The sequence below is a fragment of the Oncorhynchus mykiss genome, chromosome 12, assembly GCF_013265735.2.
Source record: "Oncorhynchus mykiss isolate Arlee chromosome 12, USDA_OmykA_1.1, whole genome shotgun sequence".
NCBI lineage: Eukaryota > Metazoa > Chordata > Actinopteri > Salmoniformes > Salmonidae > Oncorhynchus > Oncorhynchus mykiss.
In genome coordinates, this window is record NC_048576.1 from 68,244,365 (window position 1) to 68,314,747 (window position 70,383).

Below are 70,383 nucleotides of genomic sequence, written 5' to 3' on the forward strand. Positions count from 1 at the left end.
CTCATCTATTGGAAAGCCATCCCAGAAGAGTGGAGGCTGCTATAGCAGCAAATGGGGGACCAACTCCATATTAATGTCCATCATTTTGGAATTAGATGTTCGACGAGCAGGTGTCATATACTTTTGGCCATGTAGTGTATTTACTGTAATGCATTATACTGTACGTATGTGCATACAGTACAGTAGATGGCGGTAAAGTACTTTTACTTGGCTAACCTGCATGCTATATAGATGAAGAAGAGTTTCTTGCCCAATCAGGAAATAGCGGCTGTATTCCGCGCCTGCGCGTTTGAAATATGATAATTTTGTTTATATGCTATGCTAGCTAGCTAGCGGAGTTTATTTTTGCATGTTAGGTTACCATTAACTTTCCTCTCTTCACTGTCTCGCCACTGTATCAAGAGAAAATAGAAAACGCTCTGCATGAAGGGCTGATGGAAAACGCAAGAGATTTGGTGAGCGCTATCATTGTGTTCTGTGTACATATCTGGTGTAATCCTATTTCCCCTTTCTTTGTTGTGGTTGTCAGACTGCAGCAGCTAGTTTAGCTAGGTAGGCGAGGCAACAGTAGTGCCAGCTAGTTACTGTAGCCGCAGAAAATAAAACAGACAGCTTTATTCCAGCATTGCCAGCCTTTCAATTGTTTAATAAAGCTAGCCGTTGTTGATGGCAAGTTGTGGTGCTGCATCTTCAACAATCTTCCAACCTTCTAGGGCAGCTTGTCCGCTTGTATAACAGCGCAATATTCAGCAGCTACCATTAACGTTACGTTAGCTGGCTAGCAAATCATTGCAAGAAGGCAGGCCCGTCATGTTAAATAGACCGCACTGCAGTGATTTTTGACGCTGTATTGTGGTGTCTTGCAGACTAATTCCTGGGATATCAGGTCATGAGCCAGCGCGTGCAGCTGTCATTTCAATATTGTGCTTTGGCAACAGAGGTTCTGAATAGAAAGGGGGCGGTGCACCACCGATTACATTAGCTATCGGTTACTGCAGTGCAAAACGTTTGGCATGTAGCTTACTTGCTGTATGTTGTCACAATATGTCGCTATTTTGATCACTGAGAACAGACATGTTTTAGTGTAAAAATGGTAGGTGAGCTACCACCAGATATGTGGTGGTGGGTGTTACGGTTATAATTGGTTAACATGTTGAGCTCTCAGCAATTTCCTTTATGGTTCAATGCAGTGTTATTCATAGATTAATTAATTGGTATGTAGCTATTGAATTGACATGTTATACTTTCAAAATCCCCTTCACTCTTCATCCGAATTCTGTCCGTGTTGCATGGAAACATTGCACATAGGCTACATATCCTCTTGGACCTCTATATGAACGCTTATCTAAAAAGGTTTATGGATGCAGTGATTGCTTTGCCGTTTTCAGATTTTTTTTTTATCAGCAGTAGGTTATCATGCAAAGCAACCACCTGCAGTGGCATGTGGGTAAGTGAGACTGCATTGACTGCACTGTGCTATCTCTATCTGACACAATCCTCTCTCTCCTACAGGCTGAACGGACTGTTCGTTCAGAAAGGAAGAGGCGGGACTCGTTTGGGATGTTCGATGGCTATGACAGCTGCAGTGAGGATTCTAGCAGTAGCTCGAGCTCTGAGGACAGTGATGAAGAGGTGCCCTCCCTCCCTGCCAGCCTGCCCATCATCAAGACCAACGGCCAGGTCTACACCTACCCCGATGGGAAGGCAGGAATGGGTTAGTAGTACTGTGACTGCCTCTGCCTATTGAACATAACCACTGATGACCACTTATTACAGGGAGGTAAAGGCAATAAATAACCACTTATTACAGGGTTGAACTGAGATGTTAGCATTCTATTATATGGCCATCTCTTCGACTGAACAGTACTCACACCTCGTTATCCCTCGTGTGTGTGTGTGTGTGTGTGTGTGTGTGTGTGTGTGTGTGTGTGTGTGTGTGTGTGTGTGTGTGTGTGTGTGTGTGTGTGTGTGTTTCACTCTCCACAGCCACCTGTGAGATGTGTGGGATGGTGGGAGTGAGAGATGCTTTCTACTCCAAAACCAAGCGCTTCTGCAGTGTATCCTGTTCAAGGAGCTACTCATCCAACTCTAAAAAAGCCAGCATACTGGCCAGATTGCAGGTAACAGCAAACTGCACTAAGTCTACTTCTATTGTCCTTGTATGTTCCTCTATAACCACCATTTTTAAGTTGAATTGACATTGAAAAGTTGTGTAAACAGGTTGTATTTATTTCATTTTAATTCCTTCCTCTGTGCATCATCCTCTGTGTATCTATAAGTAGCTATGTTTCCATTAACTGGTCCAGTAATAATTTTTATTTTTATTTTTTTGACATTTGGAAAGTTTGTATAGAAAATAGATGCAACAATTGCCTGCTACATTGTGTTTCCATTTAACTATATTGTCAATAAAAACAGCTGGACGTAATGACGTCACACCAAAACATATATACAAATGAAGGAGTTAGTGTTTCCATTAACCTTTAAGGCAAATTGAGCATTAATAAATTGTTGACAGCATGGATGCCCTCCCAACTATGTGTTTCATGTCTCAGGTAGCCCACAAAAGCCAGGATGGATATACTGCAATAATTTACTAATATTTGTCATATTCTAATAACTATCATGTTCCCACGTATTGCAACGGTCCGTTTCATTTCTATTTATTTATTTCACCTTTATTTAACCAGACAGGCAAGTTGAGAACCAGGCAGGCAAAGCAGTTTGACACATATAATAAAACAGAGAATTACACATGGAGTAAAACAAACATACAGTCAATAATACAGTAGAAAAATAAGTCTATATACAATGTGAGCAAATTAGGTGAGATAAGGGAGGTAAAGGCAATAAATAGGCCATGGTGGCGAAGTAAATACAAAATAGCAATTAAAACACTGGAATAGTAGATTTGACAGTAGATGAGTGTGCAAAGTAGAAATACTGGGGTGCAAAGGAGCAAAATAAATATATACAGTAGGGGAAGTGGTAGTTGTTTGTGCTATTTATAGATGGGCTATGTACAGGTGCAGTGATCTGTGAGCTGCTCTGACAGCTGGTGCTTAAAGCTAGTGAGGGAGATAAGTGTTTCCAGTTTAAGAGATTTTTGTAGTTCGTTCCAGTCATTGGCAGCAGTGAACTGGAAGGAGAGGCGGCCAAAGGAGGAATTGGCTCTGGGGGTGACAAGTGAGATATACCTCCTGGAACGCGTGCTGCAGGTGGGTGCAGCTATGGTGACCAGCGAGCAGAGATAAGGTGGGACTTTACCTAGCATAGTCATGGTGAAACTTGCATCCAGCCAACCAGAAACGTAAGGTGAAGCAGTTCAGGCATTCTTGAAATTCAGGACAATCGTTGTCCTGCAAAAAAAAAAAAACACAATTTTAATAGTTGAAAAAATAGATTTAGGCAGCAATAGGTATTTAGGGCTAAATGTTGAGTAGATATTTTTTTTGTTAGGGCTACGTGAATGCATCATGTACGTTCTAAATGATTTTGCAATCCTGTTTTCGAAAAACACCGTTTCCATCATAAATTGTTGCAGTAAAGAAAGTTAGACGAAATATATCCATCTCAGTCGAACTGATACAAGTGTTGTTGATCTTCAGAAAATGTATCCTATAATCTGCCGTTTCCGTTACACACGTCGCAATGATTTATTTTTGCTGAATAAACCTGGGACAAAGGAAACCTGCCTGGCTTGTATGATTCTTCTTCTATCTCTCTCCAATATGTGTTCCTTTATTATTATTTTCAAAGGGTAAACCACCAACGAAAAAAGCTAAAGTATTACAGAAGCAGCCTCTCATGGCGAAGTTGGCTGCCTATGCCCAGTACCAAGCCAACCAACAGTACCAAGCCAACCAACAGAATCAAGTCAAATCAAAAACGGGTAAGTTCCATGTAAAAGTCCATGACACGTGAAATGTATTTATTACCCATTACAAATGACTACAGTATAGGTGCAACAGTCTTCAAAGATGATTCTACTAGGGACTAGATTGAGATGATATCTTTCTCACTGTAAATAAAGAAGGTGATGATAACAAGGTGGTCGTTGATTGAGTTGTGTTCTCTCATGACGATACTTGTGGTGGTTGCAGTGATTCCTGTGAAAGGCTTTGATTGGGGACGCTACATAGGCACCGGCGACATTAACGGGGCACCCGTCGGCTGTTTCAAACATGTAAGCAACGCTCAGCTCAAACACTCCAAATGGTTGCTGGTGAAAAGTGACAGTGTGTGGAAGTCAGAACATGTAGACACAGCCAATATGGTATATCTTAAGTAACATTATACTTTTAAAGTAGAGATCACGCTCAGTGGATAAAAGATGCAAGCGTCTATGGTTGCCTCTCATGACGACTACTTATTAAGGGACTAATACTACAATAAATACAAAGTAATTGAATTTCAGCTTGGGCCTTTCTTGGTTGTTATAAAGAAGTAGATTCTTCTAGATATTAGAATGTGTTGATTTGTAACCTGGTAAGATGTTTTATGCTCCAGTACAACAAAACTCAACAGAGAAAGTATGTTAGAATATAACTCATCCCTACTGACCCATCAAACAGTGTGATGAATAGCTCGTCTGGATGTTTTGGAAATACGGTGTCATTCTTCCTCTGGGGGGGGGGGGGCTCTGGGATGGCAGGTAGCCTAGCGGTTAGAGCGTTGGGCCAGTAACCGAAAGGTCACTGGTTCGAATACCCAAGCCGACAAGGTGAAAAACCTGTCTGTGTTCTTGAGCAAGGCACTTAATCCTGATTTGCTCAAGGCGCGCAATACTACTATAGCTGACCCTGTGAAACAACACATTTTACTGCACCTCTCTGGTGTATGTGACAATAAAACATAAATAAATATATATATATTTATGTTTTATTGTCACATACACCGGACACTGTGTGTGTGAGTGTATATATATATATATACACACACACACACAGTTGAAGTCGGATGTTTACATACACTTAGGTTGGAGTCATTAAAAGTTATTTTTCAACCACTCCACAAATGTCTTGTTAACAAACTATAGTTTTGGCAAGTCGGCTAGGACATCGACTTTGTGCATGACACAAGTCATTTTTCCAACAATTGTTTACAGACAGATTATTTCACTTATAATTCACTGTATCACAATTCCAGTGGGTCAGAAGTTTACATACACAAAGTTGACTGTGCCTTGAAACAGCTTGGGAAATTCTGGAAAATGTCATGGTTTTAGAATCTTCTGATAGGCTAATTGACATCATTTGAGTCAATTGGAGGTGTACCTGTGGATGTATTTCAAGGCCTACCTTCAAACTCAAAATAAGCCAAGACCTCATAAAATGTTTTGTAGACCTCCACAAGCCTGGTTCATCCTTTGGAGCACCTTCCAAACGCCTGAAGGTACCACATTCATCTGTACAAACAATAGTATGCAAGTATAAACACCATGGGACCACGCAGCCGTCATATTGCTCAGGAAGGAGAGGAGACGTGTTCTGTCTCCTAGAGATGAACGTACTGTGGTGCAAAAAGTGCACATCAATCCCATAACAACAGCAAAATACCTTGTGAAGATGCTGGAGGAAACAGCTAAAAAAGTAGCTATATCCACAGTAAAATCAGTCCTATATCGACACAACCTGAAAGGCTGCTCAGCAAGGAAGAAGCCACCGCTCCAAAACCGCCATAAAATAGCCAGACTACGGTTTGCAACTGCACATGGGAACAAAGATCGTACTTTTTGGAAAAATGTCCTCTGGTCTGATGAAACAAAAATGGAACTGTTTGGCCATAATGACCATTGTTATGTTTGGAGGGAAAAGGGGGAGGCTTGCAAGCCGAAGAACACCATCTCAACCGTGAAGCACGGGGGTGGCAGCATCATCTTGTGGGGGTGCTTTGCTGCAGGAGTGACTGGTGCACTTCACAAAATAGATGGCATCATGAGGTAGGAAAAGTATGTGGATATATTGAAGCAACATCTCAAGACATCAGTCAGGAAGTTAAAGCTTGGTTGCAAATGGGTCTTCCAAATGGACAATGACCCCAAGCAAACTTCCAAAGTTGTTGCAAAATGGCTTAAGGACAACAAAGTCAAGGTATTGGAGTGGCCATCACGAGCCCTGACCTCAATCCTATAAAAAAATTGTGGGCAGAACTGAAAAAGCGTGTGCCAGCAAGGAGGCCTACAAACCTGACTCAGTTACACCAGCTCTGTCAGGAGTAATGGGCCACAATTCACCCAACTTATTGTGGGAAGCTTGTTGAAGTCTACCTGAAACGTTTGACCCAAGTTAAACAATTTAAAGGCAATGCTACCAAATACTAATTGAGTGTATGTAAACTTCTGACCCACTGGGAATGTGATGAAAGAAATACATTTATTCTCTCTACTATTATTCTGACATTTCACATTCTTAAAAAAAGTGGTGATCCTAACTAATCTAAAATATAATTTTTACTAGGATTAAATGTCAGGATTTGTGAAATTGAGTTCAAATGTATTTGGCTAAGGTGTATGTAAACTTCTGACTTCAACTGTGTGTGTATAACATTTTTTTTACATTGTTGAAGCTGCACTAATTGTGAGGATAGGTGACAATGAAGAGTATTAGCTTGCCATGATGCGTTTGGTTGTTTTAATTAATAGCAGTCCTTTTTGAGCGGACATATTTGTATTGTGATGTCGTTCTCTATGTTCAGCGTGTGTTGTCTTCTCTGCCTTAGGTTCCCATGGGAACTTCTTGGGGTGACCTTGCAGAAGGGGTGAGGGTAGAGGTGCCCAATACAGACAGCGGCCTGCCAATGAAAGTGTACTGGATAGCAGGAGTTATCAAATTAGCAGGTAACAAAGAAGCCCCAGAGAATCCTCTTCACTCTGAAATGCACCTGGTTGGATTCATAGATGATGGGGTACTTTCTCTGCATTGTTTTCATCAAACTCTGTTTACATATAGACATGTTACACTTAGATGTAACCTACACACAATGCTTGGAAACATAGATACTTCTCTCATCCAACAATACTCCTATGATTCATTTTTAAGGGTATTTCCGGATCAAAATTAGTAGAAAATCAGTGGTTTTCCTAATCTTAAAACATCATTGTGTTTCTCTCCGCAGGCTTTAAGGCACTGCTACGGTACGAGGGGTTTGATGGTGACTCTGGCAGGGATTTCTGGTGTAACATCTGTGTCCCTGACATCCACCCGGTGGGCTGGTGTGCAGCAGGAGGAAAGCCCCTGGTTCCTCCCAAGTGTAAGAGTAACAGAGGGAGTCACTTAGAAAACAGCCAGGATATTTGTGGCCATAAAGTTAATAATGATAATGCCTTTATTTTGCAAAGCACCTTTCCTGAATTATGCTCAAGGTCACCAAATCAGTGCTCAGTGCTCTTTTTAAACAAGGTACTGTATTTTGTTATGTACACGGCATGCGTAGTCTGTTCTCTGAAAGGTAATTAGAACAAATTATAGTACCTTACTTTGTTTTGCCAAGATAAGGATATATGCTCTGTTACAAGTGGTGGGGCAAGTGTTAAGTCATTTATAATTTCTGACCTGTTTGAGAGAATCATTTCTAATCTATCCCAAACGTTGTCTGACTGTTTCACCTTAGCCATTCAGCACAAGTGCACCAACTGGAAAGCGTTTCTTGTGAAATGCCTAACAGGAGCAAAGACTCTACCTATTGATTTCTCCACCAAGGTGAGCTACAACTCTTCATCACAAGACACTCCAACTCCTCACTCATAGTACAAACATGCATCAAATATCAATGTGAGAAGATGAATAGGCTTGTATTATTTCCACAAATGCAATGCTAATAACCTTATGCCACTACCAGTACAAACATGCATTGCATGTATTATTATATAGTGACATATGCTATAATGCCTAACTGGATTGTCAAGTAACCTTGTAGAATCCTCACCTCCTCACCCTTCCCCAGGTGCAGCAGAGCATGCAGTTCCCCTTTAAGAAGCTGATGCGTGTGGAGGTGGTGGATAAGACTCACCTGTGCCGGACGCGGGTGGCCCTGGTAGAGCAGGTGATCGGCGGTCGACTTCGGCTCGTCTACGAGGAGTGCTCGGACGGCTCGGATGACTTCTGGTGCCACATGTACAGCCCACTGATACACAGCATCGGCTGGTCCCGCGGCATCGGACACCGCTTCAAGAGATCGGGTCAGTGACCATAGTGGGGAGGGCACGCGAGACTAGGCACGCGGGTCTGACACATGAGGGTCTGACGCATGAGGGTCTGACGCATGAGGGTCTTACGCATGAGGGTCTTACGCATGAGGGTCTTACACATGAGGGTCTTACACATGAGGGTCTTACACATGAGGGTCTTACACATGAGGGTCTTACACATAAGGGTAAAGATTTGCTTAGTGTTTTAAGGATCCTGAAAATCTCAACATGGGTGAAACACTTAGGCACTTTAAGATTCTAGTTGTTTCTGTATGATTTATATGGACTTTTAGGGTTTGATTGTTGTCCATTAATGACCGATACTCTTCCTTGTTTCAGATGTCTCAAAGAAACTTGATGGCCAAGTAGATGCCCCAGGACAGCTTTTTGTGAAGGTGAGTTCAAATAAATGTTTCAATTTGCCACTTGACTTAGTTGATTCAAATATTGTTCTGGTCTCTGACATTTGTTTGATACGTGGCACAATCTCTCTCAGGTGAAGGATGTTGACCAGAGCGGGGAGTGGTTTAAAGATGGCATGAAGCTGGAGGCTATTGACCCTCTGAATCTATCAGCTATTTGTATTGCTACTGTTAGAAAGGTAAGCCCTATAATCGTGATGAGAAATATGACTGACAGAGAAATGAGGGAAATAAAGACAAATGACATTGCACGTGTAACAGAGTTGTACACATTCACCCTCCCTGCCTTCTCTTCTTCCAGGTCTTGGCGGATGGATACCTCATGATCGGAATTGATGGTTCCGAGGCAGCTGATGGCTCTGACTGGTTCTGCTATCACTCCACCTCTCCCTCTATCTTTCCTGCTGGATTCTGTGAAATCAACACAATTGAACTCACCCCTCCACGTGGTACACACTGAATTACATTACATTGTGTGGTAAAAGCATAATCACAATTGTCTATTTGAGTTTATTTGTAGTACCAAGAGAGTGCGCACCACTGATTCTTACCTCACAGTGGCTATTTCAATTGGCCAGCCAGTTGCTGTTACTTGTAGCCTCAATAAGTAAGTCTTTTCTGCAGGGTACACAAAACTCCCATTCAGATGGTTTGACTACCTCAGGGAAACGGGTTCAGTGGCAGCTCCGGTGAAGCTCTTTAACAAGGTAACCTTGTTCAGCTTTGTCTGCTAGCTATTTTGCCTGTTAAGTCATTTTGACTCTTTACTTTTGTTCTCAGTCTGTTAGTTAGACTGAATTTGTTGTCAAAACCAACTACTTGCTGTCTGAGTAACCCTTTACATTTTTCATCTATTTGAAGTTTGATTGTTTATGCACTTTGGCTTTTTCAAATTGCTTGATTTCTGTCAGTAGTGTAGTCGTTACAGGATATTAGTCCGAATAAGAAAGACCAATGGCATCTGAGTGCAGTGAAGTTAAGACTAGTAGCCCACCAATGTACAACTTTGCTTGCTTGCAGTTATGAGTGTTATGAGAAATTCCATTATGAGTCCACCAGCTGAATGTCCCCTTCTCTTTGTTGACTTTAAAGGAGGTTCCAAACCATGGGTTCCGCCCTGGCATGAAGCTGGAGGCTGTGGACCTGATGGAGCCCCGGCTGGTGTGTGTTGCCACAGTGACACGTATTGTATATAGACTGCTGCGCATCCATTTTGACGGCTGGGAGGACGAGTATGATCAGTGGGTGGATTGTGAATCACCTGACCTCTACCCTGTGGGTTGGTGTCAGCTGACTGGCTACCAACTACAGCCACCAGCTGTGCTAGGTGAGTTTTTTTTTTAATATTCTGTTTATTGGGATTTTTCAACCATTTTTACACAAAGACAAAGATATACATTTTCTTACTGCAAGGTCTGAACTAGCTCTAGCCTAGCCCAAAACGACCTTCTGGAAAACCAAGTCGGATTTTTAATTAGCATCATCCCCCAAATGATCTTGACTGTAATCTCCCAAATAACCAAAACTACCAATACAGGTAGAACTGCTAAATACAAAAAACACCCACCAAGACAGTCAAAACATCAAACTTCATTTAAGCAAAACACAGAAACCTTCAGATAACCAAAACACGGTGACTTTTACGCAAACCTTTAATCTGAAACCAATTCTAGTAATGTAGGAAAATTGAGCTAAAGCATTGCATTTTTTTTGAACGAGTTGAGACGAGCTGTGCTGAACAAATGTATGAATGAATGAGTTGTTCTCTGGTTTGTGCTTTTTTTTCAGCCTCTAGAGAGCTCCCTCCGAGTGTGACAAAGCAGAAGAAGAAATCCCAGCAGTACAAAGGCCAAAAGAAAAGTGGGTCATCCGTCCCCTCGTTTTGCCCCGTGCCTCTGCCTCCTCCCCCGCACCCTCCCCTTTCCCTCTTTCTTTCTCTATTTAAGGGCAAAGCTGCACTCACCGCGGCTCTTCATGGTTGTTGCTCTGCATCTCTATTCACACCAAAACAGCATTGAAACCAAGTCAAAACCCTCCTACACCAGATTGAATGTTCGTACCAGTGTGAAGCTGTTACCTCAGGCTGAAGAAAAATCTTCAATGACTACAATAAAATACAAATCATTTGATTATGTAGGCCCATAGTGTAGATCTTTTTATAGTATGCTTGGTTTTTATGTTCCTTCAGTCTTTGTTAGTCATGCCAGACATTACATTAGACTGTAAACTCTCCTTCCAGACTCGCATTAAGCATCTCCAATCCAAAATTAAATCTAGAATCGGCTTCCTTCACTCATGCTGCCAAACATACCCTTGTAAAACTGACCATCCTACCGATCCTCGACTTCGGTGATGTCATCTATAAAATAGCCTCCAACACTCTACTCAACAAACTGCATGCAGTCTATCACAGTGCCATCCATTTTGTCACCAAAGCCCCATATACTACCCACCATTGCGACCTGTACGCTCTCGTTGGTTGGCCCTCGCTTCATACTCATCCCATCCACTGGTTACAGGTTATCTACAAGTCTCTGCTAGGTAAAGCCCCGCCTTATCTCAGCTCACTGGTCACCATAGCAGCACCCACTCGTAGCACGCGCTCCAGCAGATATATCTCACTGGTCACCCCCCAAAGCCAATTCCTCCTTTGGTCGTCTTTCCTTCCAGTTCTCTGCTGCCCATGACTGGAACGAACTGCAAAAATATCTGAAGCTGGAGACTCACATTTCCCTCACTAGCTTTAAGCACCAGCTTACAGATCACTGCACCTGTACATAGCCCATCTGTAAACAGCCCATCTATCTACCTACCTCATCCCCATACTGGTATTTATTTATTTTGCTCTTTTGCACCCCAGTATCTTTACCTGCACATTCATCTTCTGCCAATCTACCATTCCAGTGTTTAATTGCTATATTGTAATTACATCGCCACCATGGCCTATTTATTTCCTTAACTTACCTCAATTGCACTCACTGGTATATAGATTTTTTATTTTCTTTTGTTCTACTGTATTATTGACTGTATGTTTTGTTCATTCCATGTGTAACTCTGTGTTGTTGTATGTTTCGAACTGCTATGCTTTATCTTGGCCAGGTCACAGTTGCAAATGAGAACTTGTTCTCAACTAGCCTACCTGGTTAAATAAAGGTGAAATAAATCAAAAATAAACATCAAGCTTTCCTGAATAACTTACATTTCTAAGACATTTTTACCTAGATTTGAATATTTCAATGTTACCTTATGTTATTAATCATTAATAAGTAGTCACACGTCAAAAACAGCAAAGGTATAAGAGACATGAAGGTAACAGCAGAGCTGAAAAAAACATTTTACCGTTGTCTTGATTTTTAGAGAGGAAGATCCCCATTGGCAAGCGGCCAGTGAGTTTGTCGGGGGTGGTATTGAGTGGAGTGCCCCAGAGGAACCTATCTGGAGACGAGAACATGACCCCGCCAGACTACCCATCTCCTCCCACGCCAGCATCTGCCCCGGGGAACGCACAGCCTCCCTCGGCAGCCCAGGAACTCGGCCCCAACGGAAAGCCAGGTAACCTAAGCCACCCTACCAACTGAACTCAAATTAGAAACCCATGTTAAGCCTGGTAGTTGGGTAGGGATGTCCGCTGCTGAAACTGAAAAGTGTAGTTGTCCAAGGACTCTACCCCATCTCAACATCAACCATCTTGATAAGGCAACTTATTTTCTCCTTTATCTCCTGAGTTTTATAATTCTTCCTCTCCTTCTTGTCTTTCAATTCCCCATCTTTCCTACTTCTCTACTTGCCCTCTTTTTTTTCTTTTTTTTTTAAGGGGTAACGCTGAAGGAGGAGGTTCAGGAGACGGACGAGTTCAACTTCCCGCAGGGCACAGCCTCTGACCTAGAGAACAACGGCTCCGGCTGCAGTTACTACATCAAACAGGAGCCCTGAGTCTCCGTGGGGCACTGCTGCACCCACCACCGGAGGGCCAGCCTAAGGGCAAGAAGGAGCCTGTCCCACTCCCTCCCTCTCCACAGCACCAGAGACCATGGGCCCTGGGTGGCATCCCCACAACATTAACATGGAAGGTCACCAAGTGCTCCAAGCTGTGCCCATAGAGAGATTCAGGACAGAGCGGCTCAAAGACTAGTTCCAAACAGACAGCGCAAACGGGGAGAGTAGAAAATAAAGGAAAAAAGAGGTGCGTAAATGACAACTTTACGTTTCAGTTCAGTTTTTTGTACTTCAACAAAAAAAAGTTTTTGTACGACTTTTTCAAATCCGAGATCTTTTTGTGCATCTCTCGTATTCGTTACTTTGAGGTAGGGTAATCTTTTGATGGATAAACTATGTGATGTTTGAGTGTATATATAATCAGATTTTCCAAAAAACAGGGTGTATGTACAGTTGAAGTCGGAATTTTACATACAGTGCCTTGCGAAAGTATTCGGCCCCCTTGAACTTTGCGACCTTTTGCCACATTTCAGGCTTCAAACATAACGATATGAAACTGTATTTCTTTGTGAAGAATCAACAACAAGTGGGACACAATCATGAAGTGGAAGGACATTTATTGGATATTTCAAACCTTTTTAACAAATCAAAAACTGAAAAATTGGGCGTGCAAAATTATTCAGCCCCCTTAAGTTAATACTTTGTAGCGCCACCTTTTGCTGCGATTACAGCTGTAAGTCGCTTGGGGTATGTCTCTATCAGTTTTGCACATCGAGAGACTGACATTTTTTCCCATTCCTCCTTGCAAAACAGCTCGAGCTCAGTGAGGTTGGATTGAGAGCATTTGTGAACAGCAGTTTTCAGTTCTTTCCACAGATTCTCGATTGGATTCAGGTCTGGACTTTGACTTGGCCATTCTAACACCTGGATATGTTTATTTTTGAACCATTCCATTGTAGATTTTGCTTTATGTTTTGGATCATTGTCTTGTTGGAAGACAAATCTCCGTCCCAGTCTCAGGTCTTTTGCAGACTCCATCAGGTTTTCTTCCAGAATGGTCCTGTATTTGGTCTCCATCCATCTTCCCATCAATTTTAACCATCTTCCCTGTCCCTGCTGAAGAAAAGCAGGCCCAAACCATGATGCTGCCACCACCATATTTGACAGTGGGGATGGTGTGTTCAGGGTGATGAGCTGTGTTGCTTTTACGCCAAACATAACATTTTGCATTGTTGCCAAAAAGTTCAATTTTGGTTTCATCTGACCAGAGCACCTTCTTCCACATGTTTGGTGTGTCTCCCAGGTGGCTTGTGGCAAACTTTAAACAACACTTTTTATGGATATCTTTAAGAAATGGCTTTCTTCTTGCCACTCTTCCATAAAGGCCAGATTTGTGCAATATACGACTGATTGTTGTCCTATGGACAGAGTCTCCCACCTCAGCTGTAGATCTCTGCAGTTCATCCAGAGTGATCATGGGCCTCTTGGCTGCATCTCTGATCAGTCTTCTCCTTGTATGAGCTGAAAGTTTAGAGGGACGGCCAGGTCTTGGTTGATTTGCAGTGGTCTGATACTCCTTCCATTTCAATATTATCGCTTGCACAGTGCTCCTTGGGATGTTAAAAGCTTGGAAAATCTTTTTGTATCCAAATCCGGCTTTAAACTTCTTCACAACAGTATCTCGGACCTGCCTGGTGTGTTCCTTGTTCTTCATGATGCTCTCTGCGCTTTTAACGGACCTCTGAGACTATCACAGTGCAGGTGCATTTATACGGAGACTTGATTACACACAGGTGGATTGTATTTATCATCATTAGTCATTTAGGTCAACATTGGATCATTCAGAGATCCTCACTGAACTTCTGGAGAGAGTTTGCTGCACTGAAAGTAAATGGGCTGAATAATTTTGCACGCCCAATTTTTCAGTTTTTGATTTGTTAAAAAAGTTTGAAATATCCAATAAATGTCGTTCCACTTCATGATTGTGTCCCACTTGTTGTTGATTCTTCACAAAAAAATACAGTTTTATATCTTTATGTTTGAAGCCTGAAATGTGGCAAAAGGTCGCAAAGTTCAAGGGGGCCGAATACTTTCGCAAGGCACTGTACACTTAGGTTGGAGTCATTAAAACTCGTTTTTGAACCACTCCACAAATTTCATGATAACAAACTATAGTTTTGGCAAGTTGGGACATCTACTTTGTGCATGACACAAGTCATTTTTCCAACAATTGTTTACAGACAGATTATTTCACTTATAATTCACTGTATCACAATTCCAGTGTGTCAGAAGTTTACATACACAAAGTTGACTGTGCCTTTTAAACAGCTTGGAAAATTCCGGAAAGTTATGTCATGGCTTTAGAATCTTCTGATAGGCAAACTGACATAATTTGAGTCAATTGGAGGTGTACCTGTGGATGTATTTCAAGGCCTACCTTCAAACTCAGTGCCTCTTTGCTTACCATCATTGGGAAATCAGCCAAGACCTCAGAAAATAAAGAGCAATTTCCAAATGCCTGAAGGTACCACGTTCATCTGTACAAACAATAGTATGCAAGTATAAACACCATGAGAACACGCAGCCATCATACTGCTCAGGAAGGAGACACGTTCTGTCTCCTAGAGATGAACGTACTTTGGTGCGAAAAGTGCAAATCAATCCCATAACAGCAGCAAAGGACCTTGTGAAGATGCTGGAGGAAACGGGTACAAAGTATCTATATCCACAGTAAAACGAGTCCTATATCGACATAACCTGAAAGGCCACTCAGCAAGGAAGAAGCCACTGCTCCAAAACCGGCATAAAATAGCCAGACTAACGTTTGCAACTGGACAAGGGGACAAAGATCGTACTTTTTGGAGAAATGTCCTCTGGTCTGATGAAACAAAAATAGAACTGTTTGGCCATAATGACCATCATTATGTTTGGAGGAAAAAGGGGGAGACTTGCAAGCCGAAGAACACCATCCCACCCGTGAAGCACGGGGGTGCCAGCATCATGTTGTGGGGGTGCTTTGCTGCAGGAGTGTCTGGTGCACTTCACAAAATAGATGGCATCATGAGAAGGAAAAGTATGTGGATATATTGACGCAACATCTCAAGACATCAGTCAGGAAGTTAAAGCTTGGTCGAAAATGGGTCTTCCAAATGGACCCAAGCATACTTCCAAAGTTGTGGCAAAATGGCTTAAGGACAACAAAGTCAAGGTATTGGAGTGGCCATCACAAAGCCCTGACCTCAATCCTATAGAACATTTGTGGGCAGAACTGAAAAAGCGCGTGCAAGCGAGGAGGCCTACAAACCTGACTCAGTTACACCAGCTCTGTCAGGAGGAATGGGCCAAAATTCACCCAACTTATTGTGGGAAGCTTGTGGAAGGCTACCCGAAACGTTTGACCCTAGTTAAACAATTGAACAACATTGCTACCAAATACTAATTGAGTGTATGTAAACTTCTTGACCCACTGGGAATGTGATGACGGAAATAAAAGCTGAATAAATCATTCTCTCCTCTACTGTTATTCTGACATTTCACATTCTTACAATAAAGTGGTGACCCTAACTGACCTTAGACAGGGAATTCTTATTAGGATTAAATGTCAGGAATTGTGAAAAACAGAGTTTTAAATGTATTTGTCTAAGGTGTATATAAACTTCCGACTTCAACTGTATGTCGGTATTGAATGGACTAAACCTTACTGGTAAAAAAAAAACAATCACTCAGATATAAAGTAGAAACACCCCACCAATCAGCTTCATTACAGTTCCACACATTAAACTAAGATTTGAGCACCTGACCACAATCTCTGGATCTTGTGTTCCATTTGTGTGATAGCCAATCATGACTGACAGCTATCACTGGGACATTTACCATGGAGAATGTGGACGAGCCCCGAATCTCAGGTCGATCCTTTTCCCACACTATATTTCCCATGCCTTATTTAAAGTATGTTTACAAATATTACTCCTCTTGGCCAGTTGATTGCAGGCAAATTTGTCAAATCCAAAAAATTCTACTCTATGAAAAACAGGTCATTCACTGTGGTAATATTTAGTTCTATCATAGTTTACTACACAATGATATGCAAACCTTGACTCTTGTGTCAAATAGTACAGAGATATATCTGAAATGTGTTATATCTAATGTATGTAGCATTATTCTACATGAATTATGTCATAATTCAGAGCGATACTATAAATGTGAGTCAAGGAAATATTCAAGCCACTGTAAGAGTCGGGCTATTGTTCGTCATTATCACCATTAGTGTTTCATCACTTCACTACCATCAACAACATGAGAACCATTTATCTAAATAGAGAATGTACTGCCTTTTGTAAAAGAAAATCTTCAAAATAATGCTATGTTTGCTCTTCCTCTTTTAGAACTTGAATGTTGCAAGGTAGTCAGGTTCTGGTCAATCCGCACATCAAGGTGATTTTCATGACAATTTAAATCACTTTGTGTGCATATTTCTTAGTAAGTGATTGGTAGGCTTGGGTTAAATTGTCACACTCACTGACTCATGATTTTATTCATAGGCCATCCTTTCGTTGGGAGATATTAAATGAATGTCAATATTGATTTCTAAAACAAAATATATCACATTAGATATTTATTAACAAAGCATACAGTATATAACAGAGCCAATTTACAAACATATGGTGATTTATTTTGTGCCATATGAGGGATTATAATCTACATACTTTATCAAATATCCACTGCACTCCATTGTCTCACTTTATATACCAGTAAGGTTGACAATTTACTCTCAGGAAATCTTAGCGTATTGTATTATAGGCTTCTTCGTCGTTATGGTTATTGAGAAAGGTGTTGTCATTGGCTGTTGGCATGCTGAAATTAGGCTTCAGAGATTGATGTGGTCAACAGTAACAAAAATGTGTTAGTCCAAGATCGGTCTTTAAAGTAAATGTGTCACTTGGTAAACCATCTCACTAATGTAGAGACCTATCTGAATGTGATACAAGGTCCCATTTCAAGTGGATTTGTCATATATTTTGTCTCTAGAGGTAGGATTTAACTGTCTGTCACTGTCTGATCATGTGTAGGTGTTTCTTGAACAATTTTTTTTTTCTCTCCAAAAGTTCAGTTAAATGTTAGCTTTGTCGATTTGTCTTACTGTTGTTACTGTTTGTTTCAATGTCTGGCCCTGAGTGAAACTCAAACTAGTATTAGTCTCAATGAAAATGTACATTTTACGCGTTGGCTGGTGTAAACCAGCTCAGGTGACCATGGTGATGCCAAAGATTGCCGAAGGTCACTGTCAAGCAATAACGTCTTATCACAGTACTCTCCTAATGCAGTGAGATCCTAAGCTTTGAGCTGTACTTTCACTCAAACTTTAGACTGTGCATCAAAGACTGAATGGTGGAAATATACATTACATTATGTTAATATATGGTATGACTGTTTTGAGGTGACAAACCTTGTCTCCATCGTCCTTGTAACACAAATGTTAAACATGAGAATTAATTGAATTTGAATGAAGAAAAGAAACGCACAAAATATAGGGCTACACTATTCTGATCATGACGTTCAAATGCATTATTTCATCAATATTATAATCAATATAAGAAAACAAGACTTTGAGGGTGTGTTTGTTAACCAAAATATGTGCATGCAGCAGTGAACATGTCCTCGTGTGCTTAACTAGTTGATCTTGGTTTATGTGTAACTGTTGGTCTTTGCACTAACATGGGTCTGTGTGCTTGTTTCTATTGTGAAACCCCTTCATTGTCTTTATGGTGCTATATATATATATATTTGATATTCATAACCTTTTAAGAATTAAACGATTTTCATAAACTGTGGCCATGGAGAAATTCAGTTCTCTTGTATTTTGGATACAACTATGAAAGATTTGTATTAACTGCCAAAACATTCTTTGCATGGCACTTATGGGATAAATTATTTTTTTCTTCATCCAAGTATGTTTTTGTTCCTTGGTTTCCATGGTAAATGTGCTGTGAACATGAAGTTTACTAAGCTACAGTATATCAAATACAAAAGTAAAGAAATGTTTAGATGTTTACTTTCATTTAACATGTTTGAATTTTGCAGCATGTTTGTGGAAAAAGTATTGTAAAATAAATTTAATTTACTTTCTACACTGCATAAAAATATGCCAGCGTCCATTGTTTTACCTACACCATTAACGGAATACTTCAGGGTTATGGCAATGAGGACCTAGACTTGGCACTCCGGTACCGCTTACCATGTGGTAGCAGAGAGAACAGTATGACAATTATGGCCTTCCTGATACGGCCTGGTATAGAGGTCATCATTGAGCTAAAGTTGAGCCAATGCCAACTTCCTTCATACTGGACAAACATTCATCAATCAGCTCATTGGACACTGGGGAAGTAGAAAACATTCACTGCCCCCCCCCCCCAATCACTGTTTTAGACCTGGGACACCAGGTGGGTGCAATTTAGGTAGAACAGAAAATTAGCAGGTGCCAGACCTCACAGGGTAAGCGTTGAATACCCCTGCTATCGTTAATGTTACCAAGTTGAGCCAATTCAACAGGGGACCAATATAGCAGGCATTTAGGTTAACATCCCACTTTGGCAAGTCAAACATCCAGAAGGGTGTAGTTGACAATACCTAACCATCACATTGCAAATATTATCTGCACAAGATGCTGTAATGTTGCCCAAACAGTTAAGGTCTAACCTGTCAGGCTTGCCCAATGGAAAACAGGTATCAGAACTGTCACGGTTGTAGAATTACGCTGACCCAATTAGGTAGTACACCCACATTTAGACCCCGCCCCCCTCACAGCAGAGCATAATCAGCTATACTAGAGGGCACCCTGAACAGTAACACCTTAAACAAATGGCATGTAAACATCTTGCAAATTGTGAAGGATATCCAACAGCATTCCTTGCCATTTCTGAATATGTTGAAGCCCCTTCAATATTAGCCCACACTGACTGAACAGAAGCCAGACAATACCAATTCAAGAAATCAACGCTTTAATCAAGTAAACTAGGCGAGCCTTGCATATTCCACTTCATGATTGTTTTTTTTATTGACATTTGTAAGTGCCTTCAAGTCACAAGGTACATGAACAACTCCAGATCAACAGCATTCAGAATGGTTTGCGATAAGTCAGTTCCAGTTGCAATTCCATTTTATTTACTCATACAGGAATCCATGTTGGCAGCTCTTGTACTCAACCACCTCCTCTGGCTTGAACCACAGGCCGATCTCCTTTTTGGCACTATCAAGGGAGTCACTGCCGTGGATGATGTTCCTGTAATGGCAAAAGGCAAATCAGCAACTCTGCATCATGTGGATAACAGACTAAGTTTATTGGAACTATAGCCACTGCAGAAGACATCTCTACACAGAAAATCAGTTACAGCATGAATATTTTAATCAGATTCCTGGCCAACGATGGTCCACACATTTTTATGCTGCACCCACTACTCAAATTGGTTTGGCACTTTAATTCTTCCCATATGAGATTCTGTATGGACAGGCATCAGTGGACACTTACCTGCCAAGCGTGATACAGAGGTCACCGCGGATGCTGCCGGGCTTGGAGTCTGCAGGGTTGGTCTCTCCCAGCATCAGTCTACCGTTCTTCACAACATTCAGGCCTTCCCAGATCTGAACACAAGGGGAGGGTAAAATTGAGGCTTGAGTGGAACAATACATTCTATCACAATCACTGCTCAAGAGAACCTGAAGTATTGTGTTCAGGGTGGCATTAGCAGTGAGCGAGCATTTTGAAGAGGCCTGCGAGTAGTGTCTGGAGGATAGTTACCATGGCAACAACGGGACCAGAGTGCATGAAGGCGCAAAGGCCACCATAGAAGGGCATGTCCTTCAGGTCAATGTAGTGCTGCTTGACATGGTCCTCAGATGCCTGCAATCACAAAGACTCAGTTCAATGCCGTTGAACCCTACAAGACGCACCTCTGAAAAGATGCAGTTACTCACATACCTGGAGCATCTTCATGGCCACAAGCCTGAAGCCCCTCTGCTCAAAGCGCTTAATGATCTCCCCCACAAGCCCCCTCTGGACACCATCGGGCTTGATGGCAATGAAGGTACGTTCGGTGTTTGCCATGGTGCTGCAACATGAGGATAGAGATGGTAGTGGGCCATCAGTGAAATGCACTTTAACAATGAATAAACTGCCTAATTTGTGGTTATGCAAATGGCCTCTGATTTGGATGGAGTAAGCCAGGCCACTCTGCACAATACATCAGCTCAACCTTATCAATGTACCGCTAGTTGACAGCTCTTCAATGTCACCTCGACTGCTATGGAGTGAACAGATGTACTGTACCTAGTGGGATAGTGGCCAAGGCCAGTACAAATCTATTCTTATCACCATCCTGCGGAAAGTATTCCCACATGCCCATTCCATGCCTATGGGGTATTTAGTATGAATTTGTTTCGTTGCCAATGCGCAACTCATGTAACATACATGGGCAAACGAGGAGTTTGTTTTACTGGTACTGTAGCTTAGTTAATGGTAGTGCAACGTGAGCTCAGGCTTTAGCCGTTTTATGTTTAGATTTATGAAAAGTACGGTTCACTACATTCGACTGCAACCAGATGCTGCAGCAGTGTGACAATGCAGTGTTGAACTATAGCGCAAGCTTAACTTCATTGGGCTTTCAAAAATATAAATTCAATAACCTACCGACTTAAGTACATTAAAATGACAGTCATCTAATCAAATCACAACCACACGAACTGCGCACAGATAAGCGAATTTGACAGAAGTTAACATTTTTACATCGACATTGTTAAAGTGTTTGAATGACCAACGAAAAGCAGTTCACGTTAACTTGCCATGTCCAGATTTAATGCAAATCCGAGTTACTGACATTAATTTAACTTTCTAAGCGAGCTACGGAGGACGTTAAAGAAATAAACTTGAGCACATCCCAATGTTGAAAGCAGCCATATTTAGTAAATGCCACATGGCCCGGTTTGCCACTGCCGTTGGTCGAAATATATTCCAAGTAGATTAAAGTCGAATTGTCAAGTACTTGCCACCTACAACTGAGTTTATTGTAACACGAATGCGACAAATAAATTGGCTTAAGGTAACCTGCAAGGCTTAACTAGTTTGCTTTGTAAATTAACTGATAACACCACGCAAGCCAATCACGTCCGGTGAAACTGAAATGCACATCCCCGGTGTTTACGAGATAGCATGCTATCGATAGTTAATATATGACTGATCCAAGTCATTGGTTTACTATTAGGATGGGACTTAACTTTAAAGCGTCACACAATGCATGTCAATTAGCTAGCGAGTTGGGTAGAAACGGGCGAAGAACCAAGCCGTTACGTGGCATCCTAGCTAACAGTTGGCTAACGTTAGTCAATGTGAAAGGCAAAACACAAGCGAGACCTATCCACCAACTTCCTAAAAGCATGAAAGGAATAGATCGACAACGATAAGACGCGTAAAACACAACGCTGTGATTTAATGCAAAATTAAGGGAGTTGTGGCGCCACCATTCAAGTAGCATACCTTTAAAGTTGAGATGAAGAGACTGACAGAAGACCCAGGAGACAACCGTTCAAGGCAGGGAAACAATCAGTAAGGACAAGAATTGATGACAGCTAGTTTATAAAGGCTGCCGAGTGAATGGGTGGGGCTTGGATGAGGTCAAAAATGGATTGACATGTTGCTTGCCTGCCTATTAATCACCAATGTTATTTTGTGCATTCTAGCGCCACACAACAGTTCAAGGTGATATCGACATGTGCTGTCAAATATTCGAGTCTAGACAATGGGAAGTGCAAATGATGTACCATCGCAACACCAAAGGTTGATATCAGCAGACTAACCAAAATGGTATAATTTGCAAAGGGTGGGTGTAAACAGGCGTAGGTGTAAATATATAATATATAGCCTCACATTTTACAAACACTCTTTGAAACAATTTCCTTTACCCATTTTTAATTAAGTCTGCTTGTGGTGGCCGAGGCATATGTTATTTTTTTTATGAAGCAGACTTTATTTGACTGGAATAGTGTCTAGTCTAGTAACTGTTGTTGGCATTTATGCAATAATGCTTGAGAACCCGGGAATTATTGTGTGACAACTCGCGACAATGGCTGTACTGAGGTCCGAGGCGGAGCAACGTTTTTTATGGAGGCAGAATTGATTTGACTGGAAAATTATTGTAACGCTCAGTGGTCTAGTCTGGTATCTGTTGTTTCACCGTTGATTTTGCTGCCACCTGTTGACTGTTGCATTTACCGCACAATTACGTTTGTGACGTGTATCAAATACGCCATAAGTGATCGTGTTCGTATGGAACGCCTTCCATATGTTTGAAACAGATCAGACATTTGACCATCCATTCAGTCATCACGTTGGCGTTGTTGGTGGTCGAAAATGTATTAATCTGCATTTTCTTGCAATGTAATTGCATCATAATTTTTTGGGGTGATACATCCGGTGATAATATGGAGAAGAAAGAAGTTGAGGTAGGCTTTGTTTTTCAGATTTGTTTTATATCACACATTTTGAAAGGCAAGATAAGTCTTGCCATCTGCCAAAGTCAGGAATAGTGAGTAGTTGGGTAAAGGTGATCACCAAGGTGACATTATGCATAGAGGACTTTCTGAAGAGATTCCAGGGTCAGAGGTCAAAGGTTATATAACCTTTTGATAAATAATGTAGGCTAATTAATGAGAGTCTGAGGAAAGTGATATGTAAAATCTCAGTCACAGGACACTGAAGCAGAGAGAGAGATGCAGGAGGCTGATCCAGAATCAGCCGGCCCATCTCAGTCACAGGAGACTGAAGCAGAAAGAGAGATGGAGGATGCGGATACAGAGTCAGCCGGCCCATCTCAGTCACAGGAGACTGAAGCAGAGAGAGAGATGCAGGAGGCTGATCCAGAGTCAGCCGGCTCATCTCAGTCACAGGAGACTGAAGCAGAGAGAGAGATGCAGGAGGCTGATCCAGAGTCAGCCGGCCCATCTCAGTCACAGGAGACTGAAGAAGAGAGAGAGATGCAGAAGGGTGATCAGGACTTAGCCGGCCCATCTAACACATGGGAGCCACATCAGACTTTTCATTGCAACCTATCCTTGGCCCAGAGAAGCTCCTCCTCAGAACTCAAATTCTTAGGGGAGGAGATGACTGAGAAGTAGGTTGCTCTTTGTCTTCCCCATACTTGCCTCCTATTCTCTATACTGTATGTTCTGCAACCGGCAAAGAACCAATCAGAAGGTGTATTTGTAGTGTACATGTACAGTACCAGTCAAAAGTTTGGACACACCTACACATTCCAGGGTGTTTCTTTATATTTTTTTCTACATTGTAGAATAGTAGTGAAGACATAAAAACTATGAAACTATGAAAGTTCTGTAGAGGTCAAGGGTTAGATAGTTTTAATAATTAACAGTACTCATCTATTTTACTCCTTTTGCAGGCAATGGATTCGTTTTACTGAGAATATGCATGAAAGGGTGAGTTAGTGTTAGCTCTGGAATTTCTAACATCAAGGAAACTGTAAAATAGACTTTGAGTGCATCCCAAATTGTGTCATTTTCCATAGTGCCCTACTTTTTACCAGAACCCTATGGGCCCTATATAGGGAAAAGGGTGCCATTTGGGACACAGCCTAGATCAGGGATGGGCAACTGGCGGCCGCGGATCTCCTTGTGTAGGCCCGCGGATCCATTTTGTTTTGTAACTGTCGTGGTCTCAACTTACTGTTGACAGTTAGTACAGTAGAATACACAAAGTGCAACTTAAAGATGTGGTTTTGCATCAGCAATGTTCCTCTTGCTATGTCAGTCACTGACAGTCACTCAATTAGCCCATGTTAGCTAAAACATTTTTGGGGGGCTAAATTAATCTAGTGGACATCTATCTAAACTTGTGGTAATCGTGGTTGAATTGCTGTGGGGGAGTTTCTCTCTGTCCCATAGCAAAATGAGAAGAATTGCATGAAAGTAGTTCTAAAATGTCAAAATGTTCTCTCTGCCGCAGGGCAAAATGTGTAGAAATTAGGCCTCCCGAGTGGCGCAGTGGTCTAAACCACTAGATATTCTGGGTTTGAGTCCTGGCTTTGTCGCAGCCGGCCACGAGCAGGGGACCCATGGGTCGGCGCACAATTGGCCCAGCGTCATCTTGGTTAGGGGAGGGTTTGGCCGGCAGGGATGTCCTTGTCCCATTGCAAACTAGCGACTCATGTGGCGGGCTGGGCGCAGTGCAAGCTGTCACGGTCACCAGGTGCACGGTGTTTCCTCCGACACATTGTTGCGGCTGGCTTCCAGGTTAAGTGAGCATTGTGTCAAGAAGCAGTGCGGCTTGGTTGGGTTGTGTTTTGGAGGACGCACTGTGGCCCCTCATGATGATTTCAGATTTTTTTGTTGCCCCACCCCCATAAAAGTTGCCCATCCCTGGCCTAGATATTCAAAACCTCAGTAAATGTACCAGGAGCTGGCGAGTCAGCACTTTGAGTCTAGACAATGAGAACCTGGTGAAGAAGCTTTATATCTCAAAAACAAGGTGGGAGGAAGTTGAATAGAATAACTTTATTTAATCAATTAAGTTGTGTCATTTGGATTAGGTAATAAATACATACGCCAAACAGCACAATGTAGACAGACGGTGGATTTAAGTGAATGTTAGATCTTGTTCGATTTTATAACAATCTTTCCCGGCTGTTCTTTTACATTACAGTTCACCATATTTGAGGCTCATGCTAAGTGCAAGAACATCCTGTCATGGGTGAAGAAGGCCTCTTCAACTGAGGTGGTCCCTGCCCTTGATCTCAGCATGGATTTGCCCTGGACACCATCATCATCATCAACTTCCTCCTCCTGGTCTTCAGTCGTAATCAATGTAGCAGATCTGGGAGCGGCCTCCACATGCCGCAGCATCAGATTCAGCCTTGGGCCAAGTCATGGGCCAAGCGAGGTCGCCAACCCTATAACTGGTGCCAGCACACGGAACCAAACTCCCTTCCCCTCCCCCATTTTGTATGTATGAGCATATTCCTCCCCATAATGGTTGAAACAGTTATTTCCTTTCCTTGTGTATAAATAATGACTTCTCTAAGAATGTTTTATTTCCACTGAATACACATGTGGGATCTTAAGTTTGCTACAGCAGGAAAATAATTCTGCAGCAACAGGAAATGTAGATTATTTTGCTTCTTTTAAATTATGTTAGCAGTGTTTGTGTTCAGAAAGGTTTGTTATTGTCATTGTTACCATATTTCTGTTGTGGGGCCTTCTTCAGCTCAGAGGAGTCTTTGGGAAATGAGGAAGAGGATGACAACCTAAGAAGATATTCCTCCGCATCTGAGGACAGAGATAGAGAGGATTGGGACAGACCCCGCTCAGACCCCCTGAGGTCTGTGTTTGGACTGTCTCACAGCTTTATCTTCAGTCAGGTTCACAGAGACGCCCACAGGTCCCTGAGTGAGGTCATACTGCCGTCCATCCAGAGGAGACCGAAGAAGATGAGGCCTATTATTCTGTCTGCGGACACCAGGCTGATCATGGCCATTGTGGAGATCATCATCAAGCAGATAAATGCAAGACTAGCCCAGATTGTGCTGAAAGGATGTGCCAGTCAGGGAGCTGAAGCTCCTTCGACCAGCATCAGCTCACTGAGCAGTCAATTTGCTGAGCAGATGCTGAGGATAATCACAACCACAATGAATGGCCATATCATGGGACAGATGGCGCTCACTCGGCTGTCTGGAAAGTCCCCTCTGGAGATCGAGAGCAGGCTTGAGACAGAGCTAGGGCCACTGGCAGGTCAGGTCATTGTTGCAACCATCAGCAGCATCCAGAGGGCGAAGAGCGATGCTCAGACAGGACATGAGGTTCGGGTGTCCTCACCTTGCACCTACTTCCTGTCAGCTGTGTCGGCTGAGGTGCAGAGTCTGGTGGTCCAGAGATCAGGGACCAGGATGTCAGCCAGACAGTCAGGCAGCAACCACCTGCTGAACCTGTCTCAGGCGAAGATCACCAGGGCCGTCGAGTTGAAAATGGCTGAAATGTACCGCGGATCCCTGTGGGATTGGTCCCTGACAGAACAGAATATCCAGCCAGGTCATGGCAGAATCACTGCCATGTCCAGTGATTTGGTGGATTTGGTGGTCGATGATACCCTGGATGCCCTTGGATATCTAGAGAACCAGGCATTATCCGGGCCCCAGAGCGTTGGCTACCGGAACGGGATTGAAGGCCTCGACATTGATGGTGTGGCAAGGGACATGGTCCGGAAAGCTGCAGTCAAACTCAAGACATCCATGTCTGAGCTTGAGCTGGAGGTGGGATCCAGATCCTCACAGGGCAGCAGTGGTCCCTCGAACCACTCACTTCTGTCTCGCTCCCACTCCGACCCGAGGATGCTCCGTGTCTGGTCAGCAGTGGGAGTCAGAACTGTCCTGCAAGTGTTAAAAACAGAGCTTGACAGCAACTCAGACGAGTCCTTTGATCAGCTCCAGATGGCTAGAAACCTTCTAGCACGTCTAGCGTCGGGTGTCAAGAGCATCGACAATCTGGAAATTGGTGAGATGCTCCGGGGCACCTCAGCAATCATGGAGCCGGAGGCTGTGAGAGAACACCCAGAAATATCTTCCACTGCCATCTACCAGTCCCTGCTCATTGATTGTCCTTTCCCACCATCAGAGAGGGTTCAGGAAACAATTATCCTAAGCCATCCACTCACTGCACAGGACGTGACCACACAGAGGAAAAAGCAGCATTCTCCTGACCTTCAGACCGACAGCCTAATGGCAGAATACCCTGCCAAGGCACAACGGGTAGTGACTCAGGTCATAAGAGATTCTCCTTTAACCGTGGACATCCTGTCAGCCCACGTCTCCTCAAAGAAAATTGCTGAGGCCTCAACTCACGTTCTTGAGTCCCTTCTAGTGGACTTAAACGAGGCAGTTGAGGTGAGTAGGGCAGAGCGGAGCAAGTTCTGGGAACAGGTCCAGTTATCCTCCCAGAAACTTTACAGCACAGCTGTGGACAAGCTGAAGAGTTTGTACACTGGTTGCCTCCTCAACAACGAGCAAGACCACCAGGATACCCATGTAACCGCTGACAAAATCCAGGACATGGAAGTGTCTACCAACAATGACTTTAAAGACCCAACAGTTGCAGTCAGCCAGGAGTCAGTCCAACGCAGCGCCAAGAAGATCCTCACAAAGGTTCTGAATGTGATCAAAGCCGGAGTAGCTGGCTCAGAGCACTCATCTGTGGGCGAGCAGATGACCGAAAAGTGCCAAGTTGCCACAGAGATGTTGGACTCCATTCTGAACAGACTAGAAGATGATGAGCCTGATGTGGGTGAAGAGGATCATCTTCATGTGATGTCTGTCCGTGACATCTACGAGGATGTCTCATCTAAAACCTCTCAGGTTTGTATGGTGATGAGTAGCCAGGCGATGGACGCGTTGACCGATGATGTGTCTGCCGCGACCTATGTGCATGGTAAGTGAAATGAACACTTTTCATTTATTTTATTTTCTAATATGCAATAAATTGATTAGCTCCTGTTGAATGTAGGATTCACTCATTTTGAGCTTAATAGTTGAATTGCAATTGTGTTCATTGGATTTTCATGATTGTGTATTATTGTAAAATATGCACAACATAATCCTGAGCTTAATTATTTTATCTCTTCTGCCCCCAGATATTGTGTACAGGTCAGAGAGTTGTCTCTCTCAGGCCACAAGTACCCACAGGTCAGGCACTAGCCAGGCCTCCAGTGACCTTGTTGTTGAGTACATGTCTGAGCGCCATGCCAACTGCCTTGACACCGCATTGCCTGTAAGGTGCACTTCTACAGCTGTTGGCGATACAGAGACTTGTCATGTCCCCTCTGCCAGAGTGAAGAAGAAGAGTCAGGGCCGGAGGTTCAGTTGCTGCCCAAAGTTGCCAACGGTCAGGATCAAGGTATGGAGCTCCATGTTTGGTGTTTTTCCCCTTCATTACAGCTGAAATAGAATCCAAAGCTAATGGGGTCAGAGTGAGACATTGTGGGGCGTCTAATGGAAGGATGAATTTACTCTGCAACAGGTGTTCAAGGGCAGAGTGGAACCAGAGAGCCACCCCGCTCAAAAGGAGCTGCCTTCGCAGCGTTTCAGCACCTCTCGAGTTGCGCTGCGTAAGCGACACACAATGATGATCGTTTTATTTTGATGCATTGCCAAGATGTGGCCAGTGGTTAGAGTGAATGCAGCTTTACTGAGTTTAATGCTGAGGTTTATTCATCTCTGGTCCCATAACGCTTTCTCTGATCAAGGCCACTGAGTTTGACGAGCTGTCAGGCATACATTGTAGCGACTCTTACATTTCCCAAAGTCAAAATGATAGATGCTGTCATTTTGATGTATTACCTTTTGTCTGGTTGGTTTAGACTGTGGTCAGAGAGAATGAAAGTACATTTGTCATGTTCAATTCTGATCCTGTAATGTTCTCTTATCACAGATGATGATCATGCTGTCCCATTCATTCCCCAACTTGAGGACGACCTGCCACCAGCACCTGCACAGGAGTCCCGTAAACGTCCCCTGTTTGTGAGAATGTTCCGGGCCATTTCCAGGGCCATCTCAAAGCCATTCAAGGGCTGTGCTTTTTGCAAGAATAATTAGGAAAGGGTTAGCCATCAACATCTAATAAACATTAGCAGCATTGATTTGTGTGTCTGCAGTCAAATTTAATAGACTCTATTGACATGGCATTTTAGCAGACACTTATCCAGAGCAACTAGGGTTGGGTGCCTAAGTCAGTTTGAAGATACAAACCAGTGACCTTTTGGTTATTGGCCCAACACTCTTAACCACTAGGCTACCTGCCACTGCATGGGTTTTACCATGTTGCTTATTCTTTTTTGATTCCTTCCTATCTGCAAAGAGGTTGACCCAACTGAACATTTCACACCAGATTTCTATGTTCCATTTGCTGTTTTAAGTACATGATTTCAATATATGTAATATACTTGCAAACTGAGAAGGCATTTCACACCAGATTTGTTTGTATTGACCTTGGTGAAAATGTGTTTATATGACATTGCAGCACAATATTAATATAATAAGTGCCTTTTTCAACACATTTTGATGCATACATTTCCAGGGGGGGGGGGGGGGGGGGGGGGGTATGGTTTGTGGCCCATTATATTCTATACAGCTCTTCGGGAGAGGTTGCCATGGTCAAAGTAGAGCTATTATCATCCTGCTGATCATACCGTATTTGGAATGAAGAAGGGTCCATTAATAGGGGCTAGGGTCAGCCTGAAACTGAGAGGTATCTGTTGGTTGGGGGCCAAGGGTGGGCTTGAAAATGGGCCACTGACAGATGCTATTTAGAGCTTCTGCTTTCCCATAGCTCCTTCTGTCAATTTACATAATCCCTCTGTCTCTCTTGCACCCCTTTGATAGTTTGATTTGTGATCACCTCTGTAAATCTCTTGTATTTTTTTACAAAATAATTATCTCAACTATGGTCTATGAATGTAGGGGTACCAGGAGGGAAATGTAAGAGAATACAGATGTGTATTTGAAAATATAGGAAAGTTCCCAATTCCAATACTGTATATGAAGATGATATGTTCCCATTATGCATAATTGTTATGCTTTTTCTATGCATAGTCTTTTATCTTTATTTTGTATCATTTGTATCTGTCTCTTGCCTGTCTCTCACATACTTTCACACATACCCAATGATTACACTAATATGTACACTCTCAAAGAAAACATAAATAAATACAGATTGATGAGATAGTTAGGAACATTACATTCAAAATATATTTAAACTTTTTGTCAAAGGCAATAGCTAATATATTTCTACAACCCATGGAGAACAAGGCGCAAGTATTTTTGTGAGACCGTTTGTTTGTAAAGAGAGAAAAAAAATACAATTTATTCCGAGTTCAGGGGGTCAAGAAAAAGGAATCACGTGATAGTGAATGTTGCACTAAGCCTGCGCTCAACCACTGATTAATAAAACACCTACACCGTTGGAGCGTTGCGTGGGCTATGAGTTCTTCTCTGTGCACATACTTTGCAACTTTGTGAAATAGTGCAGCCACGCGTTGACTTTGCTCACAACTAACACAGCGTTGCAGCCAGCCCATGTGGAAAACATTGGGCGCATGAGGCATGTTATTGTAAAAGGCTAGCTAGCACATCTATGGGTCTACTGAATCTTGCTAAATTCTAGTGTATCCTGAGACAATTTACAATTCGTTTCATATGCTAAGGTATAAACGATAAACATGGACAAAGTCGGTATACACTCTAGAAAGGGGAGAGAGACGACGAAGAGAGTCTCTGAACCAGAGCCTGACTACGAGGAAGAAGTATTAAAAAGACACAAAAACGCCCAAGCAGTGACTGTTTTAGGCGAAGAAGATGCATCTGTAAAACTTCTTGAATATCTTGTTTTTGGTGCTGAAGATGATCTTGTGGAAAGGCTCGTGGAGGTAGGAATTCATTAGTTACATCTAGGGTGTATTCATAATGCCGGTTCTGTAGCTTAACGTTTCGTCTGTTACAAAACGTTTTGCAACAACTCCAAACGCTCTTTAACGTGACGTAAAATCTGTTGGGTTCTTAAACGGAAGTTGTAGTTCATTTTAATTTTACGGTTGCCATTCCAATCCGAAAAGTCGGCGTAATGAATACACCCCTGATTCCATACAGAATGACCCTGCCTGCCAAGTTTTTCAGTGGATTATGTTGTCACATTGTCAGCATAGTATAGATGTAAATCCCAATATTGATGAATAGTTAGTTACAACCAGGTACTAGACTAATAATCTCCAGTGTCATATCCGTCAGTCACATATCATTTACTTTTTAGTTTCATTGCAGTCAGTTTTTATCAAATACATTTCTTGTCAACAGGACAGGGAGGATGGTGGTGCCACACTTCTGGCTGATGACGATTCCAGCGAATCCGATGTAGAGAATGAAGCACGGCTGACAGTTCAGACAACCAGGACAGCAGTGTGGGAGGATGATGATGATGATCTGGAGGAAGAGTTAGTACCTGGGACTGCAACGACGATGTCTTATTGTTTCTTTTCAGCATCATCATGTGCAATGCTTCTCACTTCATGTTACTGCATTAGCTGTAGTCATGTAATCCTATTGTCAATTACATTGATATGTGAATCAAACATTGCTTGTAAGAGCAGTTACCAGTGATATGCATCTTTTCTCTTTTGAAGATGAATTGAAATGTATACATGGGCTCCAGTATGATACAGAAAGTAGTGCTTGACTTGGACTGAAATAGGTTCCGGTACTCATTTTGGGTGCCGATACTGTTTTATATTTAGGTGCAGGAGCGCCACAATACCTTTGAGCTAATATTCTATAAGATGAACAGGAGCTCAAGCAGTAGAACATTTGAGGTGCTGGTCCTCTGCTCCGGTGAGCTCCTACCCCAGTCAAGCACTCACTTGCAGGAATGACACGTTTTAGTTTGCAACGATTTGGTTTGATGAGAAGAACAAATCAATGGGATAAGATTTGGTGCTACAACATTTGTTGCATTAACACATTCATTTTCCATTCTAAATTCAAATCTGCTGATGGAGCTCATGGGCTGGGCCTCTCTGAGCTGGATCTGTTCGAGCTGACCTGTGTGTGTGTGTGTGTAAATGTCTATGGTGTATTTTGTCACCTGAGCTGAGCCATAAGGAAGTCTAGTGGGCATCTACCAACCCACTATCAGATTAGTTTTTTTTTTTGCGTAGACAGATTGACAGAAGTGGTAGCAGGTGAATGTTGAACTTTTGTTAAGCCTCGATCACACCTACAGAGTCATTGAGTATCTTACGCATTTGAACCGGGAACTGATTCGTATCGGTGAGCGGTTACATCCCTAGCAGTTAACGTCACTATGTTTATTCTTCCATGACCTTTCTCTCCCATTTCTTAAGAGTGGACATGACACACCGGTTCCGTAGAGACCTGACCAAGAGTGACGCAGAGGCCAAGATGTCCAAACAGAAGTTACAGCAGAGGATGAAAGAACAGTAAGTGGATGTTAGTAACACAGCCATGGAGTAAATACCACTGGGATCTGGTGGTTCAAACTCACACTTCCAACACATTTTTGCCAGGTTCCAAAAAGCAATGGGTGGAATGCCGTCCTGGGCAGAGTCAAAAGTCAGGAAAAATAATAAGAAAAAAGGTAAACTCACATTTTGGTAATCAACATCTATGGTCCATGTAATATGTTATGAGAGATGCCCCTCACTTGTTATGGGATTTTTATCAATAATGACTAAATGAGGTATACTGCACTATAACTGGCAAGAATTCTATCCTGTCTTTCTTGTAGTATTAAATAATGTTTGTTCATTAGGAAGGGGTTATATGGCATGTACCTAGGAAGAAAGGAAAGTATGTGGAGATAAGAGAGGACAGGGAGAGCTCCTCCAGAGTTATGGTGTCTGGGGGAGCCTGGAACTGTCAGCTGAGGGGTTATAAACTGTGGTTAGACTCATGTATGTATGTGTGTAGTTTAGGATGGTATAAGAAGGAATGTATTTGTGAAAATTTGAGAGCTCTCGCAAATAAATTGGGATCTGATCAATTGTGAGCTGGGAATTCTGTCTGTTTTATTTAAGACCAGAACTTTACAAACTCTGGGTATCAGACAGATAAATATAATTGGAATTTATGAACACTGATTAAATAATTACATGACACTACTATATAATGATGAGAGGGTATATAGCAGGGTTCCCCCAACTGACTGCCGCGGGCCAAATATTGGTGATTTTATTTCGCCCTTCAAGTTTTCTGAAGTTATTAAAAAAAATATATATATATATATATGTTTTTAACATAAGACTGTAAAAACACCAAGTCAGCTCCAAGTGATTTCATTTTGGAAATCTGTTCCAAAGTATTCCCACCCATAAAAGATTCACACTAAGTGTACAAAACATTATGAACACCTACTCTTTTCATGGTATAGACTGTTTGAAATGATTGCTTTAATAACATTGTATATATGTTTGGGCTTCTTGCGGTCAATTTGAAGTCTACAAATGATTTGTAATTATGTTCCGGCCCCCTGACCATCCGCTCAAGAAAAAATTGGCACGCTGCTGAATCTAGTTTATGATCCCTGGTGTATATAGTATACATTTGTGTCTTTTCAATGAAAGATGTGTATATTTTCAAAAACTAAAGATGACTCTGATGATGAAGATGAGGATGGAGATGACCTGATGAGGAAGACGGGCAACTTTGTTGGCTCATCTGACAGTCTTCCCAAAGGAATCATACGGGTGAGTTCTGTTCTCCTATCATCTCGCCACTACTAAATTTGAGATTAAGTTGGAGTAAAACAACCAGCTCTCTCTCTGAGTGCAAATGGGGACTCTAACCAGAGTTCTTTAGAGATTTGGGAGTTATAAAACCATGACATTTTCCAGTATTAGATCATGTGGTTTTCGCAACCGATATCACAATAGTGGGCTCCGGAGTGGCGCAGCGGTCTAAGGCACTGCATCTCAGTTCAAGAAGTGTCACTGCAGTCCCTGGTTCGAATCCAGGCTGTATCACATCCGGCCGTGATTGGGTGTCCCATAGGGCGCCGCACATTTGGCCCAGTGTTGTTCAGGTTTGGCCGGGGTAGGCCATCATTGTAAATAAGAATTTGTTCTTAACTGACATCCATAGTTAAATAAAATAGAGTATTTTCAACGTCATGTTTACATGTGATACTACATTTTATGCTGGATGTATTTAACTCTCTTGCAGATGAAGAAGTGCCTACACGCCAACAACGACCGGCCGTCTGAGGACCGGCTGACCACGGTGCAGTTCCACCCCTCCGCCCAGGTTGTCATGACAGCAGGGCTCGACCAGTCCATCTCTCTGTTCCAGGTATTCATTTTACTCGTCAGCTTCAGTCTTCTCTCAGGCATTCTTGTGGCTGTCATCGTGAGACATAGTATAGGGAACGTCATAAACGGGCCAGTTGGGACTATATGCTTTTAATAATATCCTCCAGGTCTTTTGTTTGACCATACAAACTATACACCCCAAAAAAATACAAACTCTCAATGGACTACCAAAGTAGCCACCCTTTGCCTTGATGACAGCTTTGCACACTAACAGACAAGTTTGTAATGAATTACCTTCCACCTCACTCTAAATGTCCCTCCTTCCTCTCCAGGTTGATGGGAAGACCAACGCTAAGATTCAGAGTATTCACCTGGAGAAGTTCCCGGTGCACAAGGCCCAGTTCAGCGTGGACGGGGAGCAGGTGGTGGCCACCAGTTTCAGGAACAAGCTGTTTTACATCTACGACATGATGGAGGGCAAGGTCATCCCAGTCCACACTGTCAGAGGTGAGGAGGAGGAAGCAAAGAGGAGTCACTAGAACCCCAAGGCTGTTAGGTAGTAATCTAACCCGTTGGCTGTTAGGTAGTAATCTAACCCGTTGGCTGTTAGGTAGTAATCTAACCCGTTGGCTGTTAGGTAGTAATCTAACCCGTTGGCTGTTAGGTAGTAATCTAACCCGTTGGCTGTTAGGTAGGGACATAGCCTTTTATTACTAGGCTTGGGGGGTATTGAGATTGTCAATCCTTCATACCGACCTTGTGCCATCCCAGGATATAAGGCAATACTGGCACTGAACACAAACCCCACTGAGCCTCTGTAAACCGAAGGTTAGCAATGCTAACAAGTACATGTCTAATTTTATACAGTCTCTGACCTAAGTTATTCGCAGGACAGACACAGCTCAAAGTTATACAAAAAACAAAAAAAACACTACTCACAATTTGCTGCACACACAAAACAAATATTAGATGGCAATGCTCTTGATCCAGGAGGGCATTCTTTGCTGTTACCAAGAGAAGCTTGTTTTTTGCAAGAAGCTAACCAGCTATATAACTACTGTAAGTGAGCAAACTAAATGCACAACTGCAGAGTATTTAGCACATTTTAAACGGTTCAATTAATAGTTATAAGATATATTTTAATGCAATTTAATGGCGCCGGATATATATTTTATATTTGAGATTCTTCGAAATAGTCACCCTTTGTCTTGATGACAGCTTTGCACACTCTTGGCATTCTCTCAACCAGCTTTGTGAGGTAGTCACCTAGAATGCATTTCAATTAACAGGTGTGCCTTGTTAAATGTTAATTTGTGGAATTTCTTTCCTTAATCCGTTTGAGCCAATCAGTTGTGTTGTGACAAGGTAGGGGTTGTATACAGAAGAGACCTATTTGGTAAAAGACCAAGTCCATATTATGGCAAGAATAATCAAAGAGAAATGACAGTTCATCATTACTTTAAGACATGAAGGTTAGTCAATCCAGAAAATGTCAAGAACTTTGAAAGTTTCTTCAAGTGCAGTCGCAAAAGCCATCAAGCGCTATGATGAAACTGGCTCTCATGCGGACCACCACAGGAAAGGAAGACCCAGTGTTACCTCTGCTGCAGAGGATAAGTTCATTAGAGTTAACTGCGCCTTAGATTGCAGCCCAAATAAATTATACCTCACAGAGTTCAAGTAACAGACACATCTCAACAACAACTGTTCAGAGGAGACTGCGTTGAGTCAGGCCTTCATGGTTGAATTGCTGCAATGAAACCGCTAGACTTGCTTGGGCCAAGAAACACGAGCAATGGACATTACACCGGATAAAATCTGTACTTTGGTCTGATGAGTCCAAATTTGAGATTATTGGTTCCAACCGCTGTGTCTTTGAGTCAGAGTAGGTGAACGGATGATCTCCGCATGTGTAGTTCCCACCGTGAAGCATGGAGGTGGTGGTGTGGTAGTGCTTTGCTGGTGATGCTGTCAGTGATTTATTTAGAATTCAAGGCATACTTAACCAGCATGGCTACCACAGCATTCTGCAGTGATACGCCATCCCCATCTGGTTTGCGCTTAGTGGGACTATCATTTGTTTTTCAACAGGACAATGACCTAACACACCTCCAGGCTGTGTAAGGGCTATTTGACCAAGAAGGAGAGTGATGGAGTGCTGCATCAGATGACCTGGCCTCCACAATCACCCGACCTCAACCCAATTGAGATGGTTTGGGATGATTTGGACTGTAGAGCGAAGGAAAAGCAGCCAACAAGTGCTCAGCATATGTGGTAACTCCATCAATACTGTTGGAAAATCATTCCAGGTGAAGCTGGTTGAGAGAATGCTAAAAGTGTGCAAAGCTGTCATCAAGGCAAAGGGTGGCTACTTTGAAGAATCAAAAATCTATTTTGATTTGTTTACAAATTTTGGGGTTCCTGCATGATTCCATATGTTATTTTATAGTTTTGATGTCTTCTCTATTCAACTATGATGAAAATAGTAAAAAAAAAAAATAAACCCTTGAATGAGTTGGTGTAAGTCGGGGTGCCTTGTAAGAATCCGACAGCGAGTGGATCAGTCCTATTAGCCAACGTGCAATTATTGGATAATAAACTCAGATCTAGACTATCCTACCAACGGGACATTAAAAACTGTAATATCTTGTGTTTCACAAGTCGTGGCTGAACAACGGCATGGATAACATACAGCTGGCTGGGTTTTCCGTGCAAGGGGTGGCAGTCTGTCTATTTGTCAATAACAGCTGGTGCACAAATTCTGATATTAACTAAGTCTCAAGGTTTAGTTCGCCTGAGGTAGAGTATCTCATGTTAAGCTTTAGACCACACTATTTAATTTAGCTGTCTATTTACCACTACAAACCGATGCTGGCACTAAGATCGCACTCAACGAGCTGTATAAGGCCATAAGCAAATAAGAAAATGCTTATCCAGAGGTGGCGCTACTAGTGGCCGGGGACTTTAATGCAGGGAAACTTAAATCCTTTTGACTTCATTTCTACTAGCATGTGCAACAAGAGGGTAAAAAAAAAAACTCTAGCCCATTTTTACACCACACACAGAGAGGCGTGTACAAAGCTCTCCCTCGCCCTCCATTTGGCAAATCTGACCATAATTCAATCCTCCAGATTCCTGCCTACAGGAATGCCTAATCGCTCAATACGGAAGTGGTCAGATGACGCAGATTCTAAGCGTCAGGACTGTTTTGATAGCACAGACTGGAATATGTTTTGGGATTCTTCTGATGGCATTGAGTACACAACATCAGTCACTGGCTTCATCAATAAGTGCATCGATGATGTCGTCCACACAGTAACCGTACGTACTGTGGCGGTTTCGGCGCCATGATCTGGTAAGGCAGGGTTTACACATACAAACACACACCACCAGTCCATGGGAAGGGTTAACACGGTTTATTTTTTCAGGTACCTGCAAGGTTCCTGATATACAAAACTCAATCAAAGTAAATACGTCGTCACCAGTGAAAGGTCCTCCACTCTTGGTCTTTGGGGTTCACTGCTTGTTGAAATCTCCAGTTCCATTATTCCGGTAAACCACTTCCTCCACCGTATGCTCAGTCTCTCCAATAGCCGCCTCCTCGTTCACCTGCCTGGGTCAAAGGAAAGACAAAGAAAGCAAACCCAGGGCGCGGTTAAGTAGAGGCCCATGATTGGATTTATCTGTCTGCCGTTTAGTCTCTAATTACAGCTGGAGACAGGTGTGGCTGTTCTACTGCAGTCTGTCAGTTTCCTCTGAGCTGTCCATGGTCCTGGCAGCCAGAAAACAAAGAAACCTTGCAGGCACATAACGTCCATCCACCACCCCTGAAACCGCTACAGTACATAAGCCAAGGATTACAGGCAACATCCGGACTGAGCTAAAGAGTAGAGCTGTCACTTTCAAGGAGTAGGATTCTAACCCAGACGTTTATAAGAAATCCTACTCTGCCCTACTCCGAACTATCAAACAGGCAAAAAGTCAATACAGGACTAAGATAGAATCTTACTACACTGGCTTCGACGCTCGTCGGATGTGGCAGGGCTTGCAAACTATTACGGACTACAAAGGGAAGCCCAGCCGCGAGCTGCCCAGTGACACAAGCGAACCAGACAAGCTAAATGACTTCTATGCGCGCTTCAAGACAAGCAACACTGAAGCACGCAAGAGAGCACCAGTTGTTCCGGACGACTGTGTGATCACGCTCTCCGCAGCTGATGTGAGTAAGACCTTTTTCTTTTCTTTTTGTTGTTTTTTTGTTTTGAATTTTACCTCTTTTTCTCCCCAATTTCGTGGTATCCAATTGTTTTAGTAGCTACTATCTTGTCTCATCGCTACAACTCCCGTACGGGCTCGGGAGAGACGAAGGTTGAAAGTCATGCGCCCTCCGATACACAACCCAACCAAGCCGCACTGCTTCTTAACACAGCGCGCATCCAACCCGGAAGCCAGCAGCACCAATGTGTCCAAGGATACACCGTGCACCTGGCAACCTATGTTAGCGCGCACTGCGCCCGGCCCGCCACAGGTGTCGCTGGTGCGCGATGAGACAAGGACATCCCTACCGGCCAAGCCCTCCCTAACCCCGACGACGCTAGGCCAATTGTGCGTCGCCCCACGGACCTCCCGGTTGCGGCCGGTTACGACAGAGCCTGGGCGCGAACCCAGAGTCTCTGATGGCACTGAGTAAGACCTTTAAACATGTCAACATTCACAAGGCCGCAGGGCCAGACGGATTACGAGGATGTGAACTCCGAGCATGCGCTGACCAACTGGCAAGTGTCTTCACTGATCTTTTCAACCAGTCCCTGACCAACATGTTTCAAGCAGGCCACCATAGTTCCTGTGCCCAAGAACACCAAGGTAACCTGCCTAAAATGACTACCGACCCCGTAGCACTCATGTCTGTAGCCATGCAGTGCTTTGAAAGGCTGGTCATGGCTCACATCAACAGCATCCTCCCAGATACCCTAGACCCACTCCAATTCACATACCATCCTAACAGATCCACGGATGATGCAATATCTGTTGCACTCCTCACTGCTCTTTCCCACCTGGACAAAAGTAATGTTAGAATGCTATTCATTGACTACAGCTCAGCGTTCAACACCATATTGCCCTCATCACTAAGCTAAGGACCCTGGGCCTAAACACCTCCCTCTGCAACTGGATCCTGGACTTCCTGACGGGCCTCCCCCAGGTGGTAAGGGTAGGTAACAACAGATCCGCCACGCTGATCCTCGAGGGGCGCGTGCTCAGTCCCCTCGTGTACTCCCTGTTCACCCATGACTGCATGGCCAAGCACGACTCCAACAACATCATTAAGTTTGCCGACGACACAACGTTGGTAGGCCTGATCACTGACAACGATGAGACAGCCTATAGAGAGGTCGCCAGAGACCTAGCAGTGTGGTGCCAGGATAACAACCTCTCCCTCAACGTGATCAAGACAAAGGAGATGATCGTGGACTACAGGAAAAGGAGGGGTTGAGTACGCCCCCATTCTTATCGACGGGGCTGTAGTGGAGCATGTTGAGAGCTTCAAGTTCCTTGGTGTCCACATCACCAACAAACTGTCATGGTCCAAACACACCAAGACAGAGGGCACGACAAAACCTATTCCCCCTCAGGAGACTGAAAAGATTTGGCATTGGTCCTCAGATCCTCAAAGTTTTACAGCCTCCTGGTATGGCAACTGCTCAGCCTCCGACCGCAAGGGACTACAAAGGGTAGTGTTTACGGCCCAGTACGTCACTGTAGCCAATCTTCCTGCCATCCAGGACCTTACCTGGGAGCATGAGCAGCAGTGTGCAGCGTTTTCCTTTCTGTTTTCCATGAGTTTGCTTACATCTCCAGCACCCGTGGAAAGTACCTGGATGTGTGTATGTTCTTCAGCTTTTGTACATATTACCTCGACAAACCTGGGCCCCGCACATTGACTCTGTACCGGTACCCCCTGTGTTTAGCCTCGTTAGTTATTTTATTGTTGCTCTTTAATTATTTTTTATTTTTCTATTTTATTTGTTGATTTGAGTGAACACTTTTTCTTAACTGCATTGTTGGTTAAGCGCTTGTAAGTAAGCAATTCACTGCAAGGTCTACTACACCTGTTGTATTCGGCGCATGTGACGAATAACATTTTATTTGATATCTAGCTGGCAAACATTTAGTTGTGTAACAAGGGGAAAGGGGGATAACTAGTCAGTTGTACAACTGAACGTATTCAACTGAAATGTGTCTTACGCATTTAACCCAACCCCTTTTAATTCCGAGAGGTGCGAGGTGCTGCCTTAATCGGCATCAGCGGCGCCTGGGGAACTGTGGGTTAACTGCCTTACTCAGGGGCAGAACGACAGATTTTTGCCTTGTCAGCTCAGGGATTCGATCCAGCAACCTTTCGGTTACTGGCCCAACTCTCCTACCTGCCAGGCTACCTGCCGCCCCTAGATCACCTGGCACGTGGTGCAAAACATTGAGTGACTCACAAGGCTCCAGTCTCTCGTTGGTGTGCTTGTAAACCAAACACCATGTGACTGGGAACTACCGGTAAGCTTCATAATGAAATATTATGTGACCGGGGGAAATGAAGAATGGGAACTGCTTTATCTCCTAACATATTGCTCAAACGGACTGCAGGTATTTACTTAAAAAGTAGCTACAAATATTAAAATGTATAAAAAATAAAGTTTCAACTGTATTGACGGTATTGAAAACCATCCCGTGGCTATTTCCAAATACCCTGTTATACGGTATACCGCCCAAGCCTAGTTGTTACCGAGCAAATTATTGTGTTCTGTGATTGGTTTAAAGATAAAATCACTGTATATTCTCAGCCAGACTGTTATTTTTTTAAATGGGTAGTGGGTGAGTGACTGGTTGTTTGATTGAGTGCAGTAACAAATATTGTTGTCCCTTAGGTCTGAGGGAACAGAGAGTGAAAGAGTTTGAAGTATCCCCTGATGGAGAATCCCTCCTTCTCACTGGCACCTCCGGATACCTCCACGTGTTAACAATGAAGGTAGGTGATTGTAGATGGCAAATACCTGGTATACCATGCATCCAAAATGGATCTAAACACAAGACTCCGTTTTGGATCCAGTGCATACATGCATTGCATAAATGTCTGTATATTCTCACTGTTGTTTTTTCAGACAAAGGAGGTAGTGAACAGCATGAAGATCAACGGAAACATCGCAGGAGTGGCTTTCTCCCATGACGGCAGCAAAGTCTTCACCAATTCTGGTGGGTTTTTACCCTGGTCTAAAAAGACACACAGCCTAGCATCCCAATCACATCCTAAAACCTTTTTTAGTTGATTTTAGTTAATTGCTGCAATATGTGACTTTTTGGGCGACTTGACCAAATTCACATAGAAATGTGAATTATAGATCTGTCATTCTCTTTGGAAGCAGTAGATTTGTTGCATGTGCGATATTTCTATGCTTTTACTTTTGGTTTTGTACAGCTTCAAACAATATTTTTGTTTATGGAAAATATATTTAACAGAGATGGTACAATGATTCTCAGTGGTCCTAGTCGGTCACCAAACATTTCTGTAAAAAAACAACAACGATAAATCCTTGTGTCCCTATTATTTTGTATTTGTTTTGTGCTGTTGGTGGTAGGTACACTTGATTCAGCAGCCCTAACACTGGGAAGGCAAAGTGTTCCCATTTTGAAAAATATCATGTGTCGGAAGGTAGAACTCCACTTACCCGGCAGGCCCAAAGATCAAATCAAGTGCACCTACCTCTGGCCAATCAGATAGCTCAGATCACTGTGTATGCACAGTTTCCTCAAGCCATAGACGGTAAAAAGAAGCCTCGAGCGCACAGCAAAGTTGATACTGAGATTTCAAAACTTTTAAAACCATGACTGTTTTTATCAGTAAGTTCATGTTGAAGTTGTTATTCAGCACTGTCAATACGCGTTCTCCCTACATCCACTCACACTGCAAGCAGTATAGCAAAGTGTTATTAGCGGTGTGCCTCTTTTTTTTTATATAGAGTAATATTTCACTAAGTGGCCATGAGATAAACAACATGAATTGGTGCATGAGGCAGAAATGAGTTTCACCACTGCTCTCTCCTTCCCCTCAGACTGACCATCAGATGCAGGTCATCAGTCCAGTAAAATAAATCAAAGCAAATGATTATGCTCACTCAGCTGTGCCTCAAGTAATACAGCAAATGATCTATTACCAGTGTGATCATATACCTACAATTTTGAAATATAATTTCAAAATGGTCTGAGAAGAACAACATTAGCAGGGCAATTCAAGCATAGCCAGTATGCAGTGATAAAGTATTGGGCATATTTTATTTTGACCTTTTATTTAACTAGGCAAGTCAGTTAAGAACAAATTCTTATTTTCAATGACGGCCTAGGAACAGTGGGTTAACTGCCTTGTTCAGAACGACAGATTTTTACCTTGTCTGCTCGGGGATTTGATCTGGCAACTTTTCGGTTACTAGTCCAACGATCTAACCACTAGGCTACCTGCCGCCCCAAAATATAGCCTAATTGCTACAGAACAGTTTTTAATAGGTTAATGGTTCAGGCTTTTGTTTTTTGTCATGTTTAAAAAATAAAATAAAAATCTGAGTGGTAGATCTTGGCTTGTATTTTGACTCAAGGTGACCACTGCCCTGGTGATCACTGCCCTGGTGATCACTGCTTGTTTTGTCACAAACTGAAATTAGGCGAACTATTAGCATTTTAGCAAAAAAGAAATGGCAGATTGAGTTCTGCATATTGCACCTTTAAAGCTGTACATGGGTACCTGTATGTACTAAGCCTTTTTTATGTTGCAGAGGAGGGTGAGGTGTATATATGGGACATGAGGAGCAGTAAATGCCTGAACAGGTTCACAGATGATGGCTGTGTGAGTGGGACCTCCATAGCTGCATCCAAGAACGGACAGTATCTGGCCTGCGGGTGAGTCAGCCATTTTGTTTTCAACATTTTCCCCGTCGTTTTGTGACATAAGGTTGTTGGTGGGTAGCTCATTTATTCATTCAACCATTTCCTTGCTGATATGATTCAGCAGCGATTGTGATCGAAACCATTGCAATGTTTGTGTATTGTCCTGTTTGTCTTGCTTCAGATGTCTTTTTTTGTTTGTTTTGATGTATGATTCTGCCACAAAACCTTCAGGATAGTTGGGTCGTTCCACCAATTAAGTGTCTTTTTTAAGAAGTGTACCAAATGTTAACATTCTGTCATAAAGAGCACGTTCAACTTAATAAAAAACATGTTTTCCCACTTTAAGCGTTTAAATAAAACAATTATAGTTAGTGCCAAATAAAGTAACAGGGTAGACGATTTCATCTTTAATCAGCCGTACATTTCCTCGTGACAGGGGGAATGGAATCTTGTTTTGTGCAACAGGAAGTGTTCATTAAATGCAAGCTTCACAAAAGAACATTAGGTAACATGTCTAGCCTGTCTATCCATGGGTAACAGGGTTGACATGTTATGCTCAATCCGCTCAGTTTTCCACCACAACACACGAGAAAATGTCCAAAAAGAGTAGAACCATCTCACCTGCTTTTATTCTGATTTGACTATTAGGTGTTCTATGTTTTTTTGGGGGGGGGATGATATTTTAAAAGGAATAGTTTCACTATATTAAAACGAGAATTCAGTTCAAGCATCATGGTTGATCTTAAAATGAAGGACAGATGTAAATGAATCACATTAAATAAATTATCTTCAGAAGGATAACAAAATAGTGTTGTAGAATGATGGTGAAACTTGAAGAAATGTTTGGGTTAAGTGGGTTAAAATCTTCCTAGAGGTGACACATGGTTGACGGAGGGACATGTCAAAATACAGAATTTTTGGCACGTAAGCAAGTCTTTATTCATATTAAAAAAAAAAAAGATTTATTGAAAACTCCATGTGGTCTAAATTAAAGGGCACCTAATATAACAGGCTTTTAAAATGTAATACTTGTGCACAATTTCTACTTAAAATATCAAAGGGATGCAAAAGGCACCCATTTTGTGGAAAAACCCAATTATATTTTTTCATATAGTATACCTGTAGCAGACAAGTTTTTCACATTCTTTTTCTACCGTTTCTATTATCTCAGGTCAGCGGCAGGTGTGGTGAACGTGTACTCCCAGGAGGAGTGTATGCGGCAGAACAACCCAAAGCCTCTGAAGGCCATCATGAACCTGGTGACCTCCGCCACCTCTCTCCGCTTCAACCCCACCTCCGAGATCCTGGCCATCGCCTCCAGAGCTGACGACGAGGCTGCCCGATTGGTCAGTCTCTCTCTCTCACACACACCTAATGTTGTCTTTGTCATCATTACAGCTACACCTGGTCTCTTGTAAAATAAGAGGTTTTATCGCAGCATGACTTGGGTAGTAATAAAGTTTGAATTGATTTAAAATGAAGTAAAACCATGTCACTCTTTCACTGTCATCAAGTGTCATGTGTCTACCCTTCTCATTTCAGGTTCATATCCCCAGCTTCACAGTGTTCTCCAACTTCCCCATGTTCCAGAGGAAAACCATATACAGAGCCCAGCGCCTGGACTTCTCCCCAAACAGCGGCTTCTTCTCCATGGCCAACAACAAGGGCCATGCCCCTCTCTTCAGGTGAGTCTCTTGTTTTTCCTTTTTTTTGTGTGTATATTTTTCTCAGACTGCAGAAAATAAAAACATCATCATTGATACAAATACATAACAAAATATCAGAATTATAATTTGGTTAATTTTTCTCAACTACATTTCAGGTTGTTGCATTACAAAAACTTTTGATGAAGAGCATCCCAAGCAGGCTCGTAATCAACATCAAGACACCAAGCTCCCTCAATACAACTACCATTGTCTTCAAGAAGATATTTTACAATGAAAAGGACTTGAATTGAGATATCGGTTATGCTTATTACATCTATGAAAGTGTCACAGCAAGATACCATGTCTTCGTCATCCTGTTTTTTTCCCCCCTTCAAATGTGTGTAATTACATTTTTTTTAAGTGTTCTGTTTTCAAAATGCACATCCTGTATATTTCTTTCTGTCTACTTTAGAGTTTTACAAATGTTTGTCTAATGGATAAAATAAAACTTAATTTCCTTGATACTTGGCTATTTTTTTTCTTTCTGTTTCTAGATATCTTGGCGAACAATAACATGATAGATTGACTATAATGCTTAAACTAGTATAGAAAAGCTGTCAAACTTGTATGCACTATAGCCCCATTAGTCTATTCTCTGTTGCCCTGAGAATCTGTTTGCTACCACTGTGAATTCCATCTTGACCAAAGCTGATAGTGTTAATTCTGCATTTTGTTGTTACAGCCTAAATTCTAAATGGATTTTTTTTTTCTCGCCAATCTACACACAATACCCCATAATGACAAAGTGAAAACATGTTTTTGAAATTTTTGCAAATGTATTAAATTAAATGCAGCAATATCTCATTTACAGAAGTACTCTGCCCAGAGCTGGACCTCTGACCAAACTGATGAAAAAAGTCAAGGGGTATGAATACTTTCTGAAGGAGCAGCCTATCTGACCCAGTTTATCAGCAGAACAAGACCAAGGCCAGAAAGGCACATCAGAAAGGGAAGCTAATATCAACCCTTACTTTGCATTCATGCTTACATTATGGCTCAAGAACAGTTTGCTTGATGGTGCTATTCGCACTGTGAAATTGCATGTTTTTTTGTTTTTTTTACTACACCGAAGGGACCTACCTCCCTGCTGAGCCACAGCTTTGAGAGAAACACCTACACATACACCTACAGACCTCAAATGAATGACAGTCACAGCACCATGTGTTACATACTTTAGATCCTCCTTTATGACGTCAGTCAGGATAGGCAGCATTCCAACACCTACATTTCTCATTAGTAAAAGCACTGTGTCCTCCCCAAGGCGCCGTTGTCGTTTGTATCTGCATTCAGCCAAATCATATCTCTCCTTGTGTTTAAGTGCGTTTTTATCACATTTATTGTTTTGGTCTGTCCTGAGGTATTTCTGTAATATAATAGGCTGGAGAAATGTCTTTATGATGAATGAACCTTAACACCAAACAAACAAAAGTGTTTTCCCCTGTAGTCCCCCTAATGCAGAAACTAACAAACTATAACGGGTGGGAAGTACTGAAACAAATAATGAGCCTCATCAGCATTTTAGTTTTTGTTCTCATGAGGGTGTCTTGAGAGTCAATAAGTATATTTGCCCTGCAGGTCAGACATGGAACATAGCTGCAATTGTGAAATGAATGGTAATTTGTGTAAATATAGGTTTAGGATCAACACAGATTCTGTCTATTCTCTGGTCTGTCTGACTAATTTACAGATTGCGATTTCAGCAGCAGGTTGCAGCTGTGTAGTTGATGAATCTCTGAAAATAATCACAAACTCCTTGATCTGTCTCTTATATATGTGCTAGTAGCAAAATGATCTACAGTATTTAGCAATATCTTCTTACACAGTATGTCTCTTTTTCACACGCATTTTAGAAATACAGTGCCTTTAAAAAGTATTCACACCCCTTGACTTTTTCCACATTTTGTTGTTACAAAGTGGGATTAAAAATGATTTAATTGTCATATTTTGTCAATGATCTACACAAAATATACTCTAACTGGCACAAAAATTCTACTTTTTTTATATTAATGGAAAATAAAATAATATATTTTGATTAGGTAAGTATTCAACCCCCTGAGTCGATGCATGTTAGAATCAACTTTGGCAGTGATTACAGCTCTGAGTCTTTCTGGGTAAGTCTCTAAGAGCTTTACAAAGCTTTACAAACCAGGATTGTACAATATTTGCACATTTATTATTTTAAAAATTATTCAAGCTCTGTCAAGTTGGTTGTTGATCATTGCTAGATAGCATTTTTTAAATCTTGCTATAGAAGATGTTCCTAATGTTTGGTATACTCAGTGTATATTTGGCCTTGTGTTTCAGGTTCCTGGTCTTCCTGAAAGGTGGATTTGTCTCCCAGTGTCTGTTGGAAAGCAGACTGAACCAGGTTCTCCTTTAGGACTTTGCCTGTGCTTAGCCCTATTATTTTTATTTTTATCCTTAAAAAAAAAACTCCCTACTCTCTGCCGATGACAAGCATACCCATAACATGATGCAGCCACCACCATGCTTGAAAATATGATGAGTGTGACTCAGTGATGCATTGTGTTGGATTTGCCCCAAACATAACACTTGGTATTCAGGACATAAAGTTCATTTCTGTGCTTCATTTTTTTACAGTATCACTTTAGTGCCTTATTGAAAACATGTTTTGGAATATTTGTATTCTGTACAGGCTTCCTTCTTTTCACTCTGTCATTTAGGTTAGTATTGTGGAGTAACCACAATGTTGTTGATCCATCCTCCAGTTTTCTCCTATTACAGCCATTTAACTCTGTAACTGCTTTAAATCACCATTGGTCTCATGGTCAAATCCTTCCTTCCTCTCTGTCAACTGAGTTAGGAAGGACACCTTTATCTTTGTTGTGACTGGGTGTATTGATACCGCATCCAAAGTGTAATTAATAACTTCACAGTGTTCAAAGGAAAATTCGACATCTTATTTTTTTTATACATTTGTTTTTACCCATCTTTGCAAACCATTGGAAAACCTCCCTGCTCGACTGAGAGACCTTACAGATAAATTGTATGTGTGGGGTACAGAGATGGTGTTAAACACCATTATTTCACCCAGTTAGTCCATGCAATTTATCTGACTAGTTCAGCAAATGTTTACTTCTGAAGTTATTTAGGCTTGCCATAACAAAGGAGTTTAATACTTATTGACTCATGACATTTCACCTTTCCATTTGTATTAATTTGTAAACATTTCTAAAAACATAATTCCACTTTGACATTATGGGGTCTTGTGTTAAGATCAGTGACACAACATGTAAATGTAATACATTTTCAATTCAGGCTGTAACAACGAAATGTGGAAAACATCAAGGGGTGTGAATACTTTGAGGGCACGGTAGTTGTTTCACTAACTCACCTGACTACTGTGCAAGCTGTTGTCAACCGTCACAACACACACCCACACACAATCACACATATACCTGACTAGCTGGAAGTACCTTCTTTGGCAGCGGTGACAGCAGCTTTGTAGGACAGTCACAAACTTATTTCATTCTTTCAACTCCATTGCAGAAGAAAGATACACGGTAAGTTTGTGTGTCAACAATTTTTGTAACAGGATCACGAGTAGCCTATAGCAATTTTTTACAAATATTATTTGTATGTGAAATATGCCTATGTATTGTATTACAATTACACCAATTGCTCATACAATGCTTTTTTGTGTAGCAATATTGATTGCTGTATAGGTACAGTACTGTAAATACTATTATGTTTTCATTCCAACCAATCTTCTGCCTGTTGACTGTTGATGTGGGTCAGATACGTTTCAAAATTAAACACACAACTCAATAGTGGCATTATCATCAGAACATGTAACAGTGAACATCCCAGTTTGGCAGATACCATTGTTCCTTGGTTGACAATGGTTTAGTCACTGAGAAGTTTCCAGGTAGACCTCAGTACAGGACAACCATTGACTGTATTTTATTTTCCATTCTTCACAGCCATTTACATAGACTTGGTTACATATGACCCTCTTCGTAACTTGTTGGTGAACAGGTTTGACAAGCTAGCGCCAATCGTGTAAAGTATAAAATCTAGTAGCACAATGCCTGTGTCATGTCATTTTGGATGGTAACATCGGTGTGACTGGATACAGTAAATTAAACCTGGGCTTTGGACAGCCATTGGCTTTGGGCCAAACTGAGAGAGGCCGCATGAATGGGACACAAGAATCGGCCTTTTGACAGCCTGCAGTTGTTAGTAGTAGATTAGAGTAGATAAGACCTGGGATATTGGTTACCTGACTGGCAGGGAAACTTGAAAGCATGCCCCCATGTTTTTGAGGTTATATAACTTATTTGTTGGATTCACGGATCACTTTCCAAATAAATACATTTGAAAGGTCTTAGGGTTGAAAGAGTAATTTACTGCATCACAAAGAGGCCATTGTTGTTTTTATTGAGGGAGATGGTGCATTGGAATTCACATACATTGACAGCATGTATGGTATGACTTCCACATTCACTCATGTCTGAGACAATCTAAGCCACACGCAACAAAACTGACTATAGTCTACACAGAGCATAGAGATATGTTATTTTCCATTGGCTCAGATATGAAGCCCTGTGACATCACAGTGTCCTGATCATTCCTCAGGTCACCGAGAGGAAAATCACTTGCATGCCACACAGGTAGATTAATGGTTGGACAAGGGAGTCTTTTTTTGGGGACAAACTACAAAAAACGTAATGAGGAACCTGACAGATTGCATGTTAAATTGGGTTGGAAAGCATCGGAAGTATGGAGTCCCCTGCCTCTAAGCGGAGAATGATACTATGGCAATGTTGGAAATTCAATGCCAGCCTGTCTGTCTGAAAATGAACCTGTGGTCAGAGACCTGTGCTCAAATGATAATGGAAGTACTGAAATCAGAGACTATTCTTCAGTGACTATTCAATTCTTAAAACATGGTTGGATAAAAGCCATGAGCTCACACATCAGTTTAAATTGCATGGATGATGTTTGTCTGTCTGTCAGTCAGTATCATGGCAGAATAATTATTTCAACCTCTCTTGCATTTCTGTGCTCCCATTACGCCTATGTGGGGTAGAACAGTCTATTGTTGTGCTTTCAGGTGCACTGTAGGAATTCAGTTGAGAAATCACACACACACACAGCATAGGAGTGGGAGAGAGTCTTTTGAAAATGTCACGGAATGCTGCAGGACCAGAAATATCAATAGACTCAAATAAAGAACATTCTGAAAAACCAGACACAGACTTCTGCATCATCATCGCATTTCCCACGGTTTATTTGTTTACCGTTGTTTGTTTTGGGAGCCAATAAAACTCCTTGCTGTGGTATGTGACTTGCATGAGTTCATGGTGTACAGTTCCTTCTTAACACCCATGGAAAAAATATAAGTGTAACGGATGTGAAACGGCTAGCTTAGTTAGCGTGGGTGCTAAATAGCGTTTCAATCAGTGACGTCACTTGCTCTGAGACCTTGAAGTAGTAGTTCCCCTTGCTTTTGTGGCGCGATGGGTAACGATGCTTCGAGGGTGACTGTTGATGTGTGCAGAAGGTCCCTAGTTCGCGCCCGGGTATGGGCGAGGGGACGGTCTAAATTTGTACTGTTACATTGGTGCCGTGACCCGGATCACTAGTTGCTGCGGAAAAAGGAGGAAGGTCAAAAGGGGGGTGAGTGTAACGGATGTGAAACGGCTAGCTTAGTTAGCGTGGGCGCTAAATAGCGTTTCAATCAGTGACGTCACTTGCTCTGAGACCTTGAAGTAGTAGTTCCCCTTGCTCTGCAAGGGCCGTGGCTTTTGTGGCGCGATGGGTAACGATGCTTCGAGGGTGACTGTTGATGTGTGCAGAAGGTCCCTAGTTCGCGCCCGGGTATGGGCGAGGGGACGGTCTAAATTTGTACTGTTACATAGGCATGGCAAAGACAACCACATTCATAAACAGTAACTGCTTAGCGCCCAGGTGCTTGCTCAAAAAATTAACACGCATTGCTTGAGGTTCGGTTTTGTAAACATAAGGAACATATATTTCATATTAGCAAGAAATACTTTTTAAAAAAAGGTAAATTGTGTGGTAAATGTACCTTTTAAAAAAAAGTATTTCTTGCTAATATGAAAGATACGTTCATTATGTTCAGGGTTAGGGTTCGCACACAGCCATATTTCCATTACAGCGATTGCTTACTGAAAACAGAGTGGACTACCTGTGCTAATTAGCCATCTGCATCTCTGAACACGTGTGTAAATGGAAGATGAACGCCACAAACATGGTGTCACTGAAAAATACTGCTGCAACTGTGTAAAAACAGTGTACAGTGAGTGTGTATTCTGCATTTGTGAAATACATTTTTTGATGTAATATGATTTGTGTTCCTCGGAACGTACCGCAAAGAGAATCGAAACACGTTTAAATGGAGTGAGCAAAGGCAGCCAGCCACTTGGAGTGAATCAGCACTGATCTTAAACAGGTGTTAGGCCAATCCCGGTGGATGTGGCCCACAATGCACCTGTGCATACCAGTGATAGTTTGTCCACTGTCAGACACACCTCTTATCGACAACAAACAAGTCTGAAAACAGGCCAAAAAAAATACTACTCTGGTATCGGTTAAGGTGTGTTCAGTTTATTCAAAAATATACACCTAGTCAACTTTAGTTATCTTTTAGAATGTATAGTCAAAATGCTTGATAAAAATGTTGTGTAGGAATTACTTTAACTATTTGTGATGCAACCCTTACTATTAATTGTTTATCAGCCCTTGTAATTTTGTGACCATCATTTGTTTGCCTTGTGGGGGATAATAGGCCTTGGCCCATTCTAAAACGATCTAGTTGTGATTTTCAAAGCGGTTTCTGTTGGTGAGATTTTTCCTAACCTCTTCTCTGCAAGATAATATGCTGTTGATTGAGAAGTGCCCTGAGGGATGTTAACTTGGGTCACCACCACACACACACAACAGCTTGGGTAGTCCTCAGACGGTAGGCCAAATTCTAAATTCCTAGCCTAAGTACTTGTCGGTTAACATCGACCAGCAGTAGAATTAGTAGGCCAGTTGTTGTGCTCTGTGTTGGTTATTGAACTAGTAATGGCAAATGTCTTCAACTTCCTTCAATACAATTAGGGCTACAACCACAAGGCCCATCTAGCCCGGTGAATATGATGGCTTAGTTATAGTTGCATGAGTTATCAGCCTCTACAACATGGCAATCTGGTTTATCGAACCTGTATAGGCCTAGTTAAATATTTGTGACATGTGTTGACCTTTGGGACTAGTAGAAATGTTTTTGTGTGACCTAGTATGTTGTCTCACCCGTAGGGCTTCTGGTAGGAGAAAATGATGGCTGAGGCGGGGGTCCTGGAGATGTTTTCGGAGCAGGAGCTGACCTGCTCCATCTGCTTAGACCTGTTCAACGACCCAGTGTCGACGCCCTGCGGACACAACTTTTGCCAGGGTTGCATCGGAGGCTACTGGGCCTCCAGCACCACCTGCACCTGCCCGCTCTGCAAACATCAGTTCCCCGAGCGGCCTCAGCTCAACATCAACCGAGTCTTCGCCCATATCGCTGAGAAATACAAAGAAGCTCACTACGGCACAGGAAAGCCGCACATGTCGGACGTGAATACACCGGGAGCCATGGCCAACAGCAACCCGTTCCTGGAGGAGATGATCAAATGTGATGTGTGTACAGGGAAAAAACAAGTGGCGATCAGCTCGTGTTTGACCTGCACGGCATCCTACTGCGAGGCCCATGTGCAGCCTCACCTGAACACGCCCTTCTATGCCAACCACCAGCTCCTGGAGCCCCGGGAAGCGCTTCGCGGCCGCACCTGCCCACTGCACCACCGACTTCTGGAGGTGTACTGCCGCACGGACCAGATCTGTATCTGTGCCATCTGTGTGCTGGAGGAGCACCGCACACACCGCACCGTGTCCGTGCAGACAGAGCGAGTCAACAAACAGGTGAGAAGGCAAAGCAGCTTTCACATCAGGCGCTTGGAGCACACACCTCTTCAGAACCTCAATGGCCCAAGCAGCTCAAAGATGCTTATGTGCCAAGGCTATGGTCTGAAGGCTACTTAAGGGTGTGATGTGTTTCCTGGGGTTGGATGTGTGCCTTTTTTAAAGAAAAATAATTTCATTCTAGTTCTGTGGTTGGCGTGCCCTAACAGTCAAAACAGACAATGGCCAATGAAGAGAGGGTAGTGTCAGGTATTTTATTTAGGTTACTATTTTTTATATTACAACTTGTATGTTGAACCTTTGAAAGACTGAGTATTGGCTACGAGTTTGTAGGTCATAGGGGACTCTCAGCTTCTTGCAATGCAGATGACATAGATAGATAACCCCTATGTAAACAAGCCACTAAAATCCCTTGTGCGATGCAGATTTTACTCTAAAGATTATCTGAGATGGGAGTTGGTTATGTTCTTGTCTAAGTTGCATCCACATTTCTAATGTAAACAACCTGCATAGAAACAGTGACTGGCTATTTATCTGGTTCGCTTTCAGATAACTGTAAAATCCTGAACCAAGAGGGTAAAAAAGTGACGGGGAACTGTGGAACTTTAAAAATTTACTAACACATTTCCATTCAATGACTGCATCACAATTTGACAGCTGCCGGTTGCACTCTATTTTAAGTAATTAAATATAACATATGATCCTCTTTTTGGCTCTGAGCAGAAAACAAAGAAACAGCTCATTGCATAAATGTTTCTGAGAAAATGGGCAGCTCCATTGAGGCCATCTATTTTGAAGATCTCAATTTTCTACTGCTACTTCTATGAGCAAACAAACTGGAAGGGTGCACACTGCGGCCTGGAATGTGTTGTATGAACAGGTATAAAGCCAAGGTTTGATTTACTGCCACCTGCAGTTATGGAATGTTTGCTCATGAGTATAATTCATTGGCTGATGACAAGGATGAAATCATGTGATCCTTCCTTAACCTATAGGAAGTCTCATCCAGTTGATTACTTCAAAGTAGATCCCCACAGTGGTGAATATATTGATAAAAGTCACCTTGTCCTAGAGAGATTCACACGGTTATCAAAAAGTCACGCCAGGGTAAGCCAACACAAAACACAGCCCTTATTTAAAGTGTTTTGAAAATCCCCTATGGGAATAATTAATTGTGGAGAGAAACTATTGGAACCATTTCCCTGTTTGACTGCTAGGTTTTATGGGTATTATGACTCGTACTGTGGTACTCTATGGTTAAATTCCTCAATGGCGCTAAAATGGGTTTACGCCACTAGAATCCTCATTTCTCTATGGGTCGGGCATCTGACTAAAAACATGAGCAATTTTACATGATTTAGGTCTAATCTTGTGGATAATGGGTTTGGCTCAAGGCAAATGAATAACGTGATTTTTTTTTAAATTAATGTATTTCATTATGTTGTCTGAAATGTATATGGCTATTTCAAAGACAATGCTTTTCTATTTGCATCTAAAAAAAATATTTTCTAGGGTATTTTTTTGGCACTTCAAAGCACATTTTACTTGAATGTGTTCCCTAAGAGCCTGTTTTAAGCAGCAACAGGACGGCAGCATTGTCTAGTTAGGACAAGTAGTAAACTGGCATGATGCCAAATCTACTCTCAATGACACTGCATTCACATAATTGGTCTCTTTGTCTCTCATCCTCCATCTCTTTACTGTCCTTTGTCTGTCACACAGAAGCTCATTGGAAAGACGGAACTGGAGATTCAGAACCGGATTGAGGGGAAGCACTTCCGTCTGAATGAGCTCAAGAGCCGACTGGAGACCGTCAGGGTAGGCAGCTGATTCACAGGCCCCGACATTGTATCAACATTGTGTTAGATCTATTTGACCCCTTCACTAAACCCCTCAACGTGTCAGGCTTCATATTCATCAGAGCACGCTACCACTCTGTCTAGTGTTAGGTGACCGTACCAACAACCATTACTCCCACTGCAGTGGCTATTAGCAGGTCAAGACAGTTTGTTTAGTCAACCAGTAGCTATTAGCAGGTCTAGACAGTCCGTTTAGTCCACCCAAATGATGTTTGCTATACCCCTGTTATGATACATTACAGAAACTATTAGAATTTTTTAAAAACACATGTTTTAGGCTTGATGAATCGCACATTTTTCAGTTGTGTGACCTGAGATCACAATAATGACCATAACTGGAGAGAAAGAAACGGACCTTAAATCAGTGTCAAGGAGCAACTTAATCCTTCTGTTTTTTCTAGAACTATGCACGGGGTGAGATGTCGGAAGTGGAGCAGTTGCTGGGGGAGCTGAGTCGCTCGGTGGACAGGATCCGTGAAGAGCTGGTGGGCGGGATGGAGGAGAAGCGGGCGTCAGTGGAAACACGGGGGGAGGGGCTAGTGACCCGTTTGGAGGCGGAGCTTGGCCAGCTGAAGGTGCGGCGATCCAGACTGGAAGCTCAGGCCACGTCTGAGGACCACATTGGCTTCCTCCAGGTACGGAGGGAATGTGTTTTAGCTGAGGCACCTTTTATCATTTGTGGATGTACTTCATTTAGCTTATCTGTTGTAACAGTTGGGTGGGGTTCGCACTTTGAGGGCAATGGGACATGCAGCTGGTGTGCCACGTGTACATTCCAATGGCCTCTACTTGCAAGCTATCAGAGATTTTACCAGAGTCCACTCCACGTCCATTCCACTGATGTTCAACTCTGAACTGTAAGTCTTTCAATTGAACATATCTGTCAATGCCTGCCGTCAACCCACTTTCAGAGTTTTGAGGAGGCGAGTGCCCCCATACAGGCAGACTCTGACACCCAGGAGTTGGATGCCGAGGCGGAGGTGTCACTGCATTTCTCTCTGGGGGAGGTGAAGGTGGCTCTGGGGGAATTGAAGAAGAGTATGGATGAGATCCGCATGGGGGAGGTGCAATCCCGAAGCTCCCGTGAGTAGCACCATCATCACTTTCATTGTTTTAACCAATCTCCATAGTCATATCATCATTATTTATTATCCTCATTATCCTTTTCAAAATGGACATCAGTTACCAAATATTCATAATGGTAATGGGGGGGTAGATTATTTGCATCATTTCCATAATGTTCTTCATATCGTTACCAAAAATCCCTACAACATTATTTTGTAAAGAAATCATCAGCTGTTCCCTTACTGTGGTTTTCGGGTGAAGTTTCTCATAAATGACTGCTGAAAGTAGTCAGTCTAGTCTGTAAGCAGTCAAAATACCATTCCTACTCAAATACCTCATGCCAATAGAACTCATTCCTTCTGTCATCCATCGGTCGGTCAGGTTAAGAATGAGTCATTCACAAAAGTGGGTTGTAAAAATACCAGGAGGAACACATGAGGAAACACAACCTGCATAACTATTATCATACCTGGCCTGAAAGTATAATGCACTGTATGTTGTGGACCAACCTATTTGTTTGTTACCATAACCCATTATGCGTGTGTTTCAGTTACTTCCCTAAGGGAGAGCGACAGTATGATGAGTATACAGACACTACGGACCACTAAGAGTCAGTGGTCTCTACGAGGTGGGTCAATTTTAAATTGCGTCTCATATATATTATAGTACCAGTCAAAAGTTTGGAAACACCTCCTCATTCAATTTTATTTATTTTACCATTTTCTACATCAAAACTATGAAAATCATGTAGTAACCAAAGGTGTAAAACAAATCAAAATCTATTTTATATTTGAGATTCTTCAAAGTAGCCATCCTTTGCCTTGATGACAGCTTTGCACAATCTTTGCATTCTCTCAACCATATTAATTTATAGGGGACAATGCACATTAATCATCAATATTACAATAATTCAACATGTGAATGTGCCGGGGTTAGCCAAAAGCTCATTTACACCCGTCATCCCAGGGCAGCTAAGGACAGTTACACAGCTACAATACAAATACTCACTAAAACAACACAAAATACAAATGCATCCAATAATATATCATTCTAACGACAACTATCATCAACTGTCTTACATATGAGGAACCACAACTCATGTGTACAGGTTTGGAAAGATATTAGCCATGTTTTCAATTCAAATTTAAAAGTACAATCAGTGCAGCTTCTCAAGTCCGTGGGCATTGCATTCCAGTATATTGTAGCTCTATCAGAGAAGGCCGATTTTACTGTGTCGAAGGGACAACGCAATCCCCTCTAGTTACTGCCTTTGTTATCCTGGAAAGCCCATGCAAGCCTGGCCATCAATAATCTGCATCTACATACTGCTTAAAGCTATCCGGGCTAAATCAATTATGCTTGTTTATGATAACGGTGGTAACTGTTTGGTTTGTTATCAGAAATCTTTAGTGTTTGTAGAGTGATTTTCAATTTGTTTCAGAATAGTAGTTCCTGCTTGTGACCAGCATGTGAGGCAATATCTCAAATGTGAGAAGATCATTCCATGCATATATAGTTTGGTGGCCTCCAGAGGAAGGAAATGTGTTATTTAATAGTTTTGATGTCTTCACTATTTTTCTACAATGTAGAAAATAGTCAAAATCAAGAAAAACCTTGAATAAGTAGGTGTCCAAACTTTTGACTGGTATTGTACATGCAGTGCATTCGGAAAGTAATTAGACCCCTTGACTTTTTCAGAACTGTTACATTGTTGTAAATGTATAATACATGTTTTTTTTTAAATCACTTGTACATAAGTATTCAGATCCTTTATTCAGTACTTTTAAGCAGAGATTAAGTCAAGTCTCCTTGGGTGTAATGCTACAAGCTTGGCACACCTGTATTTGGAGTTTCTCCCATTCTTCTCCGCAGATCCTCAAGCGCTGTCAGGTTGGATGGGTAGCGTCGCTGCACAGATATTTTCAGGTCTCTCCAGAGTTGTTCGATCTGGTTCAAGTCTGGGCTCTGGCTGGGCCACTCAAGGACATTCAGAGACTTGTCCCGAAGCCACTCCTGCATTCTTATGGCTGTGTGCTTAGGGTCATTGTCCTGTTGGAAGGTGAATCTTCGCACCAGTCTGAGATCCTGAGCGCTCTGGAGCAGGTTTTCATCAAAGATCTCTCTGTACTTTGCTCCGTTCATCTTTCCCTCAATCCTGATTAGTCTCCCAGCTGAAAAACACATCCCAACAGCATGATGCTGCCACCACCATGCTTGACCGTAGGGATGGTGCCAGGTTTCCTCCAGATGTGACGCTTCGCATTCAAGCCAAAGAGTTCAAACTTGGTTTCATCAGACCAGAGAATCTTGTTTCTCATGGTCTGAGAGTCTTTGGGTGCCTTTTGGCAAACTCCAAGTGGGCTGTCATGTGCCTTTGACTGAGGAGTGACTTCTGTCTGGCCACTCTACCATAAAGACCTGATTGGTGGAGGGCTGCAGAGATGGTTGTCCTTCTGGAAGGTTCTCAGATGTCCAGAGAAACATGAGTTCTGTCAGTGACCATCAGATTCTTGGTAACCTCCCTGACCAAGGTCCTGCTCCCCCGATTGCTCCGTTTGGCCAGGTGGCCAGCACTAGGAACACTCTTGGGGTTTCCAAACATCTTCAATTTAAGAATGATGGAGGCCACTGTGTTCTTGGGGACCTTCAATGCTGCAGACATTTTTATGTACCCTGCCTCAGATATGTGCCTCGACACAATCCTGTCTCGGAGCTCTACGGACAATTCCTTCGATCCCATGGCTTGGTTTTTGCTCTTACATGCACTGTCAACTGTGGGACCTTATATAGACAGGTGTGTGCCTTTCCAAATCATGTCCAATCAATTGAATTTATGACAGGTGGACTCCAAGTTGTAGAAAAATCTCAAGGATGATCAATGGAAACAGAATGCACCTGAGCTCAATTCCTAAGTTTCGTAGCAATGGGTCTGAATACTAATGTACATGCATACATTTGCACATTTCTAAAACCTTTTTCCGCTTTGTCATTATGGAGTATTGTGTGTAGATTGCTGAGGAATTGTTTTTTTTAGTCTTATTCTAAAAAATATATTAATACAATGTGGAAAATGTCAAGGGGTCTGAACTTTACGAAGGCACTGTATTTCCACACTGTGGTTGGAATTATACTGTGACATTTTTAAATCTATGATAAAGCACTTTGTGTAAGAGCTGTTTTGAAAAGGTCTCCTGAAACCAGATTTTGCCCTACTCTCTGCCAATAATAGCTAGTTTTAAAGTGACATCTTTACCATTAAGCTCCTCCAATTAGGTCCCTCTTGGACCACTCTGACAGTCCTAGCTAAATTATTTCTTGTTTTTCTAAGAAGCTGTTTTTATTTTTGACCATTTTAATTGAAAACAAGGTACGGTACTTAATTGTTACCCAAAAATGATTTGATATTGAGATACAAATGGCTGCATTAATTCTGTACTCACGCATACTTCCATTAAACAACATGTCTTCATGTTTCTTCTCCCCTCAGATCTAAAAAAGATAAAATCTGGATCAGGTATGTCTGTCTGCACTCTGTGAGCTCTTCACTCCAAAGATTTTCTTTTGGATTAATGTCTAGGACCCATGTGAATGAAGTATTGGGTAATGAGATGGGATATTTTGCAGAGGCTTTGTTTTAGCTTAAAGGAAATGTTAGACAAAGGTCAAGAGTTTGTTGTAAAGGAAAAAGCTTACAAACCTAGTTTACTTACTTAAAATACAATTTTTAAGAAGATTGGTGCTTGGTGATTCACGATGCCTCTTCTGAAGAAGTTTTAAAATAACTCATTTGACGTAGGCCTAGATAGATTCTGTCGTTTTTTTCCCACTTCATATATTTCGACAATGTATGCATTTATTTTAACACGCACATCTAATAGAACATCTTTCCCCACCTTCACAATGGTTCACCAATAGTTTAAAGGCCCAGTGCAGTCAAAGTTCAGTTTTTCTGTGTTTTGTATCATATTGTACAACAGCTGATGAAACGAACACTGTACAAGTGTAAAAAATGTTGCTCACTAGCCACATTTTCATCCATAGTTTTATGCAAGTAAAGTCGTACAGTATGAAAAATAATCACGACAGCTGTGATGGAAACGGGACATTTCGGGACAATTTGTAAAATGCTAACAGAATTTTAGTTCGACATGGTTGGATTTTTTTAGTGTCAGTAAAATTATTTAGGCAAGAAATGCAGAAATATTGACAACCATCATATTGAAGTAAACGTGGAGTCACTTGATGATATAGTGTGTGGTCCTCTTGCTATGTCTTGGGGAAGCCATGCAATGTATTAGGCTACAGGTGAAAGAAGTTATGAACTTCACTGTGCACTTTCAGTACCCTGTGATTTTGACGTTTCCTTTCCAATAAATATTGAGTGTCTTATTCTGGTGACGTGATGCTTGACTGCTGTCTGGCATACAAATACTCTCCCTTTTTATCCATAATAATGTCATCATGTTGAGTAGCCTACCCGCACAGTATCTGTGAGTTGTTGGCTAGAGCACGCGTGCCAAGACCAGAGTAGGCACATTTGCTATTTAATGCAACAGTTAGTTTTGTCACAATCTGTCGAGTTGAAAATGGGATGGAAATACATTGAACATAACATTTTTGTTCGGTACCTGAAAACTTAAATGGAGGAAAAAGAAGTACCCACTGATTTTTATCCACAAAAGTGAGTTTGGTGGAAACACACTGGTGGGAAATGCATTATTATTATTTTTTTAAATGGGGATTCTAGAATAATTGCATATACAGTGCCTTGCGAAAGTATTCGGCCCCCTTGAACTTTGCGACCTTTTGCCACATTTCAGGCTTCAAACATAAAGATATAAAACTGTATTTTGTTGTGAAGAATCAACAACAAGTGGGACACAATCATGAAGTGGAACGACATTTATTGGATATTTCAAACTTTTTTAACAAATCAAAAACTGAAAAATTGGGCGTGCAAAATGATTCAGCCCCTTTACTTTCAGTGCAGCAAACTCTCTCCAGAAGTTCAGTGAGGATCTCTGAATGATCCAATGCTGACCTAAATGACTAATGATGATAAATACAATCCACCTGTGTGTAATCAAGTCTCCGTATAAATGCACCTGCACTGTGATAGTCTCAGAGGTCCGTTAAAAGCGCAGAGAGCATCATGAAGAACAAGGAACACACCAGGCAGGTCCGAGATACTGTTGTGAAGAAGTTTAAAGCCGGATTTGGATACAAAAAGACTTCCCAAGCTTTAAACATCCCAAGGAGCACTGTGCAAGCGATAATATTGAAATGGAAGGAGTATCAGACCACTGCAAATCTACCAAGACCTGGCCGTCCCTCTAAACTTTCAGCTCATACAAGGAGAAGACTGATCAGAGATGCAGCCAAGAGGCCCATGATCACTCTGGATGAACTGCAGAGATCTACAGCTGAGGTGGGAGACTCTGTCCATAGGACAACAATCAGTCGTATATTGCACAAATCTGGCCTTTATGGAAGAGTGGCAAGAAGAAAACCATTTCTTAAGATATCCATAAAAAGTGTTGTTTAAAGTTTGCCACAAGCCACCTGGAAGACACACCAAACATGTGGAAGAAGGTGCTCTGGTCAGATGAAACCAAAATTGAACTTTTTGGCAACAATGCAAAACGTTATGTTTGGCGTAAAAGCAACACAGCTGAACACACCATCCCCACTGTCAAACATGGTGGTGGCAGCATCATGGTTTGGGCCTGCTTTTCTTCAGCAGGGACAGGGAATATGGTTAATGGTGGAAAGAACTGAAAACTGCTGTTCACAAATGCTCTCCATCCAACCTCACTGAGCTCGAGCTGTTTTGCAAGGAGGAATGTGAAAAAAATTCAGTCTCTCGATGTGCAAAACTGATAGATATACCCCAAGCGACTTACAGCTGTAATCGCAGCAAAAGGTGGCGCTACAAAGTATTAACTTAAGGGGGCTGAATAATTTTGCACGCCCAATTTTTCCGTTTTTGATTTGTTAAAAAAGTTTGAAATATCCAATAAATGTCGTTCCACTTCATGATTGTGTCCCACTTGTTGTTGATTCTTCACAAAAAAATACAGTTTTATATCTTTATGTTTGAAGCCTGAAATGTGGCAAAAGGTCGCAAAGTTCAAGGGGGCCGAATACTTTCGCAAGGCACTGTATATCTGTCGCTAATTGGATGGAAACCTAGCTAGTGTTATTTCCTGATAGTTTCTGGTTGGAATGAATCGACACAGGACCTTCTAATCAACCTGTTTGCATGGGTGGGAGTTTTGCCTTGCCTGGTGATTACACCAGGCGGTAAATTGATTAATAAACAATAACAAACTTACAAACTTCTCTGCCAATAAAACAGCTTGTTTTCAGTTTTCCCCTCCCCACTCAGATCACTCCCAGACAGTCATAGCAAAATTCTTCCCTGATTTAGGTTTTTTGTCAATTTTAATGAAACACGACAACAGTAAGGTACTTAATTGTTACCCAGAAATGATTTGCTATTGATTTGCATTGGCTTTAACTAATCAAACCAATAGTAGTTTCTATGTATTGGAAAAGAGACTCACCGTAATTACTTTTTCGTACAGGGCTGAAGAAGATCCAGTCTTATTTAGGTGAGTTGTTCTGATCTTAATTCTAAATACCAACCTGTCCTGGTCTTATCTCTACCATTGCTTTTACTGTATTACTGGATGTAGTGATTGACTGTTGTTTTCCAATAATGCTCTCCAAATAGTCTGTTTTACAGAAGACACCATCTCACTGTCTTTTTGGCCATGATTCCTAACATTATTCGGCTGTGGCATTCACACCAGAGCCTTGACCTTTTTGTGTTCCTTCTCATTCAGAGGATGTGACGCTAAACCCGGTGACGGCGTACCCCTTCCTCATCCTCTCTGACGACAGGAAGCAGGTAAAGAGAGGAGAGAAACTGCAGTTCTACAGGAACAGCACCCAACGCTTCGACGTCTGGTCTTGCGTGCTGGCCAAAGAGGGCTTCAACTCGGGGCGACACTACTGGGAGGTGAGAGGGCAGGGGTCAAGGGTTGGGGTATCTCATAGAAATTGGAGGGTGAGAGAAATGACTAAATAGTGGCTTCAGTTTTATTGGTTTAATCTATTTTGGCGTTTGATGTTAGAAAAGTGTATGTCGTGCAGGATTTAACCTTGCATGCTCGTCCCCACTCAACTTTTGTCGGTATCAATTTATCTTTCTCTTTCTGTCTCTTCATCTCAGGTGAATGTGGGTGAGAATAAAGACTGGAAGGTGGGCGTGGTGCGGGAGTCAGCCCAGAGGAAAGGGCTGTTTGACATGAGCCCTAATAGTGGTTACTACGCCCTCTGGTGGGGGGGCACCCACCTGCGCGCCCTCACTATTCCAGCCCTCACCAAGGTTAAGACATCGGTGCGCCTCCGCAGAGTGGGCGTCTACCTGGACTGTGAGGAGGGTCAGGTGACCTTCTACAATGTCAAGACTGGCTCGGAGGTGTACAGCTTCAGCGTGGCTGAGTTCTCTGAGAGGATGTTTCCTCTACTGGGCACTGGGGACAGGGAAGTGCCCCTGGCTCTCATGATCACACAGTGTAGCAGCGTGCCCGAATGAGAGGATAGTGAGAATGAATGGTGAGATGACATGTGTGTGCATGCATAGACAATTTATGAAAGTGAAAATGTGTTTTAGGGTGAATTTGCTTGAAGATTAAAGTGTGGTTAGCTTGGATGAGTCAGTGGGAAAGTGAGTGCAAGTTTGAGTGGATGATGAACATCTTGGTGAAAATATTTTAGGTTGAATGTGCTTGAAGATGAGTGTGAGATGAGGTATGTGAGACGGCAGATGGGGACCAAGAGAAATGGAGTCGTATGGCGTGAAAATAAGATGGAGAGAAGTCTCATCTTTACATTTTGCCTGCAACCTCCAATTCAGCTGTTGGCATTGTCCAGTACCCACTGAACATTTGACTCATTGCACACACACTGGTTCACAATGCACTGAAAGGCAGGTGATGGGGCAAAACACTTGTGTGGAATCTTGGAATTACTTCATGGTCAGGAAGTAAGTCAGAATTGATATCTGAAATCACAATGGTACACTTGTATTCTAACCCTCTTCGTTGTCACAATTTTCTAATATTTGTGTCAAAATGGCTTCAGTCTAAGGTTCTTAATTATCTTGGTGGATAGGTCCTGTTGGGGATATCTTTTGTATTGTTAAAGGTTGTTTCACACTAACTCAGGGTTTCCCCAAACTCGGGACCCCAAGGGGTGCAAGTTTTTTTTTTTTTTGCCCTAGCACTACACAGCTGATTTCAACTAATCATCAAGCTTTGATAATTTGAATCAGCTGTGTATTGTTAGACAAAAACGTGCACCCCTTGGGGTCCCGAGAACCGAGTTTGGGAAACGCTGCACAACCTACTTTTGTTCTATATCTGGAATTGAATTCTGTCCTGTTTGCATGTTTTACAGTTGTCAGAGAATGGTGGATGATGATCAGACATTTGCTGAATGACTCTCCCTCTCCTTACACAATTCAAGTGGACAGCTGTGAAAGATGCTATTAGCTTATACGGCTATTTACAGCCCTTGACAGCAATGAGTTGGTAATTTATTTTGTGGCAGTATTGCTTGTTATCGTCTGTTCTGTCCCATGTGTTTTTAAATATTTTAACAATAAAAATGTATTGGGTGGAAAAAAAGGACTCTCAGTTATGTTTTACAGTTGGTCATTGTAACTTTCCATTATTGTTCCATGGGGCTCCTGAGTGGCGCAGCATCTCAGTTCAAGAGGTGTCACTACAGTCCCTGTTCTGTATCCAAACTGTGATCCCATAGGGACACAATCGGCCCAGCGTTGTCCTGGGTAGGCCGTCGAACTTGTTCTTGACGGACTTAGCTGGTTAAATAAAAAATCACTACAGCTGCACTAGCTGCTGTTGATTCCAGCCACAAGAGGGTGCTGGAGTACAAGAGCAGTCTTTCCCTCATCCCTGCTCTTGGATGCAAACTCAAACCCAGCATTTCATGAGATGCACCAAACTTCCAACATTGACAAATGCGAAGAGCATAGACACTGCATCACAACAGCTCAATTATAATGGAAAGCGTTAACCAGCAGTATATTGCGTCGGTCCAGGGCAAAGACATCAAATTCAACAGTAGGGGCTACCAATTGCATCTTTGTTCAGCTGATCCTGTCACTGAATCCTAGCCACTAAAGTGAGAACGCATGGTTCATTTCAAAAATCTAAATCACCACTGGCAGCCGTGAGATGATTACATAACCAAATCACTAACAGAGCCTTGACTGGTTAAATGGGCCTGTGAGTAAACTGTATCACTGTTTTATGGCCTCAACATTCCAGAAAAATAACCATTCACTACCTTGGTTTTGAGCACAGCCAAAGTGAAAAGGTACAATTAAAAGTTATTGGTTGTATAACTCATGTTTCAAACCCTAAACCAAGGTTCGAGTTTGGTTACAAAATACACCTTTATTGAATTATAGTCGCAAGAATTATAATCAGTTCATATTTTATTTAACATAATTCATATTGCAGTCATTGTGAACAGCTGGGATTTCAATATACACAATAGAATTGTAACATTGTAAGCCCCCACCCTCCCTGCCCAATGAAATCTAACGCCCACCCCACCCAGAAAACCATAACAAAACTAAAAAGATCTCCCAATACCACAACAGCCCTGCCTGCATTACTGATCCTGTCAATCTATGTCTGCGTCTGTCCTGTCAGTCAGTCCTCTGCCAGTGTGTCTATGGCCTGTATTATGCATCTGGGTTGGTATGTGTACCTGTCTGAAACACGTGTGCGCATGTGATAGCATGTGTCAGTAGGCATGTTGAGGCGTGTGTGCATGCGCATATAAGTTTTGCCACCAAGCATGTGTGCGATCCGTCAGGTTCAGAGCTCTAGTAATCAAGAGGCGCTCGCATAGCGTTCAAAACATACTTTTGTAAAAGGGAGCAAGAGGTGTCTAAGTGCATATCTCGTCTGTGTGTTTTTGTCCTTGTCCACGAGTGGGAGGATCAGTTGGCATGTCTATCAAAATAACAACTGTGGGCATCAGCGTAGTGGCATTGACCGATTCTCTGAGCGACATTCACTGACCATCCAAACCTGTCATCTTTACCTTCGGACCCCCTCCCTTCCCCCGAGTGACCCCCCCCCATACTTTCCCCTCCCGGCCCCATGGACCCACTCCCTCCCCGACCACTCAAGTCTGTGTGTCAGTCAGTGTCTCAGCGTGTGTAAACGGTAATGCATCTTGGGAAAAAAAAGAAAAGCGACATGGGCTAGGAGCTATTTGAGACACCGCTCAAAATACGTGGCGCCCACATAACCCCCCCGCAGCGACCGCTGGACATTCTGCTCAAAGAGCCGTCGGTTCGTCTGCAGGACCTCCGCCGCCTCTTTGTTCAAAGGGTCCTCTGGATTTGGCTCCTGAGGAGGAGTAGAAGGGCGTGGTTATTTGCCAGGTGTTCCTACCTGCTCCAACCAGTTGACCAATCTTTCAGAATCTGAAAGTCATAGCCAAGTCATAGGGTATTCAGACCCCTTGACTTTTTCTACAATTTGTTACGTTATAGCCTTGTTCAAAAGTGGATTAAATAGTTTGTTCCCCTCATCAATCTACACACAATACCTCAATGACAACCAAATCATTTTTTAGAATTTTTTGTTCATTTACAACAACAAAAAACATTTACTTAAGTATTCTGACCATTTACTCAGTACTTTGTTGATGCACCTTTGGCAGCGATTACAGCCTTGAGTCTTCTTGGGTATGACGCTACAAGCTTGGCACATCTGTATTTGAGGAGTTTCTCCCATTCTTCTCAGCAGATCCTCTCAAGCTCTGTCAGGTTGGATGTGGGAGTGTCGCTGCATAGCTATTTTCATGTCTCCAGGGATGTTTGATCTGGTTCAAGTCCGGACTCTGGCTGGGCCACTCAAGGATATTCAGAGACTTGTCCCGAAGCCACTCCTGCATTGTCTTGGCTGTGTGCTAAGGGTCGTTGTCCTGTTGGAAGCTGAACCTTTGCCCCAGTCTGAGGTCCTGAGAGCTCTGGAGCAGGTTTTCATCAAGGATTTCTCTGTACTTTGCTCAGTTCATCTTTCCCTTGATCCTGACTAGTCTCCCAGTCCCTGAAAAATATTTCCACAGCATGATGCTGCCACCACCATGCTTCACCATAGGGATGGTCCCAGATTTCCTCCAGACGTGACTATTGGCATTCAGGCCAAAGACGTCAATCTAGTTTCTCATGGTCAGAGTCTTTAGGTGCCTTATTGCAAACTTCAAGCGGGCTGTCATGTGCCTTTGACTGAGGAGTGGCTTCAGTCTAGCCACTCTACCATAAAGGCATGATTGGTAGAGTGCTGCAGAGATGGCTGTCCTTCTGGAAGGTTCTCCCATCTCCACAGAGGAACTCTGGAGCTTTGTCAGAGTTGCCATCTGGTTCTTGGTCACCTCCCTGACTAAGGTCCTTCTCCCCCGATTGCTCAGTTTGGCCGGGCGGCCAGCTCTAGGAAGAGTATTGGTGGTTCCAAACTTCCATTTAATGCTGCAGAAAGTTTTAGGTATCCTTCCCCAGATCTGTGCCTCGACACAACCCTGTCTCTGAGTTCTACGGACAATTCCGTCGACCTCATGGCTTGGTTTTTGCTCTGACATGCACAGATGTGTGCACCTTCACAAATCATGTTTACAACAGGTGGACTCCAAGTTGCAGAAACATCTCAAGGATGATCAATGGAAACAGGATGCACCTGAACTCCATTTCGAGTCTCATAGGAAAGGGTCTGAATACTTATGTAAATAAGCTATTTATGTTTTTATTTTTAATATATTTTCTAAAATGTCTAAAAACCTGTTTTCGCTTTGTCACTATGGGGTATTGTGTATAGATTGATGAGGGGAAAAAAGATTGAATACATTTTTAGAATAAGGCTGTAACATAACATCATGTGGAAGAAGTCAAGGAATCGGAATACTTTCCGAATGCACTATACATCCAGCTACATTCCTGATTCTAAGCATGGTGAACAAGGAAGAGTAATCAAACTATGCTAGGCAAAATTGGAAATAGGATAATCCTTGTACTCACTAGAAATAGATACTGTAGTCCATATATGATGGAGTTCACTGTCAACACAGGCTTCCAGTCCTCTCTGTAAGAGAAAAAGAGATGTTAAAAGACACTGCTCGATATAATAGTAAAAATGTAGAATTCTGTACTCATTCTGAATTATCAAAACGAGACAACGAAAACAAAGTGACCACCGTGCAAGTGGTGTACCTCAAGATATTTAGGCAGACATTGCCCTCCAGGTCAATGTTCGGGTGGTACACCAGTGTCTCACACTTGACCTTCGGGGGGTCATGAGGGTAGCCCTGTCCTACCTGGAAAACAGAGCAGTCACAAGAAGTCAAAGGAAGATATTCTCTAACCTTATTCACTTTCTTTTGACTAACAACTGAGTTATTAACAACATGCTTACCATCAAGAGTCTTAAAAGACATGATCGGGAACTTTGGCGACCACAAAGTATTTTTTAAAACCTCACACTTTGGGCTGAATATGTCAATGTGTAGCTCATACATGCATAATCTATGATCTGAATGACTGTTTTACCTCAATTAGCCATGAAATCCCTAGTTTGAAAGTAACTGTTTTTCTGGAAGCTGTATTCCGCCATTTTCCCTACATTTTCCACCAAGTGAGCCAGCCCCTAGCAATTTGAGTTCCAGCCAATGAACTTCAGCCCTCGCCACTCGAGTGAGAGCTAGCAAGATGCACACACAGTTGAACCAGAGAGAGAGAGAGAGAGAGCAATGACGTGGTGCACATATCTTCACTTACACTGAGTGTACAAAACATTAAGGACACCTGCTCTTTCCATAGAAGTACCAGGTGACTCCAGGTAAAAGCTATGATCCCTTAATGATGTCACTTGTTAAATCCACTTCAAAAATCAATGTAGATGAAGGAGAGGAGACAGCTAAAATAAGTGTTTTTTAAAGTCTAGAGACAATTGAGACATGGATTGTGTGTGTGCCATTCAGAAGTTGAATGGGCAAGACAAAAGACTTAGTGCCTTCCGGAAGTATTCATACCTGACTTACTGCATATTTTGTTGTGTTACAGCCTGAATATAGAAGAGTACTTTTTCCCCCCTCATCCATCTACGCCATAATGACAATGTAAAAACATGTTATTTCATTTTCAACACATTTGCAAAAATGTCTATCTAATTTACACAAGTATTCACACCTCTGAGTCAGTACATGTTAGAATCACCTTTGGCAGCGATTACAGCTGTGAGTCCTGGGAAAGTCTCTAAGAGCTTTGCACACCTGGTCTGTACAATATTTACCCATTAGTTATTTTCTAAATTCTTCAAGCGCTGTCAAAACTTGTCATTGCTAGACAACCATTTTCAAGTCTTGCCATAGATTTACAAGTAGATTTAAGTCAAAACTGTAATTCGGCCACTCAGGAACATTCACGGTCTTCTTGGTAAAGCAACTCCAGTGTATATTTGGCCTTGTGTTTTAGGTTATTTTCCTGCTGTAAGGTGAAATCATCTCCCAGTGTCTGTTGGAAAGCAGACAACCAGATATTTCTCTAGGATTTTGCCTGTGCTTATTCCTTTCTTTTTTTATCCTGAAAAACTCCCCAGTCCTTAACGATTACAAGCATACCAAAAACATGATGCAGCCACCACTATGCTTGAAAATATGAAGAGTGGTAACTCAGTAATGTGTTGTATTGAATTTGGACCAAACATAACACTTTTCAGGACAAAAAGTGAATTGCGTTGCCACATTTTTAAAAGTATTACTTTAGTGCCATGATGCAAACTGGATGCATGTTTTGGAATATTTTTTTAAATTATGTCCAGACTTCCTTCTTTACACTGTTAATTACGTTAGTATTGTGGAGTAACTACAATGTTGTTGATCCATCCACAATTTTCTAATCACAGCCATTAAACTCAGTAACTGTTTTAAAGTCACCATTGGACTCATCTTGAAATCCCTGAGTGGTTTCCTTCCTCTCCGGCAACTGAGTTAGTAAGGACGCCTGTATCGGTGTAATGACTGGGTGTATTGATACACTGTACAGAATAATTAATAACTTCACCATGCTCAAAGGCATATTCAATGTCTGCAATTGTTTTTTTTTTTACCCATTTACCAATAGGTGCACTTCATGCAAGGCATTGGAAAACATCCCTGGTCTTTGAGGTTGAATCTGTGTTTGAAATGCACTGCTCGACTGAGTGACCGTACAGATAATTGTATGTGTGGGGTACAGAGATGAGTTAGTCATTCAAAAAGCATATTAAAACACTATTATTGCACAGTCAGTCCATACAACTTATGTTTATTTTTACTAGTGAACATATTTAGGCTTGCCATAAGAAAGGGGTTGAATACTTATTGACTCAAGCCATTTCAGCTTTCC

At 42.1% G+C, this 70,383-nt stretch overlaps 6 protein-coding genes across 10 annotated transcripts in view; 4 read left to right on the forward strand and 2 right to left on the reverse strand.

Annotated features, from left to right (window-relative positions):
* The first annotated feature begins 290 nt into the window (after positions 1–290).
* Positions 291–13,100, forward strand: LOC110538119 (MBT domain-containing protein 1-like). The gene is made up of 17 exons (XM_021624720.2): positions 291–455; positions 1,513–1,714; positions 1,987–2,120; positions 3,760–3,892; positions 4,104–4,186; positions 6,721–6,838; positions 7,117–7,251; positions 7,612–7,700; positions 7,945–8,179; positions 8,528–8,583; positions 8,685–8,789; positions 8,912–9,059; positions 9,235–9,317; positions 9,703–9,937; positions 10,399–10,470; positions 11,968–12,162; positions 12,425–13,100. Exons 1-17 carry the CDS (start codon positions 435–437, stop codon positions 12,541–12,543), a joined length of 2,163 nt encoding a protein of 720 aa, XP_021480395.1. The 5' UTR covers positions 291–434; the 3' UTR covers positions 12,544–13,100.
* Positions 13,101–19,527: 6,427 nt separating this feature from the next.
* On the reverse strand, positions 19,528–22,220 carry LOC110538120 (nucleoside diphosphate kinase B). The gene is made up of 5 exons (XM_021624721.2): positions 22,073–22,220; positions 20,522–20,651; positions 20,342–20,443; positions 20,072–20,184; positions 19,528–19,825 (listed from the first exon to the last, which is right to left on the reverse strand). Exons 2-5 carry the CDS (start codon positions 20,645–20,647, stop codon positions 19,708–19,710), a joined length of 459 nt encoding a protein of 152 aa, XP_021480396.2. The 5' UTR covers positions 20,648–20,651; positions 22,073–22,220; the 3' UTR covers positions 19,528–19,707.
* Positions 22,221–22,331: 111 nt separating this feature from the next.
* LOC110538121 lies at positions 22,332–29,228 on the forward strand. The gene is made up of 7 exons (XM_021624722.2): positions 22,332–23,705; positions 23,991–24,027; positions 25,250–25,548; positions 25,811–28,023; positions 28,226–28,488; positions 28,612–28,699; positions 29,023–29,228. Exons 1-7 carry the CDS (start codon positions 23,305–23,307, stop codon positions 29,184–29,186), a joined length of 3,465 nt encoding a protein of 1,154 aa, XP_021480397.2. The 5' UTR covers positions 22,332–23,304; the 3' UTR covers positions 29,187–29,228.
* A 1,313-nt stretch (positions 29,229–30,541) lies between these two features.
* On the forward strand, positions 30,542–45,500 carry LOC110538122 (U3 small nucleolar RNA-associated protein 18 homolog). The gene is made up of 13 exons (XM_021624723.2): positions 30,542–31,015; positions 31,440–31,576; positions 32,483–32,578; positions 32,666–32,736; positions 33,747–33,844; positions 34,320–34,445; positions 34,738–34,912; positions 41,323–41,423; positions 41,557–41,647; positions 43,219–43,342; positions 44,502–44,676; positions 44,873–45,015; positions 45,153–45,500. Exons 1-13 carry the CDS (start codon positions 30,809–30,811, stop codon positions 45,175–45,177), a joined length of 1,569 nt encoding a protein of 522 aa, XP_021480398.2. The 5' UTR covers positions 30,542–30,808; the 3' UTR covers positions 45,178–45,500.
* Positions 45,501–48,437: 2,937 nt separating this feature from the next.
* On the forward strand, positions 48,438–64,588 carry LOC110538123 (E3 ubiquitin/ISG15 ligase TRIM25). Of its 5 annotated transcripts, XM_021624728.2 has the most exons (12): positions 51,467–51,619; positions 51,897–51,985; positions 52,324–52,968; positions 54,691–54,786; positions 55,229–55,462; positions 55,739–55,910; positions 56,443–56,520; positions 59,380–59,406; positions 62,480–62,506; positions 62,741–62,916; positions 63,130–63,515; positions 64,359–64,588. In XM_021624728.2, the coding sequence occupies exons 3-11, from the start codon at positions 52,342–52,344 to the stop codon at positions 63,493–63,495; spliced, it is 1,803 nt and encodes a 600-aa protein (XP_021480403.1). In that variant the 5' UTR covers positions 51,467–51,619; positions 51,897–51,985; positions 52,324–52,341; the 3' UTR covers positions 63,496–63,515; positions 64,359–64,588. The 5 variants fall into 5 exon arrangements, with proteins under 5 accessions (XP_021480402.1, XP_021480401.1, XP_021480403.1 ...); XM_021624725.2 differs by having other exon boundaries at positions 63,130–64,588; XM_036938157.1 differs by having other exon boundaries at positions 51,528–51,619; positions 51,854–51,985; positions 63,130–64,588.
* Positions 64,589–65,414: 826 nt separating this feature from the next.
* Positions 65,415–70,383, reverse strand: part of LOC110538124 (NEDD8-conjugating enzyme Ubc12) — an 8,900-nt gene continuing 3,931 nt past the window's right edge. The window contains exons 4-6 of the mRNA XM_021624729.2: positions 68,212–68,315; positions 68,020–68,083; positions 65,415–66,352 (exon numbers count right to left, since the gene is read on the reverse strand). Coding sequence (XP_021480404.1) covers positions 66,212–66,352; positions 68,020–68,083; positions 68,212–68,315 — 309 coding nt within the window. The 3' untranslated portion in view covers positions 65,415–66,211. The remainder of the gene's footprint in view (positions 66,353–68,019; positions 68,084–68,211; positions 68,316–70,383) is intronic.

Bases quoted from the DNA above. Each gene is read 5' to 3' on its own strand.
- LOC110538122 (XM_021624723.2), top strand. From the start codon at position 30,809: ATGGACAAAGTCGGTATACACTCTAGAAAGGGGAGAGAGACGACGAAG. The intron at 31,577-32,482 runs GTTAGTACCTGG...CCATTTCTTAAG, and splicing joins GATGATGATCTGGAGGAAGA to AGTGGACATGACACACCGGT. The intron at 41,648-43,218 runs GTGGGTTTTTAC...TTTATGTTGCAG, and splicing joins CAAAGTCTTCACCAATTCTG to AGGAGGGTGAGGTGTATATA.
- LOC110538119 (XM_021624720.2), top strand. From the start codon at position 435: ATGGAAAACGCAAGAGATTTG. The intron at 1,715-1,986 runs GTTAGTAGTACT...CACTCTCCACAG, and splicing joins CGATGGGAAGGCAGGAATGG to CCACCTGTGAGATGTGTGGG. The intron at 3,893-4,103 runs GTAAGTTCCATG...TGGTGGTTGCAG, and splicing joins TCAAGTCAAATCAAAAACGG to TGATTCCTGTGAAAGGCTTT.
- LOC110538120 (XM_021624721.2), bottom strand. From the start codon at position 20,647: ATGGCAAACACCGAACGTACCTTCATTGCCATCAAGCCCGATGGTGTC. The intron at 20,444-20,521 runs GTATGTGAGTAA...TTGTGATTGCAG, and splicing joins TGGCCATGAAGATGCTCCAG to GCATCTGAGGACCATGTCAA. The intron at 19,826-20,071 runs GTAAGTGTCCAC...TTGCCATTACAG, and splicing joins CTCTGTATCACGCTTGGCAG to GAACATCATCCACGGCAGTG.
- LOC110538121 (XM_021624722.2), top strand. From the start codon at position 23,305: ATGCAGGAGGCTGATCCAGAATCAGCCGGCCCATCTCAGTCACAGGAG. The intron at 28,024-28,225 runs GTAAGTGAAATG...TTCTGCCCCCAG, and splicing joins TGCCGCGACCTATGTGCATG to ATATTGTGTACAGGTCAGAG. The intron at 28,700-29,022 runs GTAAGCGACACA...CTCTTATCACAG, and splicing joins CACCTCTCGAGTTGCGCTGC to ATGATGATCATGCTGTCCCA.
- LOC110538123 (XM_021624727.2), top strand. From the start codon at position 52,342: ATGATGGCTGAGGCGGGGGTCCTGGAGATGTTTTCGGAGCAGGAGCTG. The intron at 54,787-55,228 runs GTAGGCAGCTGA...TGTTTTTTCTAG, and splicing joins GCCGACTGGAGACCGTCAGG to AACTATGCACGGGGTGAGAT. The intron at 56,521-59,379 runs GTGGGTCAATTT...TTCTCCCCTCAG, and splicing joins GAGTCAGTGGTCTCTACGAG to ATCTAAAAAAGATAAAATCT.